This window comes from Abrus precatorius, unplaced genomic scaffold (genome assembly GCF_003935025.1).
Source record: "Abrus precatorius isolate BTA unplaced genomic scaffold, Abrus_2018 Scaffold9, whole genome shotgun sequence".
In the NCBI taxonomy this organism is placed as follows: Eukaryota; Viridiplantae; Streptophyta; class Magnoliopsida; order Fabales; family Fabaceae; genus Abrus; species Abrus precatorius.
The window spans coordinates 19,628,506-19,700,594 of record NW_020874439.1 but is presented as its reverse complement, the minus strand read 5'-3'; the positions used below and the strand labels follow the sequence as shown (position 1 = coordinate 19,700,594).

General features: G+C 32.9%; 3 protein-coding genes across 3 annotated transcripts; all 3 read right to left on the bottom strand.

Annotated features, from left to right (window-relative positions):
• Positions 1–3,999: 3,999 nt before the first annotated feature.
• LOC113850943 (disease resistance protein RML1A-like) lies at positions 4,000–10,816 on the bottom strand. The gene is made up of 7 exons (XM_027481450.1): positions 10,332–10,816; positions 8,589–9,433; positions 8,323–8,534; positions 7,920–8,210; positions 6,622–7,814; positions 4,254–4,746; positions 4,000–4,155 (listed from the first exon to the last, which is right to left on the bottom strand). The coding sequence occupies exons 1-7, from the start codon at positions 10,814–10,816 to the stop codon at positions 4,000–4,002; spliced, it is 3,675 nt and encodes a 1,224-aa protein (XP_027337251.1).
• An 11,421-nt stretch (positions 10,817–22,237) lies between these two features.
• Positions 22,238–28,745, bottom strand: LOC113850081 (disease resistance-like protein DSC1). Its single transcript, XM_027480437.1, has 8 exons — positions 28,704–28,745; positions 27,888–27,986; positions 27,434–27,517; positions 25,490–25,971; positions 24,183–25,018; positions 23,920–24,128; positions 23,517–23,813; positions 22,238–23,419 (listed from the first exon to the last, which is right to left on the bottom strand). The coding sequence occupies exons 1-8, from the start codon at positions 28,743–28,745 to the stop codon at positions 22,238–22,240; spliced, it is 3,231 nt and encodes a 1,076-aa protein (XP_027336238.1).
• A 32,743-nt stretch (positions 28,746–61,488) lies between these two features.
• LOC113850942 (receptor protein kinase-like protein ZAR1) lies at positions 61,489–65,149 on the bottom strand. Its single transcript, XM_027481449.1, has 2 exons — positions 63,655–65,149; positions 61,489–62,126 (listed from the first exon to the last, which is right to left on the bottom strand). Exons 1-2 carry the CDS (start codon positions 65,147–65,149, stop codon positions 61,489–61,491), a joined length of 2,133 nt encoding a protein of 710 aa, XP_027337250.1.
• Between the last annotated feature and the right edge of the window lie 6,940 nt (positions 65,150–72,089).

The window sequence follows — 72,089 nt, the reverse complement described above, 5'->3', positions numbered from 1 at the left end:
TTTAGTGGAGTACCAAATTTATAATTACTAGTACTTAGATTTATAGAGTAAAGAGACAAAGAAATACTACATATTTTATTTGAGAAGCTCCGAAAGCGGAATATGCCATTTGAATAAGAGTACTGTGTAACATTCTTTGTCTTCACACCCCTTGATATCAAACTATAAGGGAGCCACTAAGTAACTGGAAAGTAAAGGAAAAGAGCGAAAAGGCATGAAAAGATCGAAGAGCTTAAAGAACATACATATTTACAAAAATTTCAAATTACCATTTAGCCCAAAGGACAAAAGGAAGAAGAAATCACATGACAATACTTGTCCCTTCTAGATTAATGAGTTTTCAAATTAAGCCTTCATTTAGAGCCAACCTATTAACCACAACCAATAACCAATATAATATTTATAACAAAAAAAAAGAGTAAAGTAACAAACAATTTCTCAACTTTATCCTTTTCCATTAAGTTTTGTTTTCCACACTATCTTTGAAGATTACTGATCACTTTGAAGATTTTACCAAATAGATGCTTGGGATAATTAGGGAACACAGTCAACTGTTGCTCATGTATGCTGGAGCAACATGGTACAAGTCTGAAGTTTAATAGAAGGATAAAATAATCTAATTGAAAATGATACAAAACTCACGGAAGAAGCAATTTCATTTGACCTTATAGTTATAGCCTTGAAGTGTGACCTCACAATCGCCAGAGCATACTCTTCCCGCATAACATTGAATTTATATATACATTAATTTATATTAAACAAGTATTGCCGTCACCTCTATAAATTTAAAATAATTAGAGTAGTGCATAATCCAGGGAAAAGTTAACATGCCTAACTGTATAGGAGTTTGAATCAGTTGAAAGAACCAAGTGACAGGAACTTCCCTATATCTTATGCAAGATGGAAATTAGCAAATTGACAAGACTCAGTCCTTGCAAGAATTACAATCATTAATTAATTTTCTTGAATTGTTAAGAAATTCCTAAGTAATTACTTTTTGCAGGCACTTAAGTTCTTCATTCGTTTTCTAGATTCAATTCTTATTGAATTTTTATTTTTTTCTGCATCTGACCGAGTATCCTAGGACTGGTAGTGTAAGAATAAGTCTTGTAATAACTACATTATATTTACCCTTAAATTCTTAATTAGTTTCAGTGATACTGAACTCCAGAATCCATCCTGAACTCAAGAATTCATCCTTTTAGTTGTTTACCATTATAGTTTCCTGAGACCTGACCTGACTATGATTTTGGCTTATTTGAAACGTATATAGATGTTACTTGATGTATGCGTTTCACATAGGATTTTTCATGTTTCTAAACTGCAACGCCTTTTACATTTTGGTTTTTCAGAACTTCTTTTCCTTCCAATTTTAGTTACTCTTAATAAGGCTTTCTGACTCTCTAAGTGGCTCAAAACAGTTCTCTCTGTAACAAAAGTTCAAAATTAATGTTTCCATGTCTTCCACAAGTTGGCATTTTTCTCACAATAACAGCATTCGTCTAAGACTGGCTTTGAAGGGGGAGTTTCATGCATTTAACATAAATATTTAGGTGTAATAGATAAGACAAAGACCGAATTCTTTGTGCATCTACGATAAGGACAACATACAACGGCATATTATTCACAATTGAGAATTTGGCAATGGGGTCTAAGAAAGTAGAACAATATTTCTAAATTTATAATTGTCCTGATTGATCCTCTGGTAAGGCTGGCCTCTGACAATGAAGGGACGTGCACAGCCTCCAATTGTTAGAGCTGGTACACATCATGTCCTACAATCACTCAGAAAAAGACCTTGTCACCTGACCATAAAAGTTTCCTTGCCTCATGTCAGTATCATGCTCCATGTTTATACAAGATCATATCCCACAGTCAGCAGCTAACAAACCTTAAAAATAAAAAAATAATAAGATTAAGTGATTAACGGCTCAATTGAAATCTTTTTAAGGGAATTTAACTTTTATTCTACACAACTCACTCTATCCTCTGCCAGCAAGAGAGGAGAAACAGAAAGAATTAAGGAAAAAATGACTGTAATAACATGCCATATTAGATGCATAAGTGTTTCAATATATGTGTCTGTACTTGTGGGAAATGATACAAGGACAAATCCTAGAAAAACTGAAAACAGATAACTAGTGCAGAGCTTTTAGGTTTAGGGGTGGCAGAGAGCTATATATGTAGCTTTACTCTATGTTTATGGCCCCCATTTGTCATCGTAATTTCTGTGATACATTTTTCTAACTAATTATATTATACCCTGTCTGTTAAGCAAATGATTTCTCTATATCATTTTGATGAAATGAGTTCTTATGGCATTTTTGCAGGACTATGATTTACGCAACAATTAATACTGACAGTAATTAACAAAGTGACATTGAATTATAATATTTATCATAGCACAGAATCTGCCAACTACTGTCAATCACCATTCCAAACATTGTCCATTATCATTTTGCTATTTTTCTTATATTAGATTTGGTTTGAGCAACGACAAGAAGTATAATAAGTCAAAACTATTAACATCAACTACAAATAAATACCTCCAAACCCCAACTTGGATACGCAATATCATGAAGTATCAATGAAGCTTATAGTCGTTTGTATATGATAACTGTCCATGGCACTTTTCTTTTCTTTTTTTGTTAAGCGTCCATGGTACTTTATCGAATGTAATTGATCATTATAATTTAGATTAAGTTAGATTTATAAAGTAATTTGTATTAAATGATCTTAATTTTATTATTTTAAACTTTATTTTAATCTTAAATTTTAGGAAAGTTTGAAATGAAGATTATATGGAGAAATATTTCTAATGTTATCAATATTGAAACTGTGTCAACAAAGTTATCAATAGTTTTTTACCGTTAGCAGTGAAACTTGGGTTGAAGAACTTGCATCTTTGAGGAATCAAGTACTTAGTTCATCAATTTTCATGGATTTATTCTATATTTCTTCTTTTTCTATGATATTCCTTTGTGTTGTTATGTGTAACTAATATTTTTGGTTAAGGAAAAAAGATCTAAATCCTAACCTATACTATATGTAATCTAAATATTTACTTTTAATTCAAATCTATTTATTTTAAATTGAATATTTATCTCTCCTTTTAATACCTCCATGAATTGGTCATTCACAGGGGATTATAAATTTTTAATTGCAATTAAATGACTGAGATAGAAATTAGAAGTGAGATAAAGTGTCATGATTGGGGGACACTCTACTAATAGAGGTCAACAATTATGAAGTTTAGGAATTCCAGATGTTAATGTTTGTTCTACTTAGGAATTTTTAAGGAATTGAGGTTTCTAATTTGGGAGAAAAGTTGTTGAGTCAAGGAATTGATCTTCAATTACATTAGTGAATTCAACCTTCAATTACACTTTTAGGACTTGAATTGAAGTGAAGATTTAAGTTATTTAGGTAAAGGTTTAGTAAACTCATTCCCTAAAGCTTTTGATATATTGATTTTTCATCATAAGTGTTTTGTTTGATAATTGTACACAAAAATCTCGTTCTTAATCTGAATTTTAGAATAGAATTTACTGTTCATACTTGCTTTAGGAAAATTAATCCTTTCATTCAAATTGTTGGCCAAACAGCAGAGAAATTGGAAAATTAATAATTCAGTTATAGTATCCGTACTATGAGAATGATCGGTACACTCTCCCGTGATTTACTCTCAACATTTATTTACATGGAAAGACTTATGTTTAAATCAAAATCTGCATTTTAACCACAAGAAGTATAAAACAAGGATGATATAAGCATCGAAATGAAATACATAGCATCAGGCACTTCCATTGGTTGAATGAAAGTGTGATCTTGCTGAGGTGTTTATTCGTTGAATGAAATTGTGATAAGCTGTATTCCTTGTGGCTGATCTCTGCCTGCTGCCATTGCATTAACCTTGATTTTAAGATGTGTCTGAATTTTGGCTCCACTGTTTAGGTAGAGAGAACATCGTTGGTCATAAATCACACAAACATGATACTTTTAAATCCAGAAAAGTGAATCAGGCAAGAAGATGTCAATTGTATCCTTTTTACTTTCATCTTCAACAGCACTGATAGTGATATAAAATATAAGTCGAAGAGCATTTCTTGTCTTCAAGTTAGGGCAACAGACAACAAAGCTGAAAATGAAGCCCAACTGAGAGGAATGCAGACTTGAAAAAAAATCAATGATCATATAATCCTTTTGTCTTATACTCCAACCACTCTGAAACCTTGGTTCATGGATACACATACTTTTACATGATAAGATTCATCACTACAATATTTGTAATCATCATAATTTTCATTTGGTGCAGGTAGATAATGGTATGCAAATTTCATTGCGTTAATATGTGCATTTAACGCAATAACCTTGATAGAATGGTTGTCCAGATTCAAGCAATTCCAAAAGCAAACAACTTTCCTACTTTCCTTGAATTGTTCAGCAATTGATGGAAACAGTACAGTCTTCAAATATGTGAAATCTGTTGCATATAGATTTTCAAGGGATAGGAGAAGCTCTGTTAAAGTTTGAAGACCCTGGCAATTACGTATACCCAAATATTGCAATCTTGTAAGATTTTTGGAGCATGAAGGGAAGATCTGGATGCCACTGCTCATTATAAATAAGATTTCAAGCGTGCTTTGACGGCCAGAAGATGTTGGCAATGCCTTGACATGAGTGGCAGATAAATCTAGCATAATCATATTCACTGACGTCACTGAAAATTCCCTTAGTGTTTTGCATCTGCCATGCTTGAGAAGACAAAATGGTACCAGCTAAGGGAAAGGAAGATTCACTAATATGGTGCAGTGACAAATCTGGTGTTTTCTTTATCAAATCTTTTTGTAGAGCAGTAGAAGACAAGATTTATGGTAATGAAGGGTGGTCTATACCAGGAACAATCGGGATATACATGGTTCCACTGAAAGTATCCTTGTTATGGCTAGAATGGACAGGATAGTATCCAAGCATAATCTAACGTTCACGGGTGTTTCCTTGGAGGATGAAGGCCTATGCTCCAGCCTATCTGCACATAAGAAGTTGAAACCTCTGATCATTTATTTCTTCACTGTTTCAGAATGTGAAAGATATGGTGCTCTATTCTATCATTTGAAAGGAGTGTGTTGGTTGTGTCCAAATTCAATACAATAAATTTTGGACATGTGGGTCTCCCTTAGATCACTGTGAAGCAAAACTATCTGGGACCTTAGTTCTTATGCCATAATATGGTTTGTGTGGCTTGCGTGAAATGATATTTGGGATCTGAACAGAACTCAGGTAGTTTGGCTGGTGAAAGCATCTTCGAGATATTGTTCTTACTCAATTTCATGATGTATGTTAAATTGTTGCTTTTATCCTTTCCTGATTCTATTTTGGTTGATCAAAGCAAAGCTAAAATCTCTCTTTTAGTTTAGTTTCTAAATTCTAAGTAATTATTGTTTCTTAGAATTGCAAGCCTTTTTTCACAGCAATCGATTGCAAAGATAGGAAACTAGAATTGTATAAATTGGAGAGTTTCTCGAAGAGGAGAATTATTTACTTCATATCTTTTCTATGTATTCAGAGAGTATTGAGAGTATTGTGCATGACCAATTTTATTTTTCACATTACCGCTTTGAATATATATGCGTTAGTTGGCGTTACTTGTGGGTATAAGTTACACGCTAAACCACGTTTCTCGTTACATTTCCGCTTTATATTGGACATTTATTATAATAATGTATTTCTGATTTACAACATATACTGTTCCCTGTATACCTTCCTTAAATATTCTGAAATTTAATGTTGACAGATCTACAAAAGGAACTCCAGGCTGTAGGGTCGTTGGTAGTGTTAGGAATGTGATAGAAACTGGATCAGAGAAATGTTAAGAGAAAGAAAGAATATCTTTATTGCACATCTAGAATCAACCCAGGAAATGTTTGAGAGTCCTGGTCTCTCCCAAGCTCCTTGGAAACTTCTGAACCGTCTAAAGAAGAATGACAATTTGATGCTTCAAATTAACTGTGTGGATGTAATTCAATATTTTAGAAAACTCAATTTCCTTGCTGATTTTTTGCTTAAACAAGGTTGTACTAGGATATATGGGTTATGGGCTTATTTTGCTGTAATAAGGTGTATCTTGCTTATTTGAGAGGGATGTTCTCAAGCTTAATCTCAGTTCATTTATGTAATGATGTTCTGTTTCCAAAAAAAAAATAAAAATCCATATTTCATTTATATTCAACTGAAGCTGAATTTAGCTAAATGAAGTCACTATGTACTAATACAAAAATAAAATAAAATCCAGAAGTGAATACCAACCTTTTAAATATATTGAAATTCAAAACCCACTAGTTTCATGATGTGACCTTGATATTATCTCATTGAAGCTTACAGTAGTTTGTACAAGCACTCAACAGTCTACAGTATAACTAGAACTATAAGAAGAATTCACATCTATAATAACTTGAATGCTAAGACTTATGTCTAAATCAATTTCTGCATCTTAACCAAAAGAAGGATATAAACATGATAATAGTAAACATAGGAATAAAATGCATATAATCAGGCACTTCCATTGGTTGAATGAAACTGTGATCTGCTGAGGTGTTTATTTGCCGAATGAAATTGTGATACGCTGTGGTGTTTATGTGTTCCATGAAACTGTGATATGTTGAGGTGTTTATTGAACTGAACCCGAAGCCTTTTAACCCCTCCACACCTTGTGGTCGTTCTCTGCCTAATGCCATTACATTAACCTTGATCTTAAACCTTGTCTGGTTTTTGGCTCTACTGTTTAGGTAGTGAGAACATTCTTGGTCATAAACCACACACACGTGATCCTTTGAAATCCAAGGAACTGAATCAGGCATGAAGATCCTAATTGTATCCTTTTTACTATCATCCTCAATATCACTGATAGTGATATAAAATGAAAATCCAAAAACAGTTGTCTTCCTTTTAGGGCCATAGATAACAAAGCTAAAAATGAAGCCCAGTTGAGAGGAATGTGGAATAGAAGAGATATCAATTTTCATATAATCCTTTGTTGTCTTATACTCCATCCACTCTGGAACACTGCTTCCTGGATACACATACTTTACATGATAAGATCCAACACCACGATATTTGTGATCATCATAATTTTCATTTGGTGCAGGATGTTGATATGCAAATTTCATCGCATTTATGTGTGCATTTAACTCGATAGCCTTGAGAGAATGGTCATCCAGATTCAAACAATTCCAAAATGAAATATCTTTCCTACTTTCTTTGAATTGTTCAGTAACTGATGGAAATAATACATTCTTCAAAGATGAGCAATCTGTGGCATACAGAGTTTCAAGTGATGGGGGAAGCTGTGTCAGGGTACGAAGATCCTTGCAATTACGTATATCCAGATATCGCAATCTTGTAAGATTTTTGAAGCTTGAAGGGAAGCTCTGTATGCCGCTGCTTGCAAGTGATAGGATTTCAAGCTTGCTCTGACGTCCAAAAGTTGGGGGCAATGCCTTGACACGAGTGACAGATAAATCTAAGTTAACCATATTCTCTGATGTCACTGAAAATTCCTTTAGTTTTGTGCATGAGCGAAGATTGAGATGACTAAGGGAACTTAAATGGTTAACACTTAGAATTTTGTTGAGGGAACAATCACTTAGATCCAATTTCTGGAGCTTGTTCAGAGAGAAAATAGATGGGGGGACACTAGTCATTTGAGGACAAAACTTGATGTCCAATACTTCAAGATTTGTGGCTTTTGAAAGGTCCGGCAGCCCCTTTAGGTTTCTGGAACTAGAGACTTTGATTTCTTTTAGATTTACCAAATTCTATAACAAAGCAAATAAATGAAGACATCACACACGAGCTTAATTTGTCAATTTCGTAATCATTGAATTAGGGGAAAATGATAATAGGTGGGCATGTTTATTTACCTGCACTCCATTCCAAATCTTTTCCACTTGGCTAAATTGCAAGTCCAACATAACAAGATTTTGGGGAGAAAAATTCTCTGGCAAGGATTTCAGAGGGTAATGCATCCAAGAGAGATATCTTAGTTCATCTGGGAATGATTGAAGCCCATGAGGAAGAAGATCAAAGCCATCTTCATATCCAGGAAAATACAAAAATTTTACTTTACTCATCTTAGTAAATATGTGAGGGCTTAGGTTTAGCTTCTTAAGGACTGACAAGTGCACTCGTATGCTCCATATGGACTCAGTCCCCTGCCATTACAGTAAAAATAAACAAATAAAACATCATTAGAAGTCTAATTTTCCCACAAAACATTCATATGTTATCAAGAAAAAGTATATTGTTTTAAATTTAAGCCTTTACCTTATTATTTTTAAATACTTCATAAATGTCATCAGGATCCCACAATCGGCTTCGGCTTCCAGGGTCTTCAATAGATTCTTGACGAACAATCTCCCAACCTGTTTCTTGTATAATATCGTGCATAGATACAACATTATCTTGAGAAATGGTTATAAGAGCTTTGTCTTTTAACCTTTCTAACACAGCAACCACTGAATTATCTCTTTCACTACCTTTCAGTAAAATTTTCATCCGGTCCACTTTCAAATCCAATCCTGCGAAGAAACATGCAAGATCTAAAAATATTTGTTGTTCTTTGCGATCTAGATCCTCATAACTCAATCTCATTACTTTGTAAACATCTGTATTTGGCATGCTTTTAAGTTTGTCCAAGTGACTTTCCCACACTTTCTTATCTTTTCCACATAATAGACGACCCAAAACTTTAAGAACTAATGGAATGCCTTCAGCATAATTGACCACCTTCTTTGATAGCTTATAATACTCCATTTCAAAATGAGTTTCTTTAAAGGCATACAAACTAAAAAGCTCAAGCGCTTCAGTAGAGTTCATTGCCCCAACTTGGTATATATCATCAACTTTATTTGCCACAAGCACTTGCTTGTCTCGAGTTGTTATAATGATTCTACTCCCCGGACCAAACCAATCAATGTTTCCAAGGAGTTTTTCTGGTAGATCAGAATCATTGACATCATCAAGAATAATCAAGACCTTCATACGACCAATCTTTCTTTTAATATAATTGGACAACCCATTTTCTGTGTTCAATTTCACATTTTCTTCTAGTAGTGTAGAAAAAAGTTTTTCCTTCAAAAATATTGTTTCATGTCTTCCTGATTCTTTCCTTACATTTGCCAAAAAATAATAACTATCATATTCAAAATATAGTTTGTTAAATATCTCCTCTGCAATTGTTGTCTTTCCAATACCGCCCATACCCCAAATTCCAATGACACGAACACTTTTTGGCTGTTGATGTAACAATGATTCTATGTGTTGAGTTGCTTTGTCGATTCCTATAAGTCCTTTTATGTTAGCCGGATGTTTACCCAACCTCATCAACATTAGATTGACAATGTTGACGACTTCTCCAAGGAACTGAACTTCGGTCCTATACAACAAAAATAGAGATTGGAAATGAAAAAAGTGTTCATACACGTACATGTGTAAATGATTAATATATTCTGAATAAATTATTGAATTATATGTTTTTATTAGAAAATGACACAAATTTATAAAATAATGTAGAAAAATATTAAGAACAATCTAGAAAAATGTACTTATATATTCTAGTTAAAAATTGTTTTACAAATCATAATTCTAAAATATTATATATATTATCATAATATTAAATCACTCAAACATAATGGTGGAAGATGCAGATGTAATATCACATTGTAAATATAAGAAGTGAACAAGCTATTAATTCTCCATCCACGGTGTCTTATCTAAACTTCTTCAATTATCATTTTTAACTATTTAACTAATATATTTTAATAATTTTACTCATCATTTACACACAAAAAAAACCATCAACTTTCAAGTGAGGAGTACTAGGAACACTCTAATACACTAAGATATTGGCAGAAATTTATTGGAACTACAAAACATCAGTGGAACTCATTAAAATAGGATTAGGATCCACATAATTTTTATGATTTATTACAAATGTCAAAAAATAATAAAAAGTGGGTTTGGACGAATGCATTATAGTGTGTTGTTATCTTTTTTCTTTCTTAATAAACATTGCACGGGTGTTGAAAATTAGAATATATTTGGGTTGAATATAACAGGTAAAGAGATTTTTGGGTTCTCCTATCAAAATCATAGCACAAGGCAAGTGCAGGTTGACTAATATTTTAATGTAATATTCCAGTGAAAACAATCTAGAAAATAAAAGATTGTATCTTGTCACTGTTTATGCAACCAACTTATTATAATATGCATACAGCTATAAGATAGGAAATAAACAGAAAAAAAATATCAAGCATTGACTGTGTTTAGCTTACTGGTAATTGATTGAAGTTATTCCTGATAAATCAGCAGCTTTTCTCAAAGCATGTCTCCAGTTTTGCACTGTGGTCGAATTATATTTTTTTTCATGTTCAACAAAAGCAATTGAATAATTCCCCTTCTGATGTCGTACAACTGTAGGTTCTACATGGTAGAAAACAGGTATAACAGTTTGTCCATATTTCTCTCGGCACTCAAGTATTGTCACTAGTTCTTCCAAACACCAACGCGAAGAAGCATAGTTTTCAGAGAATATGGTCAAAGAAATCAACGATCCTTTAATTGCTCCAATTAGTGATGACCATATTTCCTCTCCCTTCTCAAGATCATCATCTACAAAAGCATATATTTGCTTTTGTTTTAAAGCCTTAGTCAAATGACCAAGAAATCCATGACGAATGTCCTCGCCCCTAAAGCTAACAAAGACATCATACGTCATTTGTCGAACATCATCTGACTCTTGCTCTGATGCGACATCCATCAGTTTGGAAATTAGCAAGAGACATATAAAAACACCATATTTTATTTGAGAAGCTCCAGAATGAGAATCCTCCATTTTGAATTGGAACAAACACTTGATCTTCTTATGATGAAATGGAAAGAAAAAGAATAAGAACAAAACCGAAAAGATCAAAGAAACAAAAATAAAGATTAGCTGTTAGTGAAAATTAAGAGAGGAAGGAGGTAGATATATCAAATGAACATGCAGTTTTCTCTACTCTTTCCATTTCATTATTCTTTTGTTTGTTTGCACCTTTTCTTTGACCAGAAATGAATGATTGATGTAAATTAAGCAAATAAGCAGTTACTGACCTCAAATAATTTTACTGAATTGATGGTTTGGCATCCTACTGATTGGGGAACTATTGTTCAGATATGTCAAACCAATATCTACTGGACCTGCAGTTTTGTACAAAAAGGAAGCAATTCCATTTGACCTTACTCTCTAAAAGCTTGACCTCACACATTCACTCACGCAGAGCATTGTAGTTATGCATAAATTTCTACTAAACAAATATTAATGTCACCTTTATGTAAATATAAAAGAATTAAACCAGGGCTTATCTAAGGGAAACTTTTATTAACGGGCCCAAATGCTCTACGGGTTGGATTTATCTGTATGAACTATGTGGCCCGCATTTCCTAGTGTGAAAGTTGGACTTGGAAATTTGGCACAAGAGGAATTTGAGAGAACATTTCAATTCGATGTTAGGTAACACTAATTCATAAAGAATTACACTAGGAAACCTTGAAACACTCCATTAAAATAACTCCAAAAAAAACTCTCGTTCAATTTGTAGAGGTATATTTGATACCGATGGCACATTTCTTTCTTCCTCTCTATTTCCTCCCTTTTTCATTTTTCAAATCAATTAACATGGGAACACTTCTGATAACATGATGATGATTTTATCGTCACTGGAAACGCAATTTCTATGAAACTATTACAAAAATCCATCTCATTTGACGTAATAATAATGAAGTGTATAAATGCATATAGACAATTATGTCGATCAGCTCCATGCATATAGATACAAAATACAAGAGAAGTGCATGTATGAACCATGCGACTCGAAAAACAGTGTGGACGACTGACTTGGTAAATTGGAGAATTGAAAACACGTCGGCTTTGAATTGAAAAATAATTTAGACGGGTCGAATTAATGAATACGATTTACAATTTCTTATAGTGAAGGAAACTTCTCAGTACTTAGCCTTCAACTTTTCTACTCTTTAGGTAGAATTTAATATTCTCTCAAACATTTTTAATATTTTCTCCCTTGACTATTACAAGACTAATCCTAGAAAAACAAAACTAGAAATTTGTCCATCTATATTTATATTCGGTGGTTTCAACTACTATTAGAACTCTCGTTATTATATTAGGATTATTTTTCCAGAAAATTCCTAAAATTTTACATCCAAATTTAGAGAAATTTTGATTAGTTCCTGTAAAAAAATTCTTATAAAAATTTGCAGCAACTTTTTAAGTTTCTTAAAAAATATTTCTAGAAAAAAAAGGCAGGAACAGCTTATAATTTCCTGCATCTTTTTTGCCAAAATTTTCATTGGAAACAATTGTAGAAAAAAATTTCTGCAATCTATAAAATATGCTACATCATTTGCTGCGAATAAAAGTAGCAGGAAAATTTTTTTATTTCCTGCAGATTTTTGTGCCGAAAGTTTTGTAAGAAAAAGTCGTTTGTAAATTTGGAGGAAAGCTTGATGTTCTTGCGAATTTTATTGCCAAAATTAGTGTAGTAAATATCTATAATAAAATCAGCAAAAAAAATTAAATTAATAAAATTTTTCATTTATTCACCAAAAATTAAATTTATTAATTTTTCCATAAAATTAAATTAAATTAATTTTAAAAATATAAAATAATTTGAAGATACATAAAAATGATGCAAGAAAATTTTATTATTTGTATTATTATTTAATTCAACATTGATAAACATTTCAACCAAAATCTTGTCAATTTTAATTAAATATTTTCATACTGAATTAAATTAAAAAATACATTAATTTACTAGATTTTGATTTAACTTAAAATATTTAATAATAATTTAAATAAATAATTAAAATTTCATTAATTATTTAGTTAGTTTAAATAATAATAATAATAATAATAATATTATTATTATTATTATTATTATTATTATTATTATTATTATAAATATATAAAAGGAACTTATTCTATGTAGGTAGCTTATGCTTAATTGAGGAATTTGAGAATCAATCTTTTATTTTTGATTGAATTTGATAATTAATAATAACGGAGAAAGTTAGAATTTTCATTTAACTTATTTATTATTGATCTTTATTCACTAATGCTTTGTGTTAAATCTTGAAAATATTAATCATTATCTCATATATTTTCCCTATTCTAAAAAAATTTAGTTTTTGTTGGAGGTGTCATTTTCCTGTTATAACTTCCATGACCATACATATGCTTGGATTGTTAGCTTGACACATGGATTATATTTTGTGTTTATCCATTTATTGGTAGCTTTGGCATTGAAGGAGTAATATGTTCATTGATGAGGAAAATGGTGATGACAATTAAAATATGTGTTGTTGAATTAAATAATTTTGAATTGAATTGTATAAAAAAATTATTAGGTAAAAACAGAAATTGAAAAAAAAAATAGAATAAAGATGGAAGATGTCATTACAATTGCAATGTTAATAAGTCAAATAAACAATCGTCACAAGAATTTTGGCATTTTAACAAGATTAAGAAAAATTAATTCACTTAAGAATCTAGAGTTACACGCTAAGTGTTCAATCTCAAATTACATTAAAAATTATTTAAAAATATGTTTACAAGAGCTTATATATATTTAGCGCTTATAAACTAACACTAGTATAAACCTTAATAAAACTTTTTGTGCTAACAAACTCAAATCCAAATAAACTAAATAAAATAAGTTTTTATCTTAAATAAAAGTTTAAAGTAAGTCATGTTTAATATCAAAATAACTAAAGTAAACATAGTAATTAAATCCTAATTATACCCATGAGAATCTAAGTTCTCTAAGTATATATAATTGACCATCTTAAGTTCTTCTAACTCCATAGTGGGTCTACTTTTAAATTGGACAACAACCATCTTTTCTAAGTTTTCTTTATCTTCTTTGCCTTTATTCTTATTATTTATCCTTAAAGTCTTTCTAATGTCTTTAAACTTTTGTCTTCGATGGATCTTCTTTGATTCTCGTCAAATGGAGTATCTATTGTGTTTTAAATTTTATTAGTTAGTCTAAGAAAGATTGTTCTTGACTAATTTCAAATAAGTTAATCTCAAACTCACTTCTTTTTTGGAGATGTCTTGGAATCCATCATCTTTCAAATACTATAAAATTAATATGGATACTAGTTATAAGATAGATCATATGAGTTGTGATAGTGTTACAGGAGACTAGTGGTAAATGACTACCATTTTTACTTCTTTGGATGATAATGAGTTTATTTTTTGTATTAAATTGAAAGCAATTTTTTTAAGATCTTTACTTAGTTATATTAAAAAGTTATCATAAAATGATTTTAAAATATGATAACTTAAAAGCAATAAATCTTATTCTAAATATCTCAAAATTAGTCTCTCTTAAAAGTATGTTCTATTTTACACTATTTACTATCTCATGCAATTTTCTCTCGTGTATTTATGTTGTTCGCAAAGTTAATTCAACTGGTTTATTACAAAAACTGTTACATTCATTTCACCCTAGTGTGGTGAAATTTGGATTTGGCAAATTGACACAAGCATACTTGATTATTACTTTAAGACTAGCTCATGAATATTGAAAGGATATTAATATATAAAGATCATGAACGTTAGACTCAATTTTTAGAGTGAACTGACGGGTAAAGTAAGAAAATAAAATTTATTTATTTAACTTTAAATCTACAGTATAGTATTATTTTTCACTTTACACATCACCTCACGAAAGAGGAGAAAAATCCATTAATCTAGGATTTAATTAGTTTCTCTAAGTATAGAAATTAGTTCCTCTAAAATAAAGAAATGTATAAAGTAAATATAATTAGCTTTAAATCAACAGTAAATAAGTCTTTACTTTTGTTTACACATTTTCTCACTTTAGATAAACTAAATTAATAAAAGGCACATCAAATCAAATTGTAAGACTTTTCAATTTCCCTTTTGCCCTAATCAAAATTAATATTTTCAATTTTTCCACAAATTTGGCATTTCCTTACAATAACACTATATTTCTTCTAAGATTATCTTAAAGGAGGAGAGCACTTATTGCATATGTAAAGTAAATATTTAGCTTGGACTGGATAGATTTCTTTCTCACGATATATTGAAAGCTCTTTTAATGTGTATTCAAAATGATTCTTGTTTTAAAATCATATAGCTGTTGTGTGTGAAACAGGCCATACTTATTCTGTAGTTATAGATTCCCACACCTGCATATTTATATATATTTGATTCAAGTGGCACGTTCTTTATTCATCTCTCACTTTCATCCCTTTTTCGTTTATCAAATCAATTAAGACGGGAACAGTTTTGATAACATGGTCATGTTTTTATCAATACGGGAAACGTAAAAATATTGTTATCTGAACGTTCAGTTTTAAAGGGCTTATTGTAAGTCTTCTATCAGCAGTTTAATAGATAGAAGCAAGAAGCAATTTCCATGAAAGTATTATATGGAAATCCATCTCATTTGACCTTATAATAACAAAGTCTAGAAGTATGTCCTCACACTTTCACTGTCTCCCTGAATACGGGATTAATTTTTAGATACATTTACATTAGAAAAATAATATCGTCAGCTTTATATAATTATTAAATTACAAAAGCAGCACATGATCCATTTGTATGGGTCGTGTGATATACACAGGTTTTGAGTACCCTGTAATGGAGAAATTGGCAAGAATCTCATTTTCTTTTTGAGTTTACAATACACAATTATTTTTTTCTCATGGATTCTCTTATATGCATTATTTAAGCGCTAAGCCTAGTGAGAATATTTAGTATACAAGTTGGAATCCTTTAGCGTTACTTATTTCATAAAATGGTGAGTCTACTTAAGTTGATTAAGCAATTCCTTCATTAATCAATAGCATGATAACAGTAGCACAACTGTGACACTCTTACTACTTATTACGCCATCAATATAAATATAATATTAAAATAATCTAAGTAGTAAGAAAGCCACATGTATGAGTTTACGTTTATTTATATTAATAGAAACTAAATACATCATTTGCACCAGTTATCTAAATACATATATACATATTATCTGTAAAAATATACAGTCATCCAGTCATATAAACATATGCACATAGCTGATTTACATACAAAATAAAGTGGGGTCACAATATCAGAGACAACAACAACAAAAATGACCTCACAAGCTTTCTCCCTAGACCCATGATTATCAAAAATACCATTTCCTTCAAAAGTTAACAGTACTCTAGGAGGAAATAGAAAAGTAAGTCTCATGGGTACCCTGATGGGGATGGGGCATGCCTGTGGGTCTGGCCCGTTTCTATCTAACAAAAAGATAATAGTGCCAATATGGGTGAATTGTTGTCGCTCCCAATCGTGCGCCCATCTTCCTTCAAGATCATATCTGATTGTGACGCTGAACTGGTATGGTGGTCGGGCCATTTGTGTCCTCACCTACTAAACATATTCACAAACAACACACATAGCAACTAAAAGGGTGAGACAAACTCATTTCAACCAAAGTACAGTAGAAAATACATCAAGATATTTACAGTCATTATAGAAAATAGCAACAACTCAACACACAATGTACATGCCATGTATAATTCTATGCATCACCTAGTTAATTGCTATACTGACACATGCATGTGGGCCCAAACTATTTTCTTTTTCTTTTTCTTTTTCTCTTTCTTTCTTTCTGGGAAGGATCAAGAGTTCACTATCACCAACTATTCTTGGTCATAACTATCTCATTAGATAGTTTCAAAGGTATAGCTCAACTGATTCTAAGAATCCATCAGATTCTGTCAGGATAGTCCGGTTTTGCAGTGAGAACCGATAGCACAGGGTTGCGAGCCCTGGCCTTTGCCCAGTTCAATCACACCCGACTATCCCCAAGACTAACCTGGAGTCTCCCCTAAATTTTGTATACTTCCCATCCAACGCCACCATCATTACATGCTTATGATGCATGAACCTAATTTCAGTCTTTTAATTAAGTATTAAACATTTCTTTTCAATTAACAACAACATATATTTCAAAATTTCACCGACAATCCGGCAGAGTTTCCTCTATAATTTAGATATTTTCAAATTTTCTTCTCTCTGCAAAATAGACAAAAAATTCCAATACATTTCTAATTTTAAACAGAGTCTCACCACCACCACATTTCACAACTTTCCTTTTATTTCAATGGCTCTCAAATACCTTTTTCCAATTATCACCACATTTCAAAATACCCATTTAAAATAATACTTTAAAATGAATTAAAATCCTTTAAATTATTTAAATATGTATATAGGTATATTTTAAATATATAAAAACTATTAAATAAATTTTAATCAAACCACTTGAAATTAAAGAAGATTTTTATTAAAAAAATCATTTTTTTAAGAAGAAAATTAACCACAATTCCATTTATCAATTTCTAAAACACTTTTCAAAACCCATCAAATTTTATCTCAAATCTTCCTTTTTTTTTAATATCTTTATTTCGCAATTTTCCAATTCTTTTCAACTTTCAACAGACCTTCTATATGCTCACTCCACATGAATGATAGTTCATTCCTCAAGTATTTTAGGTAATCAATTATTTATACTGAATTCAACAAACAATTATCATAGAAGCATCATCACACATAAAATCAATTTCAAAAAGGAATATCAAACAATTATACACTAAGTATGGAAATAATTATAAATTCTTTCAAATAATTCATATATACATAGTAAAGAATAAAACACCCATCTCCCAACGTTTTTCTACTATATCCGTGAAAATAGATATGTCCCCCCTTACCTTGAAGTGTATACCGATTTTTCTCACGGACGTCCTCTTTCCACCACTTCTCAAATCATGATCCTAACCAAATAATCACATATAATCATGATTAATGGTAAGAGACATTAATTACCCAACCCACTACTAGTGAGTTGAAACTTTCATTTTATAATCTTCGCAAAAATGACTTACGGGTCTTACAGTTGTTTTCTATGATGTAAATGGAATACTATAAGCCTAAAGGTGATTAAAAACAATTATTTTTCCCTCATAATACTCTTGGAACAGCACCTCTAGACCAAGGATTTTGAACCCTCAAATGCATTTTTAACAAAACAAAAAGCACCAAAATTATTTATTATAAAATATAGAAGGATTAAGCTAATTAAAACATAATTTAGAAACAAAAATTTTGGACAAAATCTCACCCTCATGCCACTGTTCCAGCACCCAAAAAGAGGAAGAAAATAAAAAAATTAATCGATTCAAAGTGTTCAAAATGATGAAAATAGATGGAATATTAAAAAAATTTAATGAACTTACTTGGAAAATCAAAAGATTAGAGTCAAATAAGTTTTAAAGGTTTTGGAAGGAGAAGAAGAGCACTTACGGCAGCCAAGAGAGAAGAAAATGAATTGGATGATTTGATCTTATCTTAAATAGTGAAAATAATAATATAATATTAGAATTTTCACTAATTGTTTTAGTAATTAATTGAAATAATTAGATAAAAATCCTAAAATTTAAAAATAATCATGAAATATATTAAACATAACTATAAAATAATTTTTGACACTATTGATACTTTAGTTGGTGTCCAAAATTTTTACACGCAATTTCTGCTTGAACATATAACTAATTTACGTAAAATTAATCAAAAAATCTAAAAATGCTCATTAATTATTAAAAAAAATTATTTTAATATTCTAAATAATATTTATAAATAAATTATAAATTTTTTATAATTTTTACTATTATTATTATTATTATTATTTTTAAAATAAAATATTATTTTTAACTTTATACAACAATTTTAACCAATATAAATTGACACTTTTTGAAACTTAAAAATTTTAAAATTAAAAATTATCAAAAATTTCTTAAAAATATACCTAACAATTTTGTATAAAGCATCTCATGCTAATTCTATTACAATTTTTCTTCAAAAAATCAAATATTATACTTTAACTTAGAACTATATTAATAAATTAATCATTTAGCAAAAACGAGGATGTTACAACACCAAATAGTAGCTTACAATCATTCATAACAAATCTTTTATTAATCAATAGCCTGATAATTGTCTGCTTTTGGTTGAACTTTGTTTTCAAGAATGGTTGGAATTTTAATAATGACTTAGTCTGTTGATTTTAGTTTTTCAATTTGATTAAGGATCAGTCTATATACAAGGAAAACCTCTGTTTTACCCTGTTTGTCGCACTCTCAGCAAAACTTTTAGGAAGCAAATTCTTTTTACTTTTGATGCTTTGATGCAACAGAGGTTTCAATGAAGTTTCAAATATGCTTTAAGTGATATTAATAAATCTGTATTTTGTAATGCTTTATAGCTTATATATTGATTAATGGTCATTATTTTACTTAAGTTTTTCACTAATTTCTATGATTATTGTGTAAATTAATATGAAAAGGCCAAACTTGAGTTTTTGGTGCATTTTGGGCTCAAATCGATCAAAAAATAGGGCTTCGCAGCAGTCAACATACTTAAACCCTAGCAGTCAGCATGGATTTCAATCACATGCATGACCGTGCTTATGCCTTTGTACGGCCATACTCACCTATGAGAAGTCTAACTTGAAGAAATTTTAGGGTTTTCAAACCCTATTAAAAGAGACCTTGGGGGCAACAATTCATCATCCTTTTCATCCTTTTAATATCATTCCTTCCATGCCTTTGACACATCTTTTTCACAACTCTGTTCTTGATCTTTAGCATATTCTCAACGGAACTTGGAACTTTGAATGATTGTACTTGAAGACTAAAAACTCTTCTCATCCCTAACCATTGGGGATAATCTAATTTGCTATTTTCTTTCGACTATGACTTTGTTTATGATTGCTTTAATTCTTTTATCTAGTTGTTTATGATTACTTTAATTCTTTTATCTAGCATGAGTAACTAAGTTCATAGTTAGGGTTATAGAAACTCTTGATCATGAATTTATGTAATTTTGATATTTAAATCTAAGTTTAATTTTCGTTTGTAATTAGTGTTTGTCCTACTAGGCATAATTGTATGTTATAAATTGGCCATTTATAATATAACTCTAATTAATTACATCATAGGCGACCGTATCACGATTAGTTAATGGATCTCTCAGATAAAACGAGACAAAAGATTAAGTGGACTAAACTAATCTTTATCTTCTAAGCATTATTAAACTAACAAGTTTATATATGCTTTATGTTTTCTTTAATTGATATCTTACATGACCATTATTTTAGAATTTTCTATAAAACTCATTATGGGCTACAATCAATTGTCATTTTTATTTTGTCAAAAATAGGCTAATGTTGTTATCCATTTGATGATACTTAAGCCTACTACTAATAATATGATTAATTACTTATAGGCTTTAGATACTTAATACTAATCTACGTGGGCCTAATATATAGGCCCATAATGAGAAGTGCTTAGGATTAATACATACAATGGCTAAGTCCACTTTGTCATCACGGAAACACATTTCATTGCTTTCTAGGTTTTTTTCACTGAGAACCTAGGATTTAGAGAGCGTGACTTGGCAAAGGAAGATCTTAACTTTTCACTAACGAAGAAGTCGTATCTCGCATAAGTTGTCTACGTACAATTCACAATGTCTGCAACAAGTAAATAACTTTACATTTGCTCCACAATTGGTGTTTTTAAATTCATAAAATTAGATCCATGAAAATTTTAATTTTACATATTGTGGATGTTAATTTAGATAAAAGAATATTAATATTATATAACCACTGAGTATTTATAGTATTTGTATGAATAATCGGTAATTATAAGAAAATTATATTTAAATAGAAGAATAACATAAATGATTGAATGAATAAACTCGCATGCTCTAAGTTCCTCTCTAAGTTCAGTAAAAAAGTGTGTTGTATTACTTGTTTTAAATTGCATTGATAATTATTTTATTTTAAATACGCTTAATATAAATTTCATTATTCAAACAATCAGGTAAATTCTGTGCTACCCTAAAATTTTTTTATGGGTACAAACTCAAAAAATTTAGACCAATAAAAAAAAGACTTGTGTCAAGTTAAAAAAATTATTATATATAATTTATTTAAAGTCATATTATTTATATTATTCGTTACATATTTTTACTATATACATATATATATATATATATTGTATATTTAATTTCTTATTTTATTTTTTTATCATTTTTATAAAAAATTTTAAATAAAATATAATTATAACATAATATATTAATATAATAATTAAATAATTAAATATTAACAATAATAAAATTAAGAATATAAAAATATATTAATATAATATTATTATTTTTTTAAAAATTTAATTAATTTAGTTTTGATTGTATCTTATTCCTATTCAAAAATTTAACTGCTCCTAGATTATTTAAATATAATAAATATAACAATTTATTATTAAATAAAGTTAATATAAATTATATTTTATTTGAAACAAAATTTATAAAATAATAAATAAAAAATTAAATATATATAATAATAATAATAATAATAATAATAATAATAATAATAATAATAATAATAATAATAAGACTATGTAGCAAATAATATAAATAATATAACTTTAAATAAATTATATAATAATTTTTTTTAACTTGATATGTGTCTCTTTTTTATTAGTCTAAATTTTTTGGGTACTATACCTATAAAAAATTGTTAGGGTACCCCAGCACACGCCTCTTAGTAATTGAAAACTATTATTGTGAGACAATAATTAGAGAACTTATTTCAAAAAAAAATTATGTTTTTTTTTTACCGATACACTTGCTCATGATCACGAACAGATACATACTACTTACAAAAATGAAATGTGGAATCAATTTATGGCAAATGTAAGTTAGCATGTTCACAAAAGATTATTTTTTAAAAACTTATGTCTCATGACAAATGTTTATGTAAGTTACAGATTAAAAAATTAAAAGGTTTAAGTATTATATTTGTGTAAGTAAAACAAATAAATAAATAAGTGGAATCAAAAGAGAAAGGGAAGCAATTGACATTTGAATAATCAATTATTCGTGATAGCTATAAACAAATGGGAAAACAACGTATGAAGTACAACAAATTAACAGAACGAGATAATGTTTGAACCAATATTCAGCCAAGTTTGACATACAACAGATGTGCCTAATAAGATTTTCATGTGAATACCAAAGCCAAGGAAAAGTGAAAAATATTTAGTCACACTAATCCATTTGTTGAACGGTCTTGTGATAATCTGAAGTATTTACATGACTGACCCCAAACCCTTTTAATACCACCCTGTTTGGACTACCAAAACCTTCGAATATGGAGGTAAACCATGCCGTAGCCTTGATTTTAAACTTTGGCAGATTTTTGGTGATGCTATTTAGGGAACAAGAACAACGTTGGTCATATATCAAACACACATGATCTGCTACAATCTGAAAAAATGTCATAGACGAGTTTATTTTGATAACGTCCCTGTTTCCTTCATCGTCACTAATAATGATGTTAAATTGCAATTTATGACACCAAAATTTTCTCCCGTCTCTGCCAAGGATGAAACAGAAAATGAAGCCTGATATAGGACATGATGGAGCAGAAGAATGATCAATAATTATATAATCCCCTGTTGTCTTATACATCATCCACTCTGGAATATTGCTTCCTGGATACAAATACATTGCTTGATCACCAAAATTTTCGTTGTAATCTTGCTTTGAAGCTGATAAATGTTGGTATGCAAATTTCATCATGTTGATTTGCGCATTCAACCCAATAGCCATGAGAGAATGTTCATCCAAGTCCAAGCAATTCCAGAACTCAACCTTTTTCCTATTTTCACTGAATTGTTTAGCAACTGTTGAAGGGAACAATACAGTCTTCAACGATGTGCAATCGTTGACAAGTAGAGTTTCAAGGGATGGGGGAAGCTCGGGAAGAATTTGAAGCTTCTCGCAATAACTTATATTAAGATATTGCAGTCTTGTAAGATCTTTTATGGATGAAGGCAAGCTCTCAATGTAACTCAATGCAAGGTTTAGGTGTTCAAGCTTTCTTTGACATCCAAAAGTTGTGGGCAATGCATTGACCTGAGTGCAAGATAAATCAAGTTCAATCATATTCTCTGATGTCACTGAGAATTCCCTTAGATTCTTGCATTCCTTAAGGTTAAGATATCGAAGGGAGCTTGAGTGGGAATCACATGAAAGTCTGGTAAGGGAAATGCAGTACCATAGATCTAATTTCTCAAGCATGTTGAGAGATAAAATAGATGGATTCACACTTGTCAACTGATAACAACCTCTCGCATCCAATACTTTAAGATTTGCAGCGTTTGAAAGGTCTGGCAGCTCTTTTAAATGGCAAAGTTGAAGTATGATTTCTTTTAATTTCATCAGATTCTGCAACAAAATAAAACAAGATAACATGAACTCAAGTTATTAATTTTGCATTCACAGAGCTAAGAGAAATATATAATAGGAAAGAACATATATTTACTTTCTCTCCAGACCAAAGCTTTTCCACTTGGCTATATGACATGTCTAATACAACAAGTTTCTCAGTAGAAAATTGCTCAGGCAAGGATTTAAAAGGATAACATTCCCAACGAAGATATCTTAGTTCCATTGGCAAAGAATGAAGCCCTTGAGGGAAAAGACCTACAGATTCTAGTCCATCTGTATAGCGAAAATCTAGAAACAGTAGTTTCCTCATCTTAGCAAATATGTTGGGGCATAACATCAGCTTCTTTACTGCAGGCAAGTGTGACTTTATGCTTCTAATATCCTCCATTCCCTGCCATCAGAGTAGAAGAAATTATAAACACCATAAAAAGTCATTTCCAACAAAAATATTCACTAGTTGTTTACAAAATAGATGTTACATTAACTTAGACTCTTACCTTGTCATTTTTCAGTACTTCATATATTTCATCAGGATCCCCCAATCGGCTGTGTCTTCCCGATTCACTAGATTCTTGGCGAACAATCTCCCAAGCCATTTCTTGTATAATATCATGCATAGACACAACATTATGCTTAGAAATACTTACAAGAGCTCTATCTTCCAGCCTTTCTAACACAACAGCCACTGAATTATCACTTTCCTGATCTTCCAATAGACTTTTTATGTAGTCCACTGTTAAATCTAATCCAGTAAAGAAACATGCAACATCTAAAAAAACTTTTTGCTCTTTACGATCTAGATCGTCATAACTTAGTCTCATTATATCATAAACTTTTTTAATTGGCATTTTTTCAAGTATCTCCAGCTGACTTTCCCATGCTACCTTATCTTTACCACAAAGAAGACGACCCAAAACTTCAAGAACTAGTGGAATACCTTTGGCATAATTGACAACCCTCTTAGAAAGCTCATGATACTCCACTTTAATCTGATTTTGGTCAAATGCTTTCAAATTAAAAAGCTTAAGTGCATCACTGCTGCTCAATACGTCAACCTTGTATATATCATCAACTCTGTTAGCAATGAGCACTCGCTTATCTCTTGTTGTTATAATTATTCTACTACCTCCTCCAAACCAATCACGAGTTCCTAACAATATTTCTATTTGATCTGAATCATTCACATCATCAAGAATAATAAGAACCTTCTGACGCCCAATCCTTCTTTTAATATAATCAGACAATCCATTTGGAGTGTTAATTTTCACAACTTCTCCTAGTAGGGTAGAAAAAACCTGTTCCTTTAAAGAAATTATTCCATTTCTCCTTAATTCCTCTCTTACATTTGCCAAAAAACAGCATCCTTCATATTTAGAATATAGTTTGTTAAACACTTCTTCTGCAATTGTTGTCTTACCAATACCACCCATACCCCAAATTCCGATAACACGAACATCCTTTGACTCTTGACATAACAATGATTCTATATCTGAAATTGGTTTGCCAATTCCAATAAGTCCTTTCATATTAATCGGGTGTTTACTGAACCTCATCAACACCTGCTTGACAATTTCATCAAGCATCTCAGCATCATTCCTATACAACCCAAAAAAAATAAAAAGTAAAAAGAAATGCATGAAATTATTTGAATACGATTACTATCAGTTCATTTGGATTGAAGTTAGTGATGTGGGGTTCAATGTGCATTTGGACATGTTTTTTCTTTCCTTTCTACCTTAGCTGAGATCCCGTAACAGACTGTCAAGAACCAAGAAAAAGAGTCTTGTTGGAAACTGAAAGAAATTTGAATGTATTATTTGGGTTTAATTTAAACCCCTAAATTCAGTAGTGGAGCAACAAAGCATGACTAGTCTCATTTAAGTTCTTGCACAAATTAGTTGCGGAATTTACTAACATTTTTGGAAACAATAACGAACCACTGTACATTCCTGTAAAAACAATTTAAAGGCTACATCTAAAACAACTAGCTTCTAATAATATGAAAATTGCTATTAAAAAAATTGAGAGAGTAAATATTTAACATTTATTGAGGAGAAAAAAGCTTACCGAAAATCTGTTGACTTAATTCCAGATAAATTAGAAGAATCCTCCAAAGCCTTTTTCCATAATTTTACCATGGACAAACCATATTTTATTTGATGAAAAACAAATGCAATTGCATAAAATTTGTTTTGATGCCGAACAACTGTGGGTTCTACATTGTAGAAAACAGGTATTACAATCCGTTTGTATTTGTCTCTGCACTCAAGTATTTTCACGAGTTCTTTCAAACACCAACTTGAAGAAGCATAATTTTTTGAGAATATGATCAGAGATATAAAAGATCCTTCAATTGCTTTCTCAAGTGATGGCCAAACACTATCTCCTTTTTTGAGTTTTTCATCTATGAAGGCATATATTTGCTTCTGAGAAAATGCCTCACTCAAATGACCAAGAAAACCACTGCGGATGTCTTCACCTCTAAAGCTAACAAAAACATCATACTTTATTTGAGGAGCATTGTCGGACATTGGTTTCCCTGCTTCTGCCTTTAGTTTGTTAAAAAAGATAGATTAGATTAGGCAAAAGACAAATATGTGATCAATAACACAATTCAAATATAACAACATTTAAAAGGTAACGTTAAACTATGAAAAAAGTGTTGCTAATTTGATATATCACTAATAATAGGTAAACCATTTTCCAAATTTGAATTTTCTTGATAATGTTTAAAAATACAAATACATATGCTTTTGCAATATTTTAAAAAAATATTCTAGTTTACAATCTTTTTTTTTTCTTTTCACAACATGCAAAATTTATTGTTAATATAGTTTTCTATAATATTTGAAAAAGAATGCCAATTTATATATGTCTAACTCAAACTGGATCATACCAAAAGTTCAAGAGTTGAGTCAGCTCAAATCTTACTTTTTAAAAAAAAAAAGAAATAAAGATACCCTGCATCTACATTAAGAAATTTTCAGTAAATAACAAAATATTATTTTGGCAACCATTTATGATGAACTTCAATTCATGATTCAGAATAAAGAACAAATTTAAAAAGTAAATTTCCAGTGGTTAAGGAAGATGTATAGAAGACATAAAGCAGGTGCATATAGAAAGGTATGGATGTATTAGTGAATTGATCATAGAGAAGATCAATCGAATGAATTGCCAAAAGGGGATTACCTAACATTTTTAACGAAAATAAAATATCCTATAAAGTAAGGGTGTTGTTAGGTGTAGTTCATATCTGGGTCAAGAATTTATGTTGAGAAAAGTGTCCCTGCAGAAAACTTACGAATCTTGAGTACCTATGATTGGAAATTTTAAACTGATAACTCAAGTTCTCTCAAGTCAGTTTCATACATTAGACAATATATGTAAATAAAAGTGTTACTTTTGTAATTAAAAGAGAAAACAGAACATTTTTTAAAACCAAACAATCCCTAACAATTTTCTGTCTCTCTTGAGGAAATAACTTATCATCCAAGGGCTTGTTTGAAATAGGTTATGAACAGTTTATGAAAAATAATTTATATTCTCATAAACTATTTTTTAGCTTGTCTTTAAAAAGGATGTTGGTATAACTTATCCAAATAAGTTGTTTTTAACTTATCCCAATAAGTTCTATTGTTAGATTTATGATATAAATAATTACTTTAGAAGAAGTTTATTGAATAAGAACTTAAACACGCAGTGTTCAAATACATCCTAACCTGCATATATACCCAACTAAAACAAAAAATGCGGGAAAATTAAATAAATAAACCCATAAGTTCTTCCATGTATATATGCCACATTGATAGCAGATACACTATTACTCCAAACAAAATTCTTTCATCCTTCTATTAAAATTTGCAATGAATTCATAAAATAAAAAAATTTAAAAAACTAAACATTACAACAAAATCATTTAAAGTGAACTGTCAACATTCAACAGTACAAACCAATAGATAATATGAGCTTTGGATCAAAATCAAATTGTTTAAGTAAAATAATAATCACCTTTGCAACAATTTTATTGACAAATTTGTTCTTCCTCCCTCCTTTTGCAATGGCCAGAAAGTTCAATGGGCGCTTTGAAATTCTCTAAAGTGAAAAAGATTAGCCAAAAGATAATCAAGAAGAATTGAAGGAGAAAAGTAAAGATCAATAGGAACACACAAAAGAAAGTTGAACCTTCACTTCCATGTTAAACCATTAAAGCACAGATAAATAAGAATATAATGTTTCTAAAAACATCAATTAGAATTGGAAGGATATATGTTACGAGAGTACTATAGTCATTTGATTTCATACTGCTACTTTTGCTCTCATAGACGAGAACATTTTCTAAGAGTAGAATTTATATAATTTTTTAAAGCATTAACAACTAACAAGCTATTCTACATAGCATAACAAATTGTCACACTCGAGTGTGATCTGCATTATCTGTGAATCGAGAACACATTTCACATACATTGTATATACCAGAGTCCCATAACCGCATTTCCAAGTTAGATGTTCTGGCAACAATTCCTTTAGGCAATGCCTCATTTCCAGAAGGCCAACATTGTCTCTAGGCAAACGAGACAAGAACAGAATTAGAGGTAATCCTAAGTAGTTATAATTTATAACTCAAAAAAGAAATTCTTTCTCCTGAAAATACAAATCTTGCATACATTGAGTTTTGTATCATGCAATCTGTAATTAAAGCCAGATAATGCCCAAATGTATTTTCAAGTAATCAAAGCTAAAATTTCAAACTAACTGATACATAAAAAATTACATCAGAAATATAAGTAATTAATTAAAATTCAATACACACTTAAGGTAAAAAAATATATTAAATTCTAAAATAAATTTGGAAACCATTTGTTTACGCAAAACAATATGCAACTGATGACAATCAAAATTATGAGGAACATGTCTAGGGATTTAAGTCCATTTCTTGACCTTGTAATTATCCTAGACAACATAAACGTCAATATTTAAATACAAATTCTATCAGGTAATTCTTCAGTACTGAATGACATTTTCTGCAATAAAAACTAAGGTGTGATATAAAGGTACAGAATCATATAAGAACACCTTATATAGAACTTTTAAAAAAGATATAAGAATCTATATGCTTTGAACCATAAATACATTGTGATTTATTTTACGTTCCTAATATGGCTTATTTTGTAAGAAGCAGTGCTTACATTTATGAATTAAAAAACGTATATAATGACTCTATAAACTTCAGAATTATTTTGTAACACAATATGGAAATAAGCAAGAGACAAAGAAATACAGCATATCTTATTTGAGAAGCTCCAGCAAAAGAATACGCCATTGGATTGGAACAAGTGCACTATGGATCTTCCTCTGTCACTATAAACTTGGATATCGCAAAAAGGGAGCCACAAGGTAACTGCAAAGTTAAAAAAGGAGAGAAAAGAAAGGGAAATATCAAAGAAGTTAGAAAACAGAATTTCAAATATACAAAGTCAAAATATAAGTTATACAGAATGAGAGGGAGGACAATATCATGATGTATGCTATAGCAATGTCTCTACTGGATCATCTTTTGCTACTGCATTTTTCTTATTTTGGGTATGAAAAAAATTAAGGGTAGGAGATGGTGTCACAATCTAATGCAGGGAAAGCCTCCAACTTAAAAAGTAAACATAAGACTTACATTTACCTAATTCAAAGCTGATAGGTTAGGGCTCAAACCTGAAATCCTATCAGATAGAGACTTATATTTGCAATTTCACTCAATATTTATTTATTTTTTCAACCTAATGATTTATGACCAAAAATAAATGATATCACTGTATAGCAACAATTACTGACCTTGAATGATCTTACCACATTGATGCTTTAGCTGGTTAGGGATCCGATTCAACTCTTGTTCATGAGGGTTGGAGCAAGATCTACTATACCAGGTGTTTAATAAAATGAAGAAGCAGTTTCATTTGACCTTACTGTCTAAAAGTTTGACATCACAAATTCACTCAGGCAGAGCATTATATTTATACATAGGTTTCTATTAAACAAATATTAACGTCACCTCTATATAAATATGAACAAGTGGACTTTGAGAGAACATTTCGACCCGTGTAAGGCAGCACTATTTCATAAAAAAGACTGCAATGAATAATCAATGTTCTTGTGCATCGCAATTACTTTCCGAACTCTTCTGACAAAAATAAAATATATATTAGTTAGGGTGTTAGACTCAATGATATTGAATAAATAACTAAGAATAATGATATTTTTTAGATACTATGTGTGTAAATGCACATCATAAACAGAAGGCACATCCAATTGTAAGACTCTTCTATTTCCTTTTCCCCTTTTTTTTGGTCAACTCTAATTCAAAATTAACATTTCCAAGTCTTCCACAAATTTGTTACAGTAACGTCATCTTTCTTTTGCGACTCATCTTAAAAGGAGGACATTACAAACTACAATTTGCATAAATATTTGCGCAACAGATAAGTCAAAGACTGACAGTTGTTAATTATGAAGGATAGGGTCAGTGGGGTAAAATTGTAAATACATATAAAAGAAAACTCTCCCTTCTCCCCTTGCATTAATAAAAGTCACATGAACAAAAGAGAAGTGGTTACCAACAATAAGGTTACACCGACTCTGACTCTTACCACGAGACTACATTTTCCATCAGCCATGGAAATTAAAGGGAGAAGAAAGGGCTGAGAAAAATTCTAAGAGATCGAGACTATCAAAAGAAATGAATCTAGGTTAATACTCTCTAAATGTGATGCAGTCTTGAAAGACACAACCAGAGGCATAGTTGTAGGGTTTTGAAAATTTCCTTATTTTTTCACATATCAAGACAAAAGGTATACATTCAATATATAAGGATTTTTCCTTTTAAACTTACGTTCTCCTATTAATCTAGTGAGCTATCTATAATTAATTTACAGGAAACATATTATTGACAAATTCTAAATATAGAAGGAATTTATATAATTGACAATCAACAACAATTTAACACTCCCTCTCAAGTTGGTGCATAGATGTCACACATGCCCAACTTGACTAAAAATGCAGAAAACACTCAATTTGAGACTGGTTTAGTGAGAATATCAGCCAATTGGTCCTCAGGCAATTGCAAAATGTCCTGTCCAGCTTTTCCTTAATGAAAAATCTGTCCACCTCAACATGTTTTGTACAATCATGCTGAACAGGATTATGGGCAATATCACAAGCTGCTTTGTTGTCAGAATACAATCGAATTGGTTGTCTAGATGGATATCCCAAATCTTGTAAAAGGTTTCTCAGCCATAATGCTTCACAAAGAGCTAGTGCCATACCTCTAAATTTAGCTTTTGCACTTGAGCGAGAAACAACATTTTGTTTCTTGCTTCTCCATGTTGCAAGATTACCACATACAAAGGTGAAGTATCCTAAAGTTGACCGTCTATCATTTATTGATCCTGCTCAGTCCACATCTGTGTATGCATCTATGCTTTGATAATCTGAATTTTTTATGAATAGAATTCCCTTTCCTGGAGCAGATTTCAAATACCTTAAAATTGGCATGACTGCATTCATGTGTTGCTCACCGGGTTATGCATATATTGACTTATAATGCTTAATGCATAAGCAAGATCAGGGCCTTGTGTGAGCTAAGTACATCAATCTTCCAACAAGTCTCTGGTATCGCTCTTTATTAACAGGTACTTGATTAGGATCTACACACAATTTTAAACCTTCCTCTACTGGTGTATCAACAGGTTGACATCTTGACATTCCAGTAAAAGATCTAGGGCATATTTTCTTTGAGATAGAAAGATCCCTGCATTTGATCGAGATACTTCAATTCTAAGAAAATATTTAAGAGGACCTAGGCCTTTCATTTCAAATTCTCCAAATAAATAATCTTGTAGAGCTTTTCTTTCTTCCACGTCATTTCCTGTAACCACCATGTCATCTACATATACAATGAGCACAGTGATCTTACCATGTTTCTTCTTTAAAAATAAGGTGTGATCTGAGTTGCTTTGACAATAGCCAAAAGTTTTCATTGATTTTGTGAACCTTCCAAACCATGCTCTTGGAGATTGCTTCAGCCCATACAATGACTTCCTCAATTTGCATACCTTCTGACTATGCCCTTTTTGTATCATGTATCCGGGTGGGAGATCCCTGTAGACTTCTTCTGATAATTCACCATGTAAAAAGCATTCTTCACATCGAATTGGTGCAAGGGCCAATCCAAGTTTGCAGCCAAAGATAACAAAACACGGATTGTATTTATCTTAGCTACTGGTGCAAATGTTTTTGTGTAGTCAAGTCCATATGTTTGGGTGTACCCTTTAGCCACCAACCTAGCTTTATAGCATTCAATTGTACGGTCTGCTCTATACTTCATAGTGTAAATCCACCAACATCTAACTGGTTTTTTTCTGTTGGACAATCGACAAGTTCCCATATTTTATTCACCCGTAAGGATTTCATCTCCTCATCCATTGCAGCTTTCCACTTTGGATCAGCTATGGCTTCTTGCACATTGTTAGGAATAACCACAGTAGATAATTGATTCACAAATGATTGATTTGATTCTGACAAATGATGGGTTGACACATACTTACTCATGGGATATTTAGCTTTATTAGAGAAAACTGGTTCATATGTGGATTTAGGAATACCTCTAGTGTGACGTTGTGGCAACTGTTTTCTATTTGGTTCAATATCTAGAGTAGGAGCATTTTCAGCAGACGATTGGTTTGGTATATCTGTAACAGAATCAGATTCAAATACTTCAAATAGTGGTGAAGTAGGATTCACAACTTTTGTGTCTGTCACTTCTTCAATTTTGACGTGTTCATTGCCACTTTAATCCAAGCTTATACCACTTGTATCTGAGTTGTTTGCTTCCTGGTTACCAATTTCATAGTAGTCTTTCACATAACTATTATATTCATAATCTAGAGTCTGAATTTCTTAATGACATTCTCCTGAAAATTTAGCCTTAGAGGGAAAATACATTGTATCTTCATGAAAAACTACATCCATAGTTATGATCATTTTTTTACTTGGGGGATGATAACATCGGTAAGCTCTTTGATACACGGCATAGCCAAGAAATACACACCGCAATGCTCTAGGGCCAGCTTGTTCCATTGATGTGCATGAAGGTGTACAAATGCTACACAACCAAAAACATGAGGAGGTAAATTCAGAACAGCAGGGGCATTTATTGCTTCAATAAGAGTCTGTAATGGTGTCTGAAAGTTATTTGAGCTAGAAGGAACCCGGTTGATTAAATATGCAGCAGAGGTAAGTACTTCTCCCCAATATGATAAAGGCATATTAGCTTGTACTAAAGAAGCTTAAACAACCTCCAATAAGTGACGATGTTTTCGCTCTGCAACCCCATTTTGTTGGGGTGTATTGGGACAAGAAGTTTGATGAATGATTCCATGATTTTCAAGATATTGATGAAAATCAATACTTTGATATTCTCCACCATTGTCACTACGAAGAACCTGAATTTGTGCATCGTATTGAGTTTGAATCATGTTATGAAACTTTTGGAATAATAATTTTACTTCACTTTTGGATTTCAGTAAGTATAACCATGTCATTATAGTACAATCATCTATGAAAGTAACAAACCATCGTGCTCCACCCAAATTTAGGATTTTGGATGGACCCCAAACATCTGAGTGTATAAGCATAAGAGGGGTTTTACTTTTATTGAATGTCAATGGAAATGAAGTACGATGGCTTTTTGGTAGTTCACAAACATTACAACGGAAGCTAGAAATATCACATTGTGTAAACAAACTAGGAAATAACTTCTTCAGATAACCAAAAGAAGCATGTCCCAAACGTTGATGCCATAACCAAATTTCAGATTTCTTCTTCTCCTCCTCAAAACTATTCACTATCAAAGTTTGTTGTAACTTGCTGATGCTTTTCTTCTTCAAGTCCAAGTAGTACAGTTTTCCTCGCTTAATACCACAACCAATCATCTGTCTGGTTTGAATGTCCTTAAACACACAAAATTCAGGCCAAAAAATTACAACACAAGATAAAGCTGTAGTTATTTTGAAAACAAATAAAAGGTTGTAATTTAAATCTGGAACCACTAAAACAGAGTCTAAATTCAAAGAATCAGTGAGGGTTAAAGATCCTTCACCAATAACTGGAGTTGTGTTACCGTTGGCAGTGCACACAGATTTTTATGAGGATGGTTTAAGAGGAGAGACTTGTCTAGAAACAAATGTCATATGATCGGTTGCGCCAGAATCAATTATCCATATGTTATTCAAACTATGTTCAGAAATATTTAAAGTCTTACCGGTAATATCTGTAGCTGTTACCAAAGCAAAGTTCCTTCCAATAGTTGAATCTTCAGACTTTGATTCAATAGTAACTGCAGTGGGGCTTTTATTGGAATTCTTCTTTCTTGAATCACGATTATGATACCACCATTCAGGATACCCCACAATCTCGAAACAACGATCTTTTGTATGACCATTTTGGTTGCAATGGCGCATTTATAAGTAGATTTATCACCAGTGGTAGTCTTAGCATGGTTTGCTTTATTTCGATGCTGTCAATTTTGAGTTGATCGGTTACGGGCTACCATTGTTGAGTTGTCAAGATTTTCAGGCTCCATTTTCAGAGTTGTATGACGCAATGCCTCACGTCGAACCAAAGCATAACATTCTTCTAAGTCAAGAACTGGTTCTTTACGTAGAATTTCTCCACGAATTTGTTCAAAGATGCTGTCTAATCCAGCAAGAAATATGTGCACCAGCAACCGTTGAACAGAATCTTGATATGCTTTTACATCATCAGGGTCCTTCAGGACACCTTGTCACGATGGTCCAACTCACAAAAAATCTCAATCAGTTCACTATAATATTTTGATAGAGACTTACCACTTTGTCTAGTAGAGAAAGTCTTCTGATTTAAGGAGAAAACTTGCAACTCATCACTTTCATCATAGAAGGCTTTGGATAAAGCACTCCATATTTCATGGGTAGTGGATAAGCGTATGTAACGATTCATTATTTCTGGGTTCATGGACATCAACAACCAGCGCTTCACTTTTTGATTTTTGACATACCATTTGTCATATCCTTCATCCGTCTTTGCAAGGGGCTTCACATCGCAGTTAAGATATGAGGTTTTTTCCCGCTCCCCAACGTGTGTAACATCCTCGTTTTTCCTAAACAGTTAATTTGTTAATATAGTTATAATTTAGATTATAATTCTTCAATTTTTGAAAAAAAAATAAAAATAAAAATAAAAAAAATAAAAATACTCGTTTATACCAGTTAAAATTGTTCTATGAGGATAAAAATAGCATTTTTAATCTAGAAGAATTATTTTAAATAATAAAAATTTATATTTTAATTAGAAATAATATTTGGAGTGTAAAAATAATTATTTTGGTAATTATTGCTTATTTTTGAATTTTTGGTAAATACTGTTTTATGTGTTCACAGGAACTGTGTGATTTTTTTTTTCTTTTTCTTTTTCTTTTTAAGTGATAACCAAAGAGATATTGATGTCAAAAATTATGTTATAATTATTTTAATTGTTTGGCATAAATTATTTTTATTTTTGAGTTTTATTCATAATTATTTTATTTAATTACATTAAAATAGTAAAATAATTGATTATTATATTATTATTTCTTTATATATTTGACTAAATTGACCATTTCTTACGAAAATCTTCTTCTTCTCCAAGTCCATAACCCCTTCTTCTCCCTTATGCCATTTTCATTTTCTTCCACTCATTTAAGCTTGTTTTAAGGTATGTTTTTAATATATATCCTTAATTAAGCTTAATTAGTTGTTAATTATCATTTCATCCGATTAAAATTTTAAATTTTTTCTATTTTTGGCTGTCATGAACAGTAAAAATGGGTCTTACTTTACTTCAAAATTATTGGTTTTTAAACTTACTTTCTTTTGTACTATATGTAGACTATGCATGGCTTATATTGTTTACATAATTAGTTTTTCAAAAATGTGATTAAACAGCACTAAACCCTCACAAGGGTTGGCTGCCATGTAGTTTTAGAGAAGGTGAAGTGAGTGTTTTTCAATTCCATTTTATTCTTTTATATTAGTTAGACCATAGAAACTAATTTTGTGTTAATCGGACTTTTATAGCAAAAGTTAGAAAATTTCAATTTTTACATATACATATAAGAGTATAAAATTAGCATCTCCTTAGTATTAATTATGTTTAGGCATGATTAATTGATTAGGTTGATCGTTTCGAAGATTGGATTGTTCGAGTTTTCTAAAGAATCAGAAAAAATTCATCCATATCTTCATCAAAGAATATCCGTAAGGTAAGGGGTGGGATAATTTTATTTCAATAGGTGGCATTAAGAACCATAAGGGAATGATTCTCTATTGTTCTAATCAAATAAAATGAATTTGGGTTGTTTTAGAGCTATACCATAATTTTTAGAAGATTTTGTTATAGCACTTGACATGTGTGAAAGGTTGCCTTAGACCAGGAAATTGATTGAACAAGGACTCTTCCTTATATGTAAGGTCTTTTGTGTATTTAAATTAATGTAATGGAATGATTTATGGTTGAAGTGCTGTATTGAAATATTTCTTTATAATTGGTTGAATTCTCATTATGTGCATGTGTAGATATTCTTGTTGGTAGGAATGCCATATAATAGTAAAGATTGGAAGTAATATAGTTTCATGTGGTGTGAGCATATAGATTGATATAATCTAAATGTCCATTAAGACTTGTTGGAAAGAAGAAAATATGTTTTTAAGGTATATATATATAATTATGTATTTTATATATAGTACAAGTATCTTTTGACTTCTTTTGAAAATAGATTTAATAAAAATAAATAAATAAATTATATTACTGAGAAAGTAGTATTGGATATTTGGAAGGCTTGAATCATTTTTAAAATGATTAAGTTTTAAATTTTTAAGCATAAAAACATATTTAAAGAAAGAGGGGAAGATACGATTTCCATGGATTTTGAGATGATGGAGGTGGAATTTAATGAATTAGAAGTATTCTGGATTTTTTTTCTGGTTGTTTTACAGGAAGAAGAAAATTTTGGAATATCTGATTTACAGAGGAGACTCTGTCGAATTTTATTGAGAAAAGAAAAAGTTAAGGATTGTACTTAACAGAAAAGAAAAATTAAAGTTTTTCTCTAATTACATTAATTAGGAGTGAAGACATGCATCATGAACATGTGATAGTGTGATGAGTGGACAGGGAAGTATAAGAAATCTAGGGGCGGCTCCAGGGTAGTCTTGGGGATAGTGACGTGTGATTGAATCTGACAGTGGCCAAGGCTCGCCATCTTGTGCTGTAGACTCTCACTGCAAAACTTTACTATCCTGACTGGTCCCGAGAGATTCTTGTATTAGTAGAGCTGTTACTGTATTATGAGATGAACAAAGTTGGCAGATAAGTAACAGTGAAACTCCTGATCCTTCCCTGAGTAAAAGAAACATATTGATGGTTTTGGGCCCACATGCATGTGTCAAAATGTACTAAGTTATAATAATGGACTTGCATCACTTCTCATTCATGGCATATGCATTTGCTTGGTAGATTATGGGTGTTGATAATTAATTGTGTGATTGAAACCCTTATATGTCTTTTGCTGCTGGAGATTGAATTAAATTGTCTCACCCTTTTATTGCTATGTGTGTTGTGTGTGAATATGTTTATTAGGTGAGAACATTGATGGCTCGACCACCGTACCAATTCAGCGTCTCGATCAGATATGATCCTGAGGGAACATGGGTGCACGACTGGGAGCAACAACGATTCACCCACACTGGCTCTATTACCTTTTTGTTAGATAGAAATGGCCCAGGCCCACGAGCTTACCCTATCCCCATCCGAGTACCCATGAGACTTACTTTTCCATTTCCTCCAGATGTACAATTTGTGAGACCCCCTACCCCACCTCCTGTTCTTGTATTATCACCCCCGGTATTACCCCCAGGTTTTCTTAGACCTTTACGTCCTTCTATACCATATTTACCACCTGTTGAACGAACTAGTTTAGTTGACACACTTTTAGCAAGACCTATCTCTATCTCATCCACTTCCTCTTCGTCTTCCTCTAGTTCTTCAGACTCTCCTGATTCTTCTCACTGTGCAAACACCTCTTCTGCTATCGGAAGGAAGAGGACTGCTTCTCAAGCAGGACTCCCTCCTAATTTTACCTCCTCTGAGTAGGAATCTAGTGGAAAAGGAGAGTAGGATAGAGTCGAGTAAGGAATAATCTATACATATACGTAGGTGTAAGTACTTTTGACTGAAAAGAAAAATGGGTATATAGGAAGCCTAACCTTACCGTTGTTGAATTTTGGGAGGAAATGGGCACTTTGGTGATCATGGATCCAGGGGAAAGCTCGTGAGGTCTTCGTTTTGGGTTGTCGTCTCTGATATCGTGACCCCACTTTAGTTTGTATGTAATTCAGTTATGTATATATTTAGATAACTGGATGATTGTATAAATTAACAGATGATGTGTATATATGAAATGAATACTTCTAATAATGGTAGTGTATTTAATTTCACTATATCTGAATAGATATAGACCCATGCATGTGATGTTCTTACTGCTTGGTTATTTTATGATTATATTTATATTTATTGCTTAGTAAGTAGTAAGGGTGTCACAATGTGCATCTCCATGAGTTGTGACCAAACATCATAGTTTGACTCTTTCAGTGTGGTTCCAGCATTAAAAATGCCATCTGGTTGAACAACAACTGGGGTAGATTTTCGAGACATATTCCAAAAAGAAAAAATCTTTCAAAGGGAGGCTCGTGATACCATCTTGAAAGACAGAACCAGAGGCATGGTTGTAGAGTTTTGGAAATTCCCTTATTTTTTCACATATCAAGGCAAAAGGTATACATTCAATATATAAGGATTTTTCCTCCTAAACTTACGTTCCCCCATTAATCTAGTGAGCTATCTATAACTAAGTTACAGGAAACATATTATTGACAAATTCTAAATATAGAAGGAATTTATATGATTGACAATCAATCAACAATAATTTAACAGCAGGATCTTTTCTAATTGTGTTGTAAATAAATGTAATTGGGGAATTGTTAGTTAGAAGTTGTTAAAAGAGCTGAAGGTTAGTTAGCCAGCTTATAGAGGATGTAACCGTGCATAGCCAGTCTATTGGTTAGTTAGATGGTTAGGTGAGTTAGCGACCGTATAAAGGAAGTAGCTGTTAGTAAAGAAAAAAGAGGATATTCATTTTGTTAATTCCCTGTCTTGTAATCTATTCATTTCAATACAATAATATCTGAGTTTCTTCTTCTGTGGAATTCCCTTCTTCCTCTCATTGTTCTTCAGATTTCGCTAGAACTATCGACCCACATCAATTGGTATCAGCCTATTCCTTCTGGGAGAATTATGATTGTGTCTATAGCGGACTCAACTCATTCACAGGCTTCATTCAAGGATATGGAGGATCGTTTGGCTTCAAGAACGGAAAATCGCTTGGCAAAACTCATGGGAACAATGCAACAAACTCTTAGCGACTCCTTGAAAGTTACGGTTCAAGATTTAATCAACAGCACGCGAGGTGGCAGAGGACCTACTTCTTCTCCTTCTCCGACGGTGTCTTGTGGTGATTCAGGTTTGAATTCCACTTACATTTCCCGTGCTTTAATGGTGAGAATGTCAATTCATGGATTTAACAATGTGAGAACTTCTTTCTTGTTGATGGAACTGTGGAGGAACATAAGGTGCGTTTGGCCGTTATTCATTTAGAAAGGAAAGCTTTGCATTGGCATACTACATTTGTTCATGATTCTGCTAAAAATTTGCATTTTCTTAGTCTGATTATACGAAATTGTTGACTGAATGGTTTGGTCCTGTGTGTGATGATCCTATGTTCGATTTGATGAATTTTAGAGGCAAACTTCCACTGTTAGTGATTACCATGAACATTTTGATGCTATTGTTAATCACTTATCATTATCGAATGAAAATTTGTTGAGCTTCTTTTTGGGTGGGTTGAAACAAAATATCCAAATGCTTGTTTGTATGTTCCAACCACAATCTGTTTTGAAGGCCTATACCTTAGCTAAAATGTAAGAAACTGATAATTCCTTGCCCGTTAGTGTGGGTAGTTTACCTAAACCTCCTAAGACATTGCCTACCTCAAAGCCAAACTCTGAACTCTCCGACCCTTATATCAAAGCCAATTCAAAAATCATCTAAGACATTGACCCCTTCTTACATGAGTGAACGAAGGGCCAGGGGATTGTGTTATTTTTGTGACCAGCTCTATACACCTGAGCATAGCTTGACACACAAGAAACTGCAGTTGTATGTGTTAGAGGTGGAGGATTCTGATCCTGATGAGGATGGCTAGCAATTGATAGTTGCTTTTGAGGACCAGGGGAATCCGTAGAAGGAAGGAATGACGAGGCTCCTCAAATTTCAGTACATACATTAACTGGGAGAGCTAATTTCAAGACAATGAAGATTTACTAGTTATTACAAAAAAAGGCCTTTGCACATTTGATTAATAGTGGCTCTACTCATAATTTCCTTAATGCTCAGGTTGCAGCTAGGCTGGGATGCAGAATTGAGAGTTAGATCCCTTGAATGTGGTGGTTACTGATGGTGCTAAGTTGCAGATTCACTACAGTAGTCAAGAAATTCTCTTGGATAATTCCACAAACTGCTTTCATTTCAGACATGAAGTTGCTACCTTTAGGCTATTGTGATTTGGTGTTAGGGATTGAATGGTTGGCCACACTAGGAGATATAACTTAGAATTTCAATAAACTTAGCATGGAGTTTTATACTGGAGGAAGGAGAGTAGTGTTGAGAGGTGCAACGAGAGTAGGACTTAAAACTGTGAAGAAGAAACAATTAGAAAAGACCTTAAAGGAAGGAGTTCATATTTCAATGCTACAGTTGTGTGAAAGTGAAGGAGGGTTGTTACACTCTTTAACCACTCATGCTAACCCTTCAGTGGTTCCTAATCAAGTTGAGCAGTTATTAGAGTCTTTTTTTTATATCTTCCACGAACCTAACAAATTACCTCCTTTTAGACCAATATTTGACCGCAAGATTCCACTTGTTCAAGGATCCAATCCTATCAATAAGAATTCACATAGGTATGCCAAACACCAGAAGGATGTCATAGATAGATTAGTTCAGGAATACTTGTAGTCTGGTATTATACAAAACAATAACAACCCTTATGCTAGTCTTGTGATATTAGTGGGGGAAAAGGATGGATCTTGGAGAATGTGTGTTGATTTTAGGGAATTGAACCTGAAAATAGTGAAAGACAAGTTTCTAATTCCATTAGTTGAGGACTTGTTGGATGAATTGCATGGTGCCTACATCTTCTCAAAGATAGATCTCAGATCTGGGTACAATCAAGTGAGGATGGATCCATTAGACATTAATAAAACCGCCTTCAAGACTTATGGAGGACATTATGAGTATTTGGTTATGCCTTTTGACTTAACCAATGCACCTGTAACTTTCTAGAGTTTAATGAATTCTATTTTCCAAGATTTTTTGAGGAAATTCTTATTAGTCTTTTTTTATGACATTCTCATCTATAGCAATAACTTAGAAAGTCATATGGTACATCTTTAGCAAGTTTTGGAAACAATGAGAAAGCATTCCTTGTTTCCTAAAAAGTTAGTGTTTCTTTGCTACTTATCAAGTGGAATACCTTGGACATGTCATATCCAAAGGGGAGTATCAACTTATCCGAGTAAAATTGCATCATTACAGAAATGGCCCTTACCTCAGTCAATTAAACAGTTAAGAGGATTTTTGGATTTGGCAGGGTACTATAGAAGGTTTGTGAGAAATTATGAAGTTGTGCCTAGACCTTTAACTAATATGCCGAAGAAAGATAATTTTGCTTGGACTGAGGAAGCCAAGGTTGCATTTTAGAACATTAAAGAGTTGTTAATTCAGGCTCATGTATTAGCCCTACCAAATTTTGACAAGGTGTTTGTGCTGGAAGTAGATGCTTCAAGATTTGAGATTGGAGCTGTCCTTATGCAAGAACATCATCTGATAGCATTTATTAGTAGAGTCCTCAATCAACAACAACAAGCCCTTTCTACTTATGAAAAAGAACTTATTGTTGTTGTATTTGCTATTCAGAAATGGAAACACTACCTCATAAATAGACCCTTTATAATCAAAACTGACCATCTCAGATTGAAGTATATCTTGGAACAAAAACTAAACACAACATTTCAGCTAAAGTGGCTTGTCAAGCTCATGGAGTATGACTTTGCAATAGAATATAAACAAGGAAGAGAGAATATGGCTGTTGATGCCCTATCAAGAATTAAGCCAATCAGTTGCCAAGCTTTGGTGGTTCATTAATTATAGTTAGATTTATTAAGAAGAATTCAAACAACTTGGCAAAATGATGTTGATTTAAGGTAGATAATAACTGAGGTTCAGCAAGGAGTAGGGTCACATAAACATTACTCTTGGCAGAATGGTGAATTGAGAAGGAAAGGAGGCTACTGTTGGGTAAGGATCCGGACCTGAGAAATGAAATCCTGATTTGGTTACATATTGGTGCTATTGGAGAACACTCAGGTAGAGAAGCTACACACCAAAGTGGGAAAGGGATTGTGTATTGGAAGGGACTAACTAAGGATGTTAGGCAATATGTTTAAAGGTGTTTCACTTGCCAATGATGCAAGTATAATTCTACAGCCTCTCCAGGACTGTTATAACCCTTGCCAATTCCTGAGCAAGTTTGGCAACATATCACTATGGACTTCAATGAGAGATTACCTACCTCTTATGGAAAACAAGTTATAGTTGTTGTAGTAGATAAACTTAGCAAGGCAGCACACTTTATGTCTCTGTCTCATCCTTATACAGCTCATAAAGTGGCTCATATTTTCTTGGATAATGTGTTCAAGTTGCATGGATTCCAAATTCAATCACTAGTGGAGAGATTCAGTTTTTATTAGTCAATTTTGGCAAGATTTGATGGCATTCCAAGGTGTACAAGTTCAATATCCTCTATGTACCATCCACAGACTGATGGGCAAACAAAGTCACTATAACAAATAAATCCTTATGCCATGATTAAAAAGTGTAGCCATTAGTTATGAAAAGTGTGACCTTTGATCAAAGGCCACACTTTTAGGCCTAAGGCCACACTTCTCCTGTCGTGGCCTATAAGACCACATCCTATTCTCTATGGCCACGCTTGTCCTCAGTAAAGGCCATGCTTCCTAAGAAAATGTGGCTATTGAAATTAAAAGTGTGATATATGGTAGAATTAATGGCCACACTTCTATCAGTGCTAAGGCCACACTTAAGAATGTTATCTATGAGTTCAACTTAAGACCACTGTTTAAAGCGTGCCCTTTTATATAAACTAAAGGCCTTCTTCTTGAACTGTGGTCTTTGCTTTGAACTTACTGCCATGCTTATCAACCGTGGCCTTTGCTTTGTTCACTTTAAGCCACAGTTTCGACTATAGTTTATTTTGTACCTAACTATAATTTTGAAATGATTTAAATTTTGTATTAAGTAAAAACTATTTGAAAAATTAATTATTTAATAATAAATTGTTACTTTTAATTTTAATACATAAACAACTCTAAACTAAGGCAAAATGATTTTCAGTTATATACAATTTCATATACTTCAAAGATGTATTCTCAAAATAAATTGTTCAAAAATTAATCATTAAATAAAAAGACGCATAGATAATTCATTAACATTGTCTAAAGTAATACATTTACAAATTTTGTAGTCTACACAAGTACTAAAAATTAATTAGTGTAACATATAAGTTTAGCAATTAAGAAAGATTAAAAGATACATATAAGTCACAAAATTTATGAAACACCATGATCTCCATAATCATTTGCTCATAATATCAAAGATTAGGATGCTCTATTGCCAGCCAATATACCATTCACATTATCCTACAAAAATTAAAATATAAATTAAAAATGGTATTAGTATATTTGTGTGGTATAGGATCAGTGGTACAATAATTAAAAGCAAAAGAAATCACAGGAACTTATAGAATTTGCATGCAAAATGGATTGTAATCTCTCACTTACGTGTATAAAAGCAACATATATATCCTGAGCTTTCATTATTCACCAAAATTGATAATAATAACGTAACAACCTAATAGCAAAAGATCAATAACAAAAGGCAATACTATGACACAATCACTAGCATAGCAATCTTATTGAGATTCAATATACATAGCAATCATAATTTGAGATTCAAGTTAATGGTGATGATGAGATAAGATAGAAGTGCATAACCAAGAAAGTAAGGGTTAGGAATAATTAAAAATGAATCAACAAGATTTCAACTGTCCTATTTCTACATAATCAAGAAGAATAACTAGAGAGTGTATATAATCATCAAATTAGAAGACTTACATTTTCACTAATTGAAATATGACTTGATCGAGAGAAGTTAGGAACATTTCGTCCTACCATATTTGATGCAAATATTAAGAAGACAAGTCGAGCCTATTGCTAGAAGAAAGATACTTATAACTAAATCCTATTGCTAGAACAAGGGTGCAAAGAAAGGTACTCATAATTTCTTGAAGATTTTGTTTCTAAAACTTTATTTTGTTCTATTCCATCGGCAGTGTTACACTTGTTTCTTCTAGTCCCTTTTTTGTCTTAGTTTGATATAGTTTCAACTATTCCGCACTTGACCTACTATTCATTTTCACCTTAGGAATTTGGCCTTTCTCTCTCTGGCTTAAGGTTTGACACCTTTTTTCTCTTATGAGTTTCTCCTTTATTCATTATATGTACAAGGGGAGAAAAAAGAAAGTCAATACACATAATAGATGAGCATGGTAAGGCAAGCATGAATGCATTGGTGAGCCAAAAGTAGGTGCAACAAACCTGTTTGTCTACCTAAACTATTTTCTACAATCAAAGAGAAAAAAAGGAGCCTACTTTCAGACCAATCAATCATATCTAAACCAAATTGTCAAGAGAAGAATTCCATATTTTTCATATGGAAGCAAAATATAAATTATTTTCTACCAATCAAATCAAGAAAAAAAAACTTACTTTCAGACCAATAAATCATATCCAAACCAAGTTGTAAAGAGAAAAATAAAATAAAAAAGCTTATTTTCAGACAACTTTTGCAAACAAAAATAGGTCAAGTATTAGAGAATGTTCAACAATAACAATAACATGTCAAGAATAAAAACTCATAGAGCAGCAACAGATTAGCAACAACAACCCAACACCTTAAGAATCACGTCCAGATGCTGGATTTCTAATGAGGCCACAACACTTGGTCTTCGATTGCTCTTCGGTCAGAGATCTGAGCAATAATCCAAGCAGCGACGGTGCATTAACAGCGATGAACATGCAGGAACGTAAGCGGGCAGCGCAATGGAAAGGATGATGATGAACGCAGATGCGAATGAACACACAAACGAGGATGAAAGAAATGCAAATGACAAAAAGGAAGAGAGAGGAACAAATGCCCTATAAGAGAGAAAAGAAGAAACAGGGGAGTTTCAACAAAAAGGGCAACATGCAATCTGAGAGGGAGAAAGGCAGCAACATGTTTGTTTATTTTTTCAGCTATAGGTTTTCAACCAAGAGAGAGGAGATCGATTTTCAGGCAAGAGGACGAGAAGCAATAAGCGAGAGACATTGGGAACCTATTTTATTTCAGTAATAGATGGGAACATTAAAATTATAGCGGGAACCAATAGCTCATGATTTTGAAGTGTAGCTCAAATGAAAGATAGAAGCTACAACCTACAAGCGTGCTATATTAACAGTGCAAATATAGCTGATTTACTCTAAACACTACATCAAAAATGAGCTTTTGCAACGCAATCTTAGATAGCGTTTAGTGAAAATCGCTTTGCGTAAGAGACAAAAAGAGCTGTTAGCGCTCAACCGCTCTCCAATTTAACCCTTTGAGAGCGGTTGAGGATGAACCACTTTATAATGTACTATTTTGACAGCGGTTGTAAAAGAACTGCTCTCTAAAATACACTTATCAGAGCGGTTCAGATTTAACCGCTCTCAAAATATCCATATTTCAGAAAGCGATTGACACGTGGAACTGCTCTCATAAAGATTACAGAGCGGTTGACGCATATAACCGCTTTAAGAAGGGGTAGATTAGAGAGCGGTTAACAATTAACCGCTCTCTAAAGTTAAATTTCAAACTCAACCCTAACCCCCAAATCCTGTCATCACTGTCCTCGTGCCTACTCTGTATTTCTAAATTTCTTTGTTTGTTGAGGCTTTTGCATTGGAGAACAACCACCGTTGACTGCGCATTGGCACTGCGAAGGTATTTTCTTCATCATTTCTATCTTAATTGCTTTCGTTTAGCATTTTGGTTCTCTATGTTGACTAGAGGGCATTTTATTTTTAGGTTAATAGTTACAAAAACGTCCTGTCTGCCATTTTTTATTCTATGTGTTTTCATTTAGCATTTTGGTTCTCTCCAACATAACTGCGACCCAACGTTATTTCGAGGTTAGTGAGATTGTTTTTTTTTTGTGTGTTTGTTGAATATTGTTGCCTTACACAGTGGGTTTGAAATTTGTTTTTTAGTCAATGAAAGTGTATTTTAAGCCATGTGGAACTTTAGAGAATTTTTGTTATGCATAATAGAGTAGAGGACGAGAACTGGCCAAAAAAAGAAAAAATAAAGAGTAAAGGAGAAGAAAATGAGATAGAAAATTGATATTTACAACAAAATCAACATCAACAAAATGAGATAATTTGATTTTGGAATAGGAGTAGAAGTGGTCTAGTGAATAAACCTGGCCTCACATAATTTTATAATGCAGTTTAGTGGTGTAGTGGTCTTACATAATTTTAGTGGTTTAGTGAATAAACATTATCGTATTTAGTGGTCCTACATAATTTTATAATGCAATTTTAGACCTCGAATAAGTTCATGAAACCTGGCCTCAAATTGCATACCAGACTTGGAATATAGCAAGTGAAATGTCATGCTTGGTTTAAGTGATGAAATAAGATTGTTTCTTTTTTTAATGTTATGGCTTATGGAATGTTCTGAATGCATAATTATTGTTGATGTTATGTTGTTAGAAATTATGCTTTGAAATCTGAAATTGAGTGAAACTTTAGTTTCCTATTTGAGGTTCAAAATAATGATTAAATAAATCATTATTTTCAATCTTAAATTGTCCAAGTTGGACAGTTTGTGAACAAAGTTATTCATTCAGTGATTAGCAAATGTTGTTTTATAATGTTATATTTAATTCTTAACAAAAGTTTGGTATAATGCATTTGTCATTGTCTCTTGGTGCGTGCTTGATTGAGGTAAATCATCTCAATTCAAGTTGTGTACTAGGAGACTAATGCGAAATGCTGCCAAAGTTTTGTCAAGTACAAAATAACACATTTAAGCAACAATTGTTAATTAAGGTATGAAAAACTTTATTTCCAAATGGGATAGGGCCTTACCATGTGAGACTTAATAAGACAATCACATTTGCTTTGGGTCACCCGTAGTTAGAGCAAATATGGACCAAAGTTGGATGGTTGCTAATCGTTTGAGTGAAGAATATGAAGATGGAGTGAAGGATTTTATTAGATTTGCAATTAAGCATGCAACTGATGTCAACCTTATTCCATGCCCTTATTGGTGTTGTTTGAATATGATGCAAGTAAATGCGGAAGAACTGGAGGAACATCTAATGTGCAATGGGATTGATGAAAAATATACCTGTTGGACAAAGCACGGTGAGATACAAGGTGGAAGTACATCACATCACATGGAATCAAGTCTCTATTACTCAGAGACATTAAGAACATATGAATTTGATAATGTTGAAGACATTCCAAATGTTGTTGAAGAAGATCTTAGAGATTGTCCAAAGATGTTTGAGAGGCTAAAAGATGATGCGGAAAAATCATTGTACAATGGATGCAAAAAGTTCATGAGATTAAGTTCTGTGTTAAAGCTTTATAACCTCAAAGTAATAAATGGATGGACTAATAAAAGCTTCATAGAGTTACTAACTTCATTAAATAAGATGCTACCAAAAGATAATGTGCTACCTATGAGAACATATGATGCTAAACAAGTACTTGCTTCCATTGGATCAAATCGTGAGAAGATAAATGCTTGTCCTAATGATTGCATTTTGTTTCGAAAAGAGTATGCATCACTAAGCCAATGTCCAAAGTGTAATGAGTCAAGTTACATAAAGAAAGAAACTACACCTGCAAAGGTCATGTGGTATTTTCCAGTAATTCCCAGATTAAGGCGCTTATTTCGCAGTATAGAAAGTGCAAAGCAGATGACTTGGCATGCTGAAGGCAAAATTAGAGATGGAAAGCTTAGGCATCCGGCAGATTCTCCTCAGTGGAAAAATTTGATGATGAATATGAAGACTTTGCAGCAGAAACAAAGAATATACGCTTTGCTTTGGCAACCGATGGAATGAACCCTTATGGCATGCAAAGTAGTACTCATAGTACATGGCCTATGATCTTATTAATATATAACTTGCCTCTATGGTATTGCATGAAGCGGAAATATATTATGCTTTCTTTGTTAATCTCTGGTCCTAAACAACCTGAAAATGACATTGATGTCTACTTGTCTCCTCTAATTGAAGATTTGAAGCGGTTGTGGGAAATCGGCATTGAAGTATATGATGGGTTTAGAGATGAATCTTTCACGCTTAAGACAATGTTGTATGGTACATTAGTAATTTTCTTGCTTATGGAAATCTTTCTTGTTATAGCATAAAGGTCAATGTGCATGTCCAATATGTTCTGAAAATACAGATTATATCAGACTTGAACACTGTCACAAGAATGTCTTCATGGGGCATCGTAGATGGTTTCCACGAAATCATCCTTTCAGAAAAATGAAGAAAACCTTTAATGGAAGTTGTGATGAACGACGATGTCCATATTCAAAAACTGGAGAACAGATTTTTAAAGAGGTTAAAGACATCAAAACAACTTTTGGGAAACCATTTGCCAAAGACATTTCTACTAGAGGTTGGAAGAAGATGTCAATTTTCTTTGAGTTACCCTATTGGAAATCGTTACACGTAAGACACTTTGTTGATGTTATGCATGTTGAGAAAAATGTATGTGAAAGTCTTGTCGGTACATTATTGAACATTGAAGAAAAAAAAAAGGATGGTATGAATGCAAGGCTTTACTTGGTAAAGATGGGAATTAGATCTGATTTGGCACCAGTGAAGAAGGAAAAATGCATATTTTTACCACCAACAGCATGCACCCTTTCTAGAATTAAGAAACGTGGATTTTGTGAGGCTCTATATTCAGTTAAGGTTTGTGAGGGGTATTCATCAAACATAAAAAATATGATTTCTTTGAAGGACCTCAAGTTAAAAGGGTTGAAGTCTCATGATTGTCACATCTTGATGGAGAATTTGATTCCTATTGCTATACGGTCTATTTTACCAAAAAAGGTTTGCGTTGCAATAACCAAGCTGTGCTTTTTCTTCAAGGCAATATGTAGCAAAGTGATTGATCCTGCCAGATTACCAGCATTACAAAATCATATCTCTGAAACTTTATGTGAGCTTGAAATGTATTTCCTACCTTCGTTCTTTGATATCATGGTTCATTTGACCATTCACTTGGTTGAAGAGACAAAATTGTGTGGTCCAGCATATATGCAATGGATGTATCCCGTTGAACGATATATGAAGGTTTTAAAAGGGTATGTAAAGAATAGAAGTCAACTAGAGGGGTGCATTGCTAAACAATATTTAGTTGAAGAAGCTGTTGAATTTTGCAATGAATACATGTCAAATGTAGAATCAATTGGTCTTCCAAAATGCCATCACACAAGAAAGATGGATGGAAAAAGTAGCAGTGGTTGTTAACAAATAGAGGTTCCAAGAGTACAACGGGACCAAGCACACTTATATGTCTTACAAAACACCCCTGAAATTGAACCTTTTATTTTAATGCAAAAAGAAATTTTGAAGGGTGAGAATTGGATTACAAAAAAACATAACCAGAGATTCATTCCATGGCTACAAGAGTATGTTTATGAGCACATGTTTGAGAATAACAATTCTGCTACAGAGAAGATTCGATGGTTATCAAAAGGTCCTTGTGTGGATGCTTTTTCATATACTTCTTACTTGGTGAACGGGTTTACCTTTTATACAAAAGAGCATGACGAGCAGAGTACTATGCAAAATAGTGAAGTCACACTTGTTGCTGAATTGCTTCATATATCGAGTGCAAAGGATAGAAACCCCATATATGCCAACATGTCATACTTTGGGGTAATTGAACACATATGGAAATTGGATTACACAAAGTTTCAAGTAGCAGTGTTTGGATGCAGGTGGGTTGACAACAACAGTAGGGTTGACATTGACAAATTTAGGATTTATAAGAGTCAATTTTAAAAGGGTGGGATATCAAAATGACTCGTTTATCCTTGCATCACAGGCACAACAAGTGTTCTACATCCTTGATCCTATTGACAAGTCATGGAGTATTATGTTTGTAACACCCTACTGCATTTAGTTTATGCTTAAGTCATAATTACTAAATACAGTAGTTGCATTACAGTAATAAAAATTTTGTTTATACCGCTCATTCATTTCCTGTTGATTTAGTAGTAATTATCGGATGTATAAAAGAGCGAGACGTTATAATAACAAAAATAAAAGAAAATCAAATATGGAATAACCTAGATAAACATAGTAATTAATTTAACTCATACATTTTACAGAAAGATAACTAGACATATTTATATATATAGGACACCATGTTATTTACATATAATCAGGAATACATATAAGGACCACTACATACAAGAAGATCAGTGGCTCAATGTCATCAAAGTGCAGTCCTAACAAGTTCTCACCGAACAATTTAGAACCAAGGTTAGTGTCCTAAAATTACTATTGTGGCCCACTGCACATCCGGGAACTCAATATAGATCATTGTTGTTGCGTTCATCATGCAAATCTGAAAATGAAACGGAAACTAAGTAGAATGAGAATATTAAAAATTCTCAGTAGGGCTGTGTATTTCTGTGTGACATCGCTTTCATTCTCAGTTGCTTCAATTTTTGTTTAAATAAAAGGTTGTTAAACCAATAAGGAAATATTTCAATTATGATTACTGAAAACATGGCCCAAAACAAAGTAAATTTTATGTCTAACATTTGCAATACACATGAATGATTATGATACACATATGCCAGAAATTAAATAAATAATTAAAGGACTCAATATGAATCATACATGTGACATAACAGTACTTAAAGTTGTAATTGAAAGCAACATTGAAATGTATTAATATTAATTAAAATACTTTCAATCACATAATAAGGTACTTAATTCTCATATATGTTTCTATCCTTGGTCCCCTGGGAGTTCTTGGCCATAAGACTCCTAGGTAATAGTCTGCTTATCAGGATCGAGCTCTTTCCTATACAAGATTTGTTAGGTTTACTTTCTCCAACACTCCCACCGACTTATTCCCCTTAACTTTTTATTCGGGGCTAGCCCAAGTGATATAGGACTTTCTTATAACTTTCAATCATCTTAACTTTCATATTGTATCTCACATATTTCTTTGAAATTTGTACAATTTATCCATAATTCTTACAAAATTTGTGCAGCATAACGGATCATACTTGCTTTCCAATGAATAGTGTCAGCTAACAAACAATCATTCACATATCATAGCAAATAAATAAATAAATAAACAAAACCTTTAAATTCATAATTCTTTCCTTAAACTGATAAATTTTGCCTTGTTTTATTTTTACTACGTTTATTGCTATATGACTTCAATGGACCTGAATTTTTTTATATGTTGAAGCCCTATTTGTCTATTTTCTAACCTAATTGGTTCCATTCAGTTTTGACAAATACAGCTCAAGATTTTTGCTTTCTACTATGACATGTCCTGTGATTAGCTAGAATAGCACTCAAAAATGTTAAAAACTACCAAAATTCGAATTCTAAGTGTATGACTGTGAAATTCATTTTATTTTAAAGTTAAGAAATCCAATTGTAATATCCAAAAAGTTTCATTTCATTTTGTTTAATAGAATTCAAGCTATAAGGTTCTAAAGTTGGTTATTATAGATTGCTCTATTTCTGACTTAATAGCACTAGGGGTAACTTCGGAAAAATTCTGGGAACTGTTCAAAATGAATTGGACTGTGAAAGTTTTATGGTATAAACTAATATATCTTAGATTTTTTTTTAAAAAAATTTCACCTTAATCTAAGTTATATGGAACAAGTTATGTCTTACGCAAGCTTACCTGCCCAAAATCAAAATCTGAAACTTAACCCAAACTTTAAAAATTCATAACTAATTCTATACTAATCCAATTGCTTAATAATTTATACGTATAGAAATCTCTGGATGTCTAGTTTAATTTAAAAATATTTTTATAATATTTAAACCTTAAATAATTGGTTGAAATAGTGTATTTGTACGGAAACCCTAGAAAATTCTATTTTCAGACTTGCTGTTTTCTTTCTCTTCTTTGTTTTTCTACTTGATCTACCTTCAAACTAACCCAAACCACCATTAATCCAACTATACATCATAAAAAACACCACATATATCATGTATTAAAATATTTAAAACATAAAATAGATAGGCACACACATCCACATAAGCATATCAACATAGATAGAACCCTACCTCCTTTGAGCACCAATTTGATTCCAAAGATGTTTCTAAGTTGCAAGTGTAGGTGAGCTTGAGAGAAAAGCTTATGGAGGTAAGAAAAGAATAAAGATGGAGAAGAGAATGAGGGAGAGAAGTGATCAATTTTATAGAGATGAGGGAAAGCAAAATATCCAAGTGGCCATGATGAATAGAGTTACTTGGCAAATTTTGATTGGTTCATAAATTTTGTGGTCTCAAATGAGCCACAAGGTGGATTATGAACCATTGGATCAAGGTGTGGTGGATGGCTTCCCCACCGTTGGATCTAGAGAAAATAATATTATTTTATTCTGGTAATTTAAATTACTGAAACTATACCAGTCTCTTTCCTAAGAGGAAATTCTACTATAAATTTTTTAATTCTAGTCTACCTAATTAACATAGATTTGAATTCTAATAAATATTCAATTAATCTTTTATTAACCTTATTCATGTAAATTAATTGAGAAAATCAATTAATAGCATAAAACAGACATTTAAAATTTTGGACGTTACAGTGTTGTTGTCTAATAAGTTTAATTATTTAACTGATGGTGAACTAATAGATCAAGAAGTTAATGTGGAGGACGAACCATTAAGAAGTGTACAACAAATGTCAATGAGGGATATAATAATAGATGATGGAGACCTTTATGCAAGACATGATCATGAAGAGGGTATTTGGTTAAATCCATCATTTCATTCCATTAAAGGCATAGGAAACATATTAAGGTCCCTAAGAAAAGAAAAAGGTTAATACACATGTCGATTTAAACATACACTTTAAAACTATTAATTTTATAAGTTTACTATTCTTTGAGTGGTTTACACTAACATAACTTCATTATGCAGAGATGACATCTTCTGATAACATTGAAGGAGGTTCTCCTTCTAAGACCCAACAATTGAAGAGGAAGAACACTCGAGGAATAACAAAATTGAAAGGAATTAGCAAATCAAGGAAGTTAGGACAAAAGTTACAGGTATTTGTTGAATTCACTAATGCTTTTATGTGTCTTTTAAGTTTATATTATTAATTTCAGTAAGTGTCATCACTTTAATTACATTTTGCAAGTTGGATGAAATTGTAAAGGGCAACCCATTGACCCTAATAGATCTAAATTCTCCCATTTTATTGGATTTCTAACTAAAAGTACTAGAATATGTGATTGGACAAATGTGTCTAGTAATCTGAAGGACTATATTTGGGAGCAAGTAGAGGTAAACATACATTAGCTGTTTTCTCTAAGTATAGTATTGTATATAATATATGTTGGATTTATATGATGTGCAAATTTGGCTTTCATTGTAGCAAACCTTTGAAGTGGAAGAAATGCACAAAGACTTTGTACTTGCATTAGCTGGACGGGATCTTCGTGCATTCCGTACACGGATGAGGAAGCATATCTTTGATAAAGACGGTAATTGTCTCCCCCACCCTCCTGAGAAGTATCAGAGATTCATTATTGTCACTGATCATTCGAACGAGTTTGTAAACCAAAGCTGCACAGAAGAGTTTAAGGTAATAATAATACACTTTTATTATATACAATTATTATCTGTGTTCGACTTGGTAATCTCCTGATTTGTTTTTCTTTTCTCTTTCAAAAAGAAATTATGGAGAGAAAGTGAGGCAAATGCTGCTAGGGCAAAAGGAATGTCGTATAGATATAGGCAGTCAGCTACGGGATATGCTCAGTTGGAGCAGGATTTGATACTATCTCTATTTTAGGATATGAAGTTATCAATACGTTTTTGTCTGAATCTAATCAACGGTAATCAAGAGTTGTAATTAATGTTCGTCTTTGTGTAGATTGCTTCCTCTAGGTCTAATGTGACCTCTGTACCTCGGCATGTCTTATGGAAGGCTGTTAGGCTTAATAAACAAGGTGGTATTGATGATGAAGGAGTTCAAAAGATGGTTGCTGAATTTGTAAGTAGAAATAACTTATTAATATACATTTTCGGTACTTGTCTCTCCATTTGAATATTGCAAAATTATACTGATACATATTTGTTTATCCTTGATATAGGAAACCCTTTCACAGGTGGGTGTGGAGGCTGAGTCTGAATCAACGGCCAGAAATGATATATTGGGTCAAGCTCATAGTGTAATAGAGCATCCTGGTCGTGTAAGAGCTGCAGGTTTTGGAGTAACCCAAAAGGCTGCATTCGGCCCAACAGCTTCACATCCACAGCCATCATCTACTGAGTGGCAGAACATGAAGCATTGGGTAGCGCATTTGACAAGTGTTGTGGCACAGTTGATAGAGGGTCAAGGACTGCCCCCTTTCATGTCTGGTCAAATTCTGGTCAACCCTACAACCACTCCACCACCATTTATGCCTAGTTGCATGCCACCACAAATGGGTATTCCTACTCAAATGCATCAAGTGGTAGAGGGAGGTCACCATCCGCAGTCAGAACTACCATGTAACAGTCAAAGAGGCAGTTGTACACCAGTTGCCTCTGTAGAAATTCCAGAGGTACAATTGGATTACAAAATTAATTGACTTTTAATTTCATTGTTAATGACGTACGATTAATTTTTTATGTTATTATTTATTAATGTATGTATTATAGGGTGATCATGACTGCATCGTGTATTTGAGCACCCCATATCTCGTGGTTGCAAGAGGGAGAGTTTCACATACAGTGGTTGGAGACTCCTTACACAATGCTGCTCTTTCTCCAAACCATTGTAAGGTCTCAATAGAGATAATGCAAAGACATGAAGAAGAGACTGCATTGCCTGTTCTGAATGAAGAAGCAAACCTCAATTGCCTGAGATGCAATTGGAACTTATGTTGCTTAGCCATTATCCCTAATCACTTTCCAACCCAAGGTAGGTAACCATAATTTTCTTTGCAGCATTCCGATGTATGCATTTAATTTTTCATTCCATAATCAAACTTTGATGTTATTTCAGGTTGCCCCATCATCTAGTAGAGGGTTAGGGAAAGGGACAGGTCACACAAAAGAATCCATTGTTGGTCTAAGCAATAAAGGTGTTGTTTCTATTTCATTTGACCTTTCTAAGTTGGCACAGGCTCAAGGTGCTGCGTGCTTCGATATGATGAAGCTCTATATAAGAAGTGATGCAACCATTGACAATGTAACAATTCATATGACAAGTCAGCATTAAGGAAAAGAATTTAATGACATAGTGGGAAAAGAAAACATACAAGAGGTCATACGTCGCCATTGGTTAAGCACCTCCAGCATCAACCTTTACATTAGGTAACTCTTTAATTTATGCTAATTGTATAATTATAGAAATCCATAGGAAACTTGATGTTAACTACCTTATTTAATGCATCTTGATTCTTCTTTTCAACTACAAGATATTTGTGTGAAGCTTACTTGGAAGGGACTAATATGGCAAGTAGGTTTTCATTTATATCTCCTTATGAAATGGATGCAAACCTCAATCAGACCCCACATCAACATATAGCTGACATGTTAAAGCGTCATATCGGTGAAGATCACTTGGTATTCGCACCGTACAATGTTGGGTAAGTTAATCTTATGACCATGCATATTTGTAATATAATTTTCATTATCATATTAATTATTGTAATCTTAAACATTTTGTAGGAGACATTGGATCCTAGTTGCTATCAACACCTCTGATGAGACAATGTATTATATGGATCCCCTCCGTAGACAGTTGAAGAGTAGACCACATATGCAAAACGTATTTAATAAGTAAATATACATGATTTTTCCTGTTAGCTGGTTTATCATAAATGAATGTGGTTTAATTGTAAATTTGTTCTTTCATTTTATTGTTAGTGCTCTTATCACATATCGAGTAGAGAGAGAAGTGTAGCCCTCTAGGTCAAAGATGCATCAAACAAAATGGGTCACTGTACAGGTATATACCATTTGACAAAAACTCTTTTTACTTATTTTATAAGACTGCATAGTTTACAATCAATATTATTCAATTATTAATCATATTTTTTATGTGTTTTTCCTCCACGTATAGTGTCCTAAGCAATCAAATAATGATGACTGTGCATATTATTTGTGTCTCTTCATTAGAGATGCTTTGCACCATGGACAAACTACAATCCCACTTAATGTAAGAGGAGTGCATATCCAAAATCTTGATATATCATTTCAATTTCTTCTACGATAGTGTCTGGCCATTTGAATTATATCTAATATAACTAAGATTTGTAATTTGTTTTCTTTTCAGTATTTTCCAGAGTTTCAATTACCAACCTTTCCTGACAACTGAATTCATCAAGTTCAAATAAAGTGGTGTGCATATATGTACCATAGATATTTAAAGGACACATTAAGCACAATTGATTCTTAGTACTTTTTTTTTACAAGACTTAGTCATATTTGTAAAATCATTAGGAAAAAGTGTATAAATTGCTGAGCCTTTTTAATTATGGTTCTTTGTAATTATATCTGTACAGATTCATCATTTGTTTTATGCAGCAATGTTCTGATACTTTTGAATTCGTATGTTGCAAAATTTATTTGATTTTTGATTGATAAAATGTAATGTAGTTGGCTTATCTTTGTGGTATATTAGGTTGTTGTAATCTGTTTGCACTATTTTTGAATAATATGGTTTATTAGGTATGCAAAAAATTGGGATAATGTGAATTTTTTGAAAACCCAGACAAAATAATTTTAAACTTAAGAGAGCGGTTTAACAGGAACTGCACTCAAAATTACACTTAAGAAAGCGGTTACACAAGAACCGCTAAAAGATCTACACTTTAGAAAGCGGTTCACAAATGAATCGCTCAAACAATTAGACTTTAGAGAGCGGTCTGTAACAGACCGCTCTAAGAAAATGACTTTGGAGTGCGGTTATTGGAACTGCTCTCAAAAAGCTTAACATCAGAGAGCGGTTGCCTGATTAACCGCTCTCCAAAGTTAACATTTAGAGAGCGGTTAGGCAACGAACCGCCCTCCAAATTGTACATTTAGAGAGCGTTTAGGCGGGGAACCGCTCTCCAATCTATTCAAGTCTTAGAGCGGTTCCCCGCCTAACCGCTCTCTTAAGTACCATTTAGAGAGCGGTTGAGGGCAGAACTGCTCTCCAAGAGTTAACATATGAGAGCGGTTAAATAACCGCTCTCTTAAATGCAAGGACATTAGATAGCGCGCAATTTTAGAGCACCAATAACGGCTCTCTTAATTCAATCAGAACCGCTCTTAGATCTCATTATTGGTGTAGTGAAATAAGCTACATTTAAGAAGCATGGTCTTTTCAATCTATGGCCACATTTTACAAGCATGGCTACAAGTTATGTCCTTAGCCCATCCCACAAAAAACGTGGTCTTTGATAATTATAAGCCACACTTTCTAAGTGTGGACCAAAATAGTGTAGCTGAAGACCATATTTCTTGTAGTGAGTTGTCAATAGATGCCTTGAGATATACCTCAGATGTATGTGCAGTGATACTCCTTATCAATGGGTCAAATGGTTGGCACTAGCAGAATAGTGGTACAATACCACATTCCACACTTCAGTATAGACAACTCCCTATGAATTTGTGTATGGATAGCCTCTACCTATATATTTGCCTTATCTTCTTGGTGAATCAAAGGTTGAGGTAGTGAATAGAAGTTTGGCTACGCGGGAAGAGATGCGGAAAATGGTTGAGTTCCATCTTAGAAGGGCTTAGGATAGAATGAAACAACTTGCAGACAAGCACACGATTGATAGAAGGTTTAAGATTGGTGATCTAGTCTATGTCAAACTCTATGCCTACAGACAGATATCAGTGTCATATCAATGTCTCAGAAAAATAATGCTAAGTTGTCTCTTAAATACTTTGGTCCATTTAAAGTAATTGATCATATTGGAATGGTAGCCTAGAAGTTGGAATTGCCATATGGGTCTAAAATACACAGCATATTTCATGTTTCTTAGCTTAGGAAACATGTAGGAGCAGCCCCAACTTTTGTTACCTTGCCTGAAGCAACAGAAGCAGCACAAATGGATAAGGAGCCTGAAGACATTTTAGATTGAATGACAGTAAAGAGATAAGGAAGAGCAGTCACTAAAGTCCTCATTAAATGGAAACACCAACTTCCCAAAGATGCTACTTGGGAATTTTACTATGACCTTATGAAGAAGTATCCAAATTTCCATCCTTGAGGTCAAGAATGTTCTAAGAGGGAGGCATTGATGCAGGATCTTTTCTAATTGTGTTGTAAATAATATAATTGGGAAATTGTTAGTTAGAAGTTGTTAAAAGAGATGAAGGTTAGTTAGCCAGCTCATAGAGGATGTAATCGTGCATAGCCAGTCTGTTGGTTAGTTAGATGGTTAGGTGAGTTAGCGACTGTATAAAGAAAGTAGCGGTTAGTAAACAAAAAAGAGGATATTGATTCTGTTAATTCCCTCTATTGTAATTTGTTCATTTTAATACAATAATATCAAAGTTTCTTCTTCTATGGAATTCCTTTCTTCCTCTCATTGTTCTTCGATTTTCCCTATAACTATCAACCCACATCAAAATGACTGTGAAACGTGAGTAAGAACCATGAAATTTAAGATCAAATGGGTAATCGTGATTTCATAATAGTAAATAATAAAGATAGAAATCACATCAAATAATCTAATATAGGCTATTCATAGCCTCCTTAGGGCTGGCCCAGTTTATATTCTTCAGCCTAATCATTGTACATGTACAATTGATGCTCCTTACACACTCAGAACAAGATATCAATGTCATAGGTCATACTTAGAATTACAAGGACACCATAATCTTCGACAGTTATTATAGTAATTAATACTGCATACCAATATTGTAGCAGCAACTTTTTTCAAACACTTTTAGGCCCACTCCCTTTGGGCTCACTAAAGAGTGTCAAATCATATTGGTGTCCTATGTGAAAAAACAATAAACTCAGTGAAAAAAGTCATTGAACTTACCTTCTATTAAAATATAATAATTAAAAATAAAATGGTACATGAGTTACAAAGATGAAAAGTTATGAGTAAATATACGTTAATGTCAATTAAGGACCATAATTTCTTAATTAAGGCAATGACTTTTTGGTTTGTAGCCACTTGATATTTAGTAACATAATGAGACAATTATTTGATATAAGCTCAAGGTCTTTATAATCCTTTTATAAATAATGGACAATACTCATGTATTATATGACAAATAATAAAATTTTAATTTTAATTATTCTCCTCTTATCTCTAAGAAAGTGGTATCAAGAGCTTAAGTTAGATCTTGAGAGTTGAGTGAAATACTTTGAGAGTTGAGAGATGGCAAATAATGTCATAAATATGTTCCAATTTTTATGTCTCACTAGAAAAAATTATGATAATTAGTGTCGACGTATGAAGACCTTACTAGGGTCTCAATATACTTGAGAGATTATGGAGAAAGGCTATGTTAAACCTCAAAACGAAAGTATTATGTTACAAAATGAGAAAGAGGCTTTGACGAAACAAAAGAAGAAAGATCGACAACAACTTGCCTTTATCCATCAATGCTTACATGAAACTATGTTTAAGGTAGTGTCTAATGTAATTACTTCTAAAAAAGCTTAAGAGATTTTAAAGACCCACTTTGAAGGAGTTGACAAGGTCAAAAAGGTGTGTTTACAAACTCTATAAGGAGAACTTGAATCTTTGTGTATGAAGTAATCCGAGCATATTTTAAATTTTGGCAATAAAGCAATGTTGTTGTAAAGCAAATGAAATGGTATGGAAAAAAAGGTGGAAGATGTTCACATAGTAAAAAAAAATTCTTTACTACAAAATTTTACTATGTAATATGGTTATTAAGGAGTTAAAATATTTAGACTCGATGTTTGTGAACTAATTGATGGGCTCACTTCAAGCCTAAGAAAAGAAATTTAAGTGAAGGCAAGAATAACCTTCAAAGAAACTCCTTAAAACTAAACCCTCTTTAAAAGAAAATAGAAAAAAAAATAAAGAGGAAAAGAACATGGTCGTGGCCAAAGAAGAGGAGGAAGAGGAGATTATTATAGTTTTGACAATTATGAAGATAGTCATCAATCCACTAGAGGTTGTGGAAGAAGAAGAAAGTAATTTTATTGGACTTCTAGTTCAATAAAAGTTGTGTATATCAAGATTACTTTTATTGAACTAGAAGTCCAATAAAATTAAGATAGAATATATTAAAGAGTTTTATTAACATTAGGGTTGAGGATAATGGACAAAATTTCTGGTCTATCAATTTAGCTCTAACGTTTGCACAATCCATAACCATCCGTTTATGACCAAAAAAAAATTCTTTCCAAAACCATTTTGGTGCCAATTGTTCCCTCCATATCATTCTTTGCAGTGATAAAAATACCTTAAGCCCTTGATGCTCATCAGCATTGTCAAAGAATGTTGTTGTAGAGCGACTAAATTAAATAAAGTTGTTAAAGCATTGAATATTAAAAAAAAAAAAGTTGTTTGGTGGTACAGAATTTAGGCTTTGTGCCTCCTAACAAGGTATATTTATTGTGTGTAAAATAATGTATTTTTTTAGGATATAATATGGGGTTATGTGCTCATTAGGGTCTCCTGTCATGGAAGAACAGAGCTTAATTACATATCGGACTCCAAACAAATCCTCGTAGATGGTAAGAGTAGAGGGACAAAATTGAAAGACTCTTTTGGGTAACTTAAAAGAGTCCAAATTGCTATTTTTTTCTATTTTTTTGCCAGAGGACTAATATGAAGGATTTTAAAGGAATAATATTTTCTTTAGGTTATGTCAGACTTGCAATGTGTTAGTTAATGTCATATTTCTGTTAAAGGACTTATTTGATCGATGTTCAAATACGTTGGTGTTTATTTATTATTGTATTTAATTAGTATAGGGGCTAATTTACTCAATTATGTAAAAATTAGGCATTTACTCTAAAGCAATTTAGATAAATAAATGCATTGAAAGAGACAGATCTAAGCGGGAAAACGAATTTGCTAAGTGATGACACGTTGATAGGAGTGTACTTCGTTATCTTATTAGTAGACAGATAATCATGCAAGGCGTAGTGATAATGTAACAAGATTTCGGAGAAAAAAAGATCAGAGCCGAAAAAAAAGAATAGAATCTAGCAAATTTCCTGATACTTCACAAGAAAAATAAAATGAGGATGGGATGAAGTGAGACCGAGATAATTACAGCTCTCCAAAAATTGCTTGACTTCCACTTTCCAAACAAAAGTTAAGGGGCAGCATCCAAGATGGAAAGGAAAAAGGATTTGCAGCAGCATATCAATACCCTGCATAAAATCTTCTCAGAGCTGCCACAATAAATGCATCGTTAGATTGAAGTGCATCTTTTGGGTAATTCCAGTCTCAGGTCGAGTCCTAGAGAGAGCTAGCACACTGCACATGTTTGAATATTATGTTCCAATCTTATCAAGGTTTTCAGAGACAGTTTTCATTCTAGGCCGGACCTCAGGGTCTCCTTCAGTGCATGCTAGTGCTACATGAAACACAGCCAGCACCTCTTTCTTGGCACGCACCTCTTGGAGAAGTGATGGATCAACCATTTCAGATAAAGGGCTTTCTTGATCAAACCCTTTTCTTACCCACCTTACCAAGTCAGGGACTTCCATAGAAGTTGATGTGGTGGGAGATGATTCTGGTGACCTCCCAGTTAGTATTTCGAGCAACACAACACCAAATGAGTACACATCCCATTTTTGGGTGGGTCTGCAGCCAGGGACACGAGCCTCAGGGGCTTTGTAATTGTTGTTGGTTCTGTCTTTTTGTGATGACTTCATGTAAGGAAGAGCTCCACCCATGAGTCCACCAGTGGAGGGGTTGTTGCCAGTGATGCTGATTAGGCGGTTAAGACCAAAATCAGAAATGTAGGGTTGGAAGTCATTGTCAAGTAGGATGTTGGAAGGTTTGATGTCACCATGGACGAATTTTCTTGGACTGCATTCATGGAGATAGGCCAAGCCCCTGGCTGTTCCTTTGGCGATTCTCAGCCTGGTGGACCATGAAAGGTTTGAAGATGGTTGGCCATTCCTCCCTGCAGCACATAGTCAAATGGGGTTTAGTAAAGCATTAGCTGGAGTGCAATTTTGTTAGTGACTGAAAATTTTAACTGGGAAGATTATTATTTCTAACATCTGATACAGGATGCAAATGCAGATTGCGTGATTTATTTTTTATTCCAACCACAATTTATGCTGACATAATTTCTTCTAATAATAAGAGTGAGACATAGGTGCAGTGGAAGCAAGGAAAAAGTAAGAAAACAATTCTAGTGGGACCTGGTTAAAGGATTCGAAGATGGTAGAGACTATGCTTCATAATCAAGAAAGTTTAGTCTAAAAGATTAAGATAAATCATGAAACAAAAGGAGCCCATTTTCATTAAGAAATTAAACTTTTATCCTGAATGAAAGGCATAAACATGCCCCTCCTTTACGGCCTACAAACATGACATTTTTTAGAGTAAGCTAGTTTCAAAACATATGGATATGGTGTGTAGCTAAAGATAGGTATGAAAGGGGATCCAAGTACTCAAAAAGGTCTTGAGAAAGTGTTGAAGAGTGAAGGAGGAACTTTGATATGCCTTCTGTTTTGGCAGTGATTGAAGCTCTACAAGACGAGAAGTTATTCTTGGTCCCCCACCAAAAGCGTGTGTCCTGCCACTCAATCCCCCAGACAGTCATGCCAGACCAACAGCCTTGTCTTTAGCAGGTGGCGTATACCCCCACCCCCCTACGTCATCAACGACGCAAAAGACAAACACCAAATCCAGTAACCCTCTTAATTTTTAAGCAAAGAAATCTAATCTAATTGTACAGTATCTTTTCTACGTATACTTGTATAAGTTTCAACTCATATTCATTTGGTAATTATACGAAAAGCATTTGGAACAAACACACATTCCAGAGCATTGTTAAATATCTTCTTATATCATCGGGATAAGTAAGAATTTAATGTAAGGATTCATATTCTTTTATGAAATTTCATGTTACATCTAGAATTGTTTTCTAAAATTAGAACAAAAACTATAAAATCCACAACAGTGAAGTTTTTATTTCTTTTCCTTACCAAAGATTTACGCTCACGTATTATCTCAAGAGCCCAAGTTGCCATGGACTGGACAAAATTCACGGATCATAGTAGGGTGTGTATATATACTTTTTAACTATAGAATGAAGAGTATATATACTTACATTGACCAAAAACAGAGTATACCATATATAAACGTGAGCCATTTCAAAGAGAGAGAGAGTTGACAAAGAACTCAACTAAAGTCTTATTCATTAAGTCTCCTAAATAAATTACTCCTGTAGGCAAAGGAATTAAACTAATTTATAAGCCACATGGGCAACTGAGTCCAAAATTACCATGCATGAATGACCAATCATTTTAAACTCATCCATGACATGTATCAAGCTCCAAATATCCACCTATCATTAACTAACTATTTCTTTTAACCTTATCACTGTTCTACCAACATCATTATTAGCACCATTTTCTGTCTTCAGATCCAATGCATGAACAAAACAAATCAACAAAAAATATCAAACAGAAAGAACTAACCTCTCAGGGCATTGGCCAAATTGCCATTGGAGATGAAATCACTGATGAGAAGCTTCTCGTCATGTGCCCAATAATAAGCCCTCAACCTCACAATATTAGGATGCCTCACCTTCCCAATAGCCTGAACCTCAGCAGCAAACTCCTTATACCTCTGTTCCCCACCTTCCCCTAACCTCCTCACAGCCACAGGCACCCCATTCCCCAACACCACCTTATACACAATCCCCAACCCACTCTTCCCCAACACATATGCTGAAGCTCTCAAAAGCTCATCAAGCTCAAAGCTCAAACCCTTATCAATCCTCACCAATTCTCCTTCCCCTTCCCCTTCTTCACCCCCTTCCACCTCATACTCATCATCCTCACTCTTGGAACCACTCACACATGGAAATCCACACACACACACATTCCCTTTTTCATCACCAAACTTGCTCTCCCCAACACAACTACAAGCATTAGAATCATCTTTTTTCTTCCAATAAACATAAACAATAACAAGTCCAATTAAAGCAACACCAACAGCATCAGCCACCGAAATTAAAATTATTAAACCGGGTCTTAGACCTGAACCCGGTTTACTCGGCTCGCGCGTGTCATCACGCGAACCGGGTGAAAAGTCCCGGTCTGAACCGGAACATGATTTTCTAAGAGGGAACCCACATAAATTGGGGTTTCCGAGGAACGCGGTAGGACCTTGGTTCGAAAACGACCCCGTTTGCGGAATTTCACCGCTGAAATTGTTGTTTCTGAGGTCGAAGCTAACCGTCGCCGGTAATTTCCCTAGAGACGACGGAACCCTACCGGAGAGGTGGTTGAACGAGAGGTTCAGCGTGCCGGAGAGGGAACCGAGGGTTCCGATGTCGTTAGGGATCGAACCTTCTAGGTCGTTCGCCGAGAGGTCGAGTTGAAGGAGGTTTCGCAATTCCGGCCACACGCCGGTAGGAATCTCGCCGGAAAATTTGTTCACGGCGAGAATGAGCCGTTGGAGGTTCTTGCAGTTTTTGAGGTCGCTAGGGATGTGGCCAGAGAAGGCATTGTCGGAGAGGTCGACGTTCTGGAGGCGTGGGAGGGTGCAGAGTGAGTGAGGGAAGGGACCGGAGAGGTTGTTGCGGTGGAGGAAGAGGCTGTGAAGCGCGGTGGCGTTGGAGAGTTGCACCGGGAGAACGCCGGAGAAGTCGTTGTCGTGGAGGTTGAGTCGCCGGAGAAAGCGAAGTGTGCCTAGCTCCGAGGGAATGTAACCGGCGAGGGACTTTCCAGCGAGGGAGATTCCGACCACGCGCGGCTCCGGCTGGCCGGAGATGTTAGCGCAGGAAATTCCAGACCAGGAGCAAGGGGTCAAGTCGCCGTCGTTCCAGTCGGAAAAGACGGCGGCGGCGGAGGATTGGTCGACGGCGGATTTTAGAGCGAGAAGGGCGAGGCCGTCGGAGGAGAGAGAAAGTGCGAAGCTGAGGAGAAAGTGAAATATTATAAGAATGAGAAAGAAAGAGAGTGTCATGGAGGATGTTGTGGTGTTTTGCGTTTTTGAACTGAATGGTGATTGGCACGACACCGTTTTGGGTAGAGGATGGTATTGTGCAGTTGCAGTGTGAAGAGATGGTTATGGGGGTTTTTGTTGTGAGGAGAGAAAGGAAAGAGGGTGTTGTTGTATTTATGAGAAAGAGCCTTCGTTTTTAATTTTGTGGGCCCCAATTCCCGCCAAAAATAGTGAGGGACTTGCTAACTGAAAGACTGATAGAGACAAAGAGTAAAGTGTAATGTAAGAAAAACAAAAGAGAGAGAGACACACACCATTCCATGCTTCTTTCTTCTTATCATTATTTTCTAAAATTGAGTATCCCAATCCAGTTTTTCTCATTTGTTCTTCATTTTTGTTTTTTCTTGTACTTTTTTATTTTATTCAAAAAATAACTAATGTGACTTCTTTTTTAAATAAGTTTCACACTGAAATTAAGTGATGAGATGCGTTTTGCTCAAATGCCTTTTGAACTCGGCATTTTTTAGGGATTTCATAATGAAATATATTGAAGAAGACTCTATTTTATTATTGGATGCATGCTAGAAGGTGAATGTGACTTGTATACCAACTAGTAACACAATGAAAGGTGTAAGTAAATCCATAAAACAAGGTTAATTTTATTTTTTTTCTAATCAGTATGCTACACATGTTTTCATGAGTTTCAATACACTTTATAAATTGTAGTATGAAGTGCATCCAAGTTTCTCAACTTGGGTCAACTTGGGTGTTACTTCATTATTTTATTAGATTGCACAATTTTCTCTAAATACATTTTTATAATAAAAATATCACTGTCTTTTTTTTTTACTGAATTCTCAATGTATGAATAAATTCATGAGTTAAATACGAAAATTGAATGGTATACATAGGTTGACAAGTATTTGTTTTCAGGTGAGTAACAAATAAACCAAATACTCATCTAAGTAAATCTCACTTGAATTTTGGAAAAATTGGATTTTATGAATAGCATACTTGAATTCAAATTTGAATACTTATATATTCATATTTATTTCAATATTATTAGTTGTAATTTTTGTTTTAAATCCGTTCTTGCAAATCTCTTAACTTGCTTTCAAACATGCACTGGTCTAATAAAACTAGTAAGAAAATTGGAAAGCAAATAAATGCAGTGATGCTACGCAACGTAGGTTGCTGGTAGTTTATGACTATATGATGCTTCTCTTAATGGTTTGTATCAGGCGCTAATAGTTTCAAAATGAGCTATTTAGCTCCATTCGGATTTTGAGTTCCATGAAGCTGAACCAAAAAAAAAAATCTTGTTTTTACTAATTTAGACTTAAAATTTAAAAACTCAAACACTATTTTAATAAACTTAATTGAACCAGCTCATATTGATAATAAACGATGTTTTGAGAATTTACATAATTGATCTAATCTTACCTTGTATTTAGAAATTAAAGTAGATTAGCTAAGTTAATTTAATAATCTAAATAAGTTTATTCTATTTAATAATTTTAAAATATAAATTTAATATATTATTTGTTATAAATTTTTTATTAAGTTTAACTTAACTTTTTTAAAATATTATTTTGACATATTAGTATTTTTAATAGTTTACTTCATTAATACTTTTATGAATCATCAAACTTATTTATAAATAAGATATCAAACCATATAAATTAGTCTCTATCTAAAAATGTCTCAGAATATATATCTAATATTATAAAGTTTAAGGGTTTATTTATTTAAAATTTAATCCATTTAATGTAATATTATAAATATATTATGATTTATATATAAAATTTATTTTATATATAAATATAAATTAATAAACTTTAAATAGACAACTTTAACAAGTTTAATAAAAAAAAAATTAAACTCAAATCTAATTTATTTAATTAATTAAATTTTTTAAAAAATTTGAATTTAGCCTATTACTAAAATAGATTAGGTCAGGTTGAACTTTAAGACCAAGCCAAAAGCCCTACTGCATGACCTACTTCCATTCCTAAATGCCTTACCAACAGTGTGGTCTTTATTTACTGCTAGGTCATATCATCTTACAAGTGTCCGATGTGTTACATATGTTATAAGTTGCCTTTATATTTTGAACTTGCTTCATCTTTTAGATAGAAGGATCTTTGTTAACTGTTTGGATGATTTGTGCTTGTATCATCTTATAGATGGTATTTGTCTTCCTTGACAATTTGGATGGTTGGTTCTTGTATCATCCCCTAAATATACTAAAACAGTTGATATGACCAATTAGTAATGCTAAACAATTTATTTTAAATAAAATAATAATAATTCATTCATCAAAACTTATACCTTTTGTCTTTTTCAAAAAAATTTATCTTTAACACCATATATAGGGAGTTTCTTAATTTTCTACCTTCGAAAGCGTGTAAAGCAGGAGCGTCTAATGTAAAAGCGTCCTACTCCTAAGTATCTGTGTGAATTCTTTGGTTTGAAGTGTCAGTGTTTAGAGCACTTGTTGAAGAACTAACTGTTGACCTCTGCCATATTCAGACTGAAGCAATCAACTTAATCTATTTTTAATCATCTATCATCTTTGAGTCGTTGACTTGTCTGAAGTGTCTGTTCTAGAATTGTTCAGTGTCGAATTTAAAGAGACCAAAGTCAAGTCACTTAAATAGGTCGTAATTCTATCGTCATAAGTCCAATTTGCATGAGACATGCACTCACTTTGTTATAAATGTATAATAATTACAAAAATAAAAAATAGGAGGTGGTTCCTAAGTATAAATAATACATTTAGCATGGACTTTTTAGTAGATTTTTAGGTTAAGAACTTCTTGTGCTATGAGATAAAACATATACTTTTGAATTTCAAAGATTTTATTTTTAATGGTTGTTTCAATACGATATCTCTGCTCTCTTCTTTTCAACTATGACCACCCATTTTGCAAGTGAGATTTCCGTTGACCCAGGGCTGATCAGACATGGAATTTATTCTGAGAGTTGTGGTGATGGACTAACGGATTGATCGATCTAAAGTTTATTCAACTCTAAACTAACATAAATTAATTAGGAATTGAGATCTTAATTATTGATTATCTCTTGTTAATTGAATCCTAAGCGATTGCCTAGTTTAATTCCATGTATTAACAAAGTATACTGTTTTGAACATAAATATTTTTATATCGATGAAGTCTACCCTTTAATTCTTAGTTTGATATTTTTATTAATTAAACTTTCTTACGTTGCTTTTCTTTGCGATTCATCTTTAATATTCTGTTCTTGTGACAAATGAAACCCCCCCCCCCCCTTTTTTTTTTAAATTTCCTAATTTCACTGAGAAACTCTCAGTGTTCCTTGGAAAATGACCTAAGTTGTACCCTTTACCACATTTTAGTGGTAGAACCTAGAAATTATTTTTGCCAGACGGAATGGCACATTTTTAACAATCGTCACTAAGCTTAAAGAAAAATTTTGGTAGATGGCATAAAAATAAGGACGATAATAAATTCCAGGGCATTATAATCACTTTTCGGTTATCATGGACTCCTATTTTTATGACATTTCGCACTATACTCTAGTAGTCTACTAGTGATTAGTGCAAATCCCTTTCTACAACCAACCACTACTTTCTCACTCATAATGGCAGGCTCATACCATCATCAACAGTCCTTTTACAACTTACGTCTCAGTGCAATTACAGTCATTTGAAATTGTTACTCCACAAAATGAGTAAATAGACAAAAAAAAAAAACTAAAAGTGAAATCATAAAATACAATTCCATCTACGTCTCAATCATTCAAAACAAACTTAGAAGCTAAAAAAGCCACATAGATTAACACAATTTCTTTCGGCATTTCCTGTGCAAAAAAAAAACTTCAGTAATGATTTCTACCAGCTGAAGACAAGAACTTTAGAAAAGTTCTCGGTATCTTCTTTTATCTTTCTAAATAAAGCACCTTAAATCCTCCCCGGCATACTTCTATATACAGCGGACCCGAATTCTCTCTAGTTTGCACATGAATAGAACATTCAATCCAATTTTTGGTTAACTGAAATTTTACTTGTTTAAGTAAAAATTAAAAAAATAAAAAAAAATTATGCAAAATTCACTTAAATAAATGTTTTTTATAAAATTAGATTAAGCGAATTTTATGGCTTAAGCAAATTTTGCATTTTTCTTTGAGTCTTTTGTTCTCCCTCTTCTCTTTCATGCTTAATATTTCTTCTCCAACATTCATATTCAACTCTTTTCGTTTCTCTCATATATAACTTTTCTCTTCTTCCCTTTACTCCTCCTTCTCCCACTCTATCCCACCCCACTTTCATCCTATACTCAACTTTCCTTTTTTCTACTCCCATACTCATTTTTCCCTCTTTTCTCCACACTCACCTTATTTGATGAGAAGAATATTTTTTTTATGATTTTCAACTTGTAAATGGGATTGGTCCTAAATAATATTTTAGAATTTGTATGTTTACAATAAAAGACATGAATTATCTACTAAATGCTCTGGTTGAATCTCTTTCCATTATGTGAAAAAATTTCAAATATTTTGCATGCATAGTAATGACATTTTATGTAGTTGAAGCTTGACAACATGAGACATCTATTCTAATGGAACAAGGGGGTGAAGAGGGAGTTAAGGAAAGAGGAGAGAATTGAGTATGAGAGTAGGATGAAGAAAGTTGAATATGAATATTCAAGTATTACGCATAAAGAAAAAGAGAGAAGGTAAAAGATTAAGAGAGTAAAACGCAAAATTCGCTGAAGTCATAAAATTCAGTTAAACTAATTTTACAAAATTTGCTTAAACAAAAAAAATTCATTTAAACGAATTTGACATAAAAATTGTCTGTTTTCCCGATTTTCGCTTAAGCAAGTAAAATTATATTTAAGCAAAAATTGGACTGGACATTCAGTTTCTATGCAAAATGGAGAGAATCTAGGATACAACAAAAGAAAAAAAATGCAATTTATTCAATTTTAAATCCAATTACTTCTTATTAAAAACCAAGAATAACTACAAGTAGCATTTTAAAAACCAGACTAGCCAATTCATTCAATTTTAAATCCAATTACTTATTATTACATTGTCTGGCTCAACCCCAGCTTAAACATTGAAGAAATGAAACCTTGATCTGAAAAGTTTGATTGATTTTGTAACACCTCAAATTTAATTTCAATAAATAACAATTTTCACAAATTTTTGAAATAATAAGATTTCCATTTTTAATTCAAGTTTCATTAACCATTTCAAATAAAAAAAAAAGTTACAAATTATATCAAACAGTTGTTACAGTACTTATTCAAATACAACAGTTTTTCAAAAATAATATTCTAAATCCTATAGCAGTTTCATCCACCCCTTCACTGAGTCTGGTGCTGATCGTCTTGATTTCTTGAAAAATAAATGTAAGGGTGAGTACTCTACATTACCAAAACACAATCAAACATAGAGTCTCACCTTTAATTCATTTCCAATACATTTATACAGATATAACACAAACAACATCATTATCCAACACATTTCAATTTGAACATCAATGCACTCACGGCACCAGCAACACTTCACATTCAAAATTACAATTGATAACAATCATGTGCACACGCACACTAGCCACGTCACTGTAATCACGAATTTTCACTATGAATGGTCACCGGTTACCCCCGCCTCACGGATACCACGTGGGCAGTCACGAGTCGCTCAGTAAAAGTAGTGATCAGAGGTCTAGTCAGGAATAAGGTGTGTGGCCCGTGGTGCATCTGTTCCACAGTCGATGTCACCACCACTATCTCCTCCCCAAGGTATTTCTACCGTCCTCATCCCCACACCCCCAGTATATCGTTGAACCATTCATAGCACATTACAACGGCACAAACACGCCCTATCTACATACATTTCATTCACACACGCAATAATTATGCTCACACATGGCACACAACCTATATTACATTCAAATACACGGCACTAGGCCAACATTCATTTTACATTACACGGCGCATAGCCAACATTGATCTATGTTACACGGCCCTTCGGCCTACATTTGTAGGCAATATTCAGTCTATCATGCAACATCTAGCATACAATTCACATTCATCTATTTCGGGTAAACACACGCAATATTCACATCTCACGGCGCATGGCCCTCATCACAATTCTCAATCAACTTTCATTCTCTACATATTTTCTACCTTCTAACTCAACCACAACTCCATATTCAATCAATTACACATAAAAAGAGTAGGGTAGAGTCCCCTTTTACCTTGGATTGAAGACTCACACGCTAAATCCACCAAGAAGTGTTTCCCCTCATGAATTTCGGCCAAAAACACATTGAAGAACTCCATGAGAACCCAAAGAAACCCAGAAACAGAGAAAAGGATATGAGAAATGAAACCCTAACCATTAAAACTCACCTCCAAGCGTTCCCCACACGGATTCAACTTTCAATCGAACTCCCGAACGGCTTTGGAGGTAATTAATCGGTGGAATAGGGCTCTGAGAACGAGAGAATCAAAGGAATTTCGAAGGGAGAGGGAGAAATAACTCTCCTCGAACCCTAACCCCCTTTAAATCTTTTTATGGTTGCGAAACTCCCTCGCTGCAGCGACACGCCCTCACGCTGCAGCGAAAATATCAGACAAAATTACACCTTGGTTTTTGCATAATCTCGCTACAGCGAGACTACACCCAGAAATGCACCCTAAACTGTCGCTACAACGAGAAGGCGACAGTTTTAGTCCTTCCTCCCAGGGCCCTCTCGCTGCAGCGAGAACAGCCCAGTTTCACGCCCTGCACTTAGGCACTTAGCCCATTTCAACCCTATCCAGTCATGCATACACACATCCATATACTTAATACACATAAACATCATTACCAAGTAAATCAACACACACACACACACACACACACACATATATATATATATATGCAAATTGAAATAAATTTAATACATAGAAACTAGAACGGCAGT

Bases quoted from the DNA above. Each gene is read 5' to 3' on its own strand.
- LOC113850943 (XM_027481450.1), bottom strand. From the start codon at position 10,816: ATGGATGTCGCATCAGAGCAAGAGTCAGATGATGTTCGACAAATGACG. The intron at 8,211-8,322 runs GTAAAGGCTTAA...CTGTAATGGCAG, and splicing joins AAGTATTTAAAAATAATAAG to GGGACTGAGTCCATATGGAG. The intron at 4,156-4,253 runs GTATGTGTATCC...CATTCCTCTCAG, and splicing joins ATGAATCTTATCATGTAAAA to TTGGGCTTCATTTTCAGCTT.
- LOC113850081 (XM_027480437.1), bottom strand. From the start codon at position 28,745: ATGGCGTATTCTTTTGCTGGAGCTTCTCAAATAAGATATGCT. The intron at 27,987-28,703 runs GTATTTCTTTGT...TCGTTTGCCTAG, and splicing joins CTTCTCAAATAAGATATGCT to AGACAATGTTGGCCTTCTGG. The intron at 27,518-27,887 runs GTATGTGAAATG...TTTTCACTTTAG, and splicing joins GGGACTCTGGTATATACAAT to AGAATTTCAAAGCGCCCATT.
- LOC113850942 (XM_027481449.1), bottom strand. From the start codon at position 65,149: ATGACACTCTCTTTCTTTCTCATTCTTATAATATTTCACTTTCTCCTC. The intron at 62,127-63,654 runs GTTAGTTCTTTC...TATGTGCTGCAG, and splicing joins TTTGGCCAATGCCCTGAGAG to GGAGGAATGGCCAACCATCT.